A 69,619-nucleotide genomic window follows, 5' to 3' on the forward strand; every position below is an offset into this window, starting at 1 on the left:
TGTCCCGGTATGGATGTCTAAGTTGAGAATAATCAAAAGCGAGAAATCCAAAATGCGAGCTTTCTCCTTAGACCTTTGTACAGGCGGCATGGAGGTACCCCTTTGTGACACTTGGTTGAAACATGTGTATTGCGATGATCCGGTAGTCCAAGCTGATTAGGACAAGGTTCGGGCACTATTAGTATACTATGCATGAGGCTTGCAACTTGTAAGATATAATTTACATAACTCATATGCTTTATTACTACCGTTGACAAAATTGTTTCATGTTTTCAAAATAAAAGCTCTAGCACAAATATAGCAATCGATGCTTTCCTCTTTGAAGGACCTTTCTTTTACTTTTATTGTTGAGTCGGTTTACCTATCTCTCTCCACCTCAAGAAGCAAACACTTGTGTGAACTGTGCATTGATTCCTACATACTTGCATATTGCACTTGTTATATTACTTTACATTGACACTATCCATGAGATATACATGTTATAAGTTGAAAGCAACCGCTGAAACTTAATCTTCCTTTGTGTTGCTTCAATACCTTTACTTTGATTTATTGCTTTATGAGTTAACTCTTATGCAAGACTTATTGATGCTTGTCTTGAAGTACTATTCATGAAAAGTCTTTGCTTTATGATTCATTTGTTTACTCATGTCATTACCTTTGTTTTGATCGCTGCATTCATTACATATGTTTACAATAGTATGATCAAGATTATGATGGCATGTCACTCCGTAAATTATCCTTGTTATCGTTTACTCGCTCGGGACGAGCAGTAACTAAGCTTGGGGATGCTGATACGTCCCCGACGTATCGATAATTTCTTATGTTACATGCTACATTATTGATGATATCTACATGTTTTATACACATTATATGTCGTATTTATGCATTTTCACGGAACTAACCTATTAACAAGATGCCGAAGAGCCGATTGTCTGTTTTCTGTCGTTTTTGGTTTCAGAAATCCTAGTAAGGAAATATTCTCGGAATTGGACGAAATCAACGCCCAGGGTCCTATTTTTGCACGAAGCTTCCAGAAGACCGAGGGGGAAAGGAAGTGGGGCCACGAGGCGCCGCCACACTAGGGCGGCGCGGCCCAGCCCTTGGCCGCGCGGCCCTGGTGTGTGGGGCCCTCGTGTGGCCTCCCGCGTTGCCCTTCCGCCTACTTAAAGTCTTCGTCGCGAAACCCTCCGTACCGAGAGCCACGATACGGAAAACCTTCCGGAGACGCCGCCGCCACGAATCCCATCTCGGGGGATTCAGGAGATCGCCTCCGGCACCCTCGCCGGAGAGGGGAATCATCTCCCGGAGGACTCTTCATCGCCATGATCGCCTCCGGAGTGATGAGTGAGTAGTTCACCCCTCGGACTATGGGTCCATAGCAGTAGCTAGATGGTCGTCTTCTCCTTATGTGCTTCATTGTCGGATCTTGTGAGCTGCCTAACATGATCAAGATCATCTATCCGTAATACTATATGTTGTGTTTGTCGGGATCCGATGGATAGAGAATACTATGTTATGGTGATTATCAATCTATTACCTATGTGTTGTTTATGATCTTGCATGCTCTCCGTTATTAGTAGAGGCTCGGCCAAGTTTTTGCTCTTAACTCCAAGAGGGAGTATTTATGCTCGATAGTGGGTTCATGCCTCCATTAAATCCGGGACAAGTGACGGAAAGTTCTAAGGTTGTGGATGTGCTCGTTGCCACTAGGGATAAAACATTGATGCTATGTCTAAGGATGTAGTTGTTGATTACATTACGCACCATACTTAATGCAATTGTCTCGTTGCTTGCAACTTAATACTGGAAGGGGTTCGGATGATAACCTCGAAGGTGGACTTTTTAGGCATAGATGCATGCTGGATGGCGGTCTATGTACTTTGTCGTAATGCCCCGATTAAATCTCACTATATTTATCATATCATGTATATGCATTGTTATGCCCTTTTCTATTTGTCAATTGCCCGACTGTAATTTGTTCACCCAACATGCTTTTATCTTATGGGAGAGACACCTCTAGTGAACTGTGGACCCCGGTCCTATTCTTTACATCGCATACAATCTACTGCAATACTTGTTTTACTGTTTACTTCGCAAACAATCATCTTCCACACAATACGGTTAATCCTTTGTTACAGCCAATGTTAAGGAAATCGGTAATCGTTAACTGCTCGGCCGGCTTGGGAGTAGCGATTAATCAGAATTCGGACGATTAACTGATTTAATCGGTCGGCTATTAATCGGTGCAACCTACATAAATTAGCACTTAAAACAATTTATATAATAAAAATAATAGTGTATGAGCCTCTATATGTCTCTCCCTACTTCTCTAAAGCCTAAAATCCTAGAAAAATATTGTAAATCTACTTTATTAGGGAGGGGTAGCGCCTGTATTAGTGATATGCATTGAAAATATTGTAACTTTTTTGACCAAGTGTGGTAGTTAATCGGGAAAATACCTAGTAATCGGACTTTCGGACTAATTAATCGGGCTAAAGGATTAACACGAGAGATTAATGGTAATCGACACGGTCAAGCCCCTAGTAGCGATTAATCGGCCTAGTAATCGTTGAATCGGCCTAGTTTTTGAACAGTGGTTACAGCAAGCCGGTGAGATTGACAACCTCATTGTTTCGTTGGGGCAAAGTACTTTGGTTGTGTTGTGCAGGTTCCACGTTGGCGCCGGAATCCCTGGTGTTGCGCCGCATCACATTTCGCCACCATCAACCTTCAACGTGCTTCTTGGCTCCTCCTGGTTCGATTAAACCTTGGTTTCTTTCTGAGGGAAAACTTGCTGCTGTGCGCATCATACCTTCCTCTTGGGGTTCCCAACGAACGTGTGAGTTACACGCCATCAGCGGTGCAGCGGCCTTGCCTTTAGGCTCCGCCGGTGGCGGTTGAGGCATAGACTCTCCCAGCAGTTTCTTGTGGCGGCTTGTTGTGGCGGTGACGACGGGAGGAGCTGCCCTCCGAGCGAGCGGCCGGACGATTGGTCTGCCGGATGATCGAGGAGGCGCCGGTGGAGCGACCCCCAAGACGGATCCGGGTCTTTGGCCATACCATGGTATAGCCATGGCGCTTCTCAAGCGTCGAGTGCTCGTCGGCTCCCTCGGGCTGTATTGAGGGGTCCATGTCTTCGCACCCCGGCAACACCCGACCCAAAGTGACCTTCAGGACGTTGGAGTCCATAGCCACGGTGTGCAACGTGGTGCTCTTCGGTTGTATGATCATTCCCGTGGCAACATCCTTCAACTCGCCGCCGGCGCGCGCAGTGAAGGAGCACGCAAGGAGTGTCCCGAGTAATGTTGGGCATCATTAATTAGATAGCCGGGTATCAAAACGCATGAAGGAGATGGCATGGAATAACTAATTAGTTAAGTACCTTGGTGATGGCGTTGAGCTGTGCTAATGTGGAGACAGTGGCGGCCGGCCTATCAATCTTCTGCGGCTCGGGTGCATTATGAAGAACCACCGCCGCCGGCTGCGCCTTGGTAGCCTCGGCAGGAGCGGGGGGCACCGGTTCATCCAACTCCATCGGCTGCCCCACGGCGATGGTGGGCGGCGGGGTAACCAGATCCGGAGATGGCGACGCGTTGAAGATCGAGTTGCTGGCCCCGGCGCTAGGCACTTTTATCGGCCCCACCTGACCGGCCGCATTCCACGCAGCTATCCCCTCGAGGACTCGAGGGGGCAGGAAATCGCGGAGCTTCTTCTCGAAAAGCTTGTCCACCTCTTCTTTGTCCATCGAGTTTGCTGTTTTTCCTCGAGCATGGAGACCTTCTTCCTCAGCTCTTCCAGCTCGGCTTTATCCTCTGATGACATCGCGCTCCTCCTTCTCTTCTTGCTGCTTTCCTCTTTGTAGTACTCGCGAAACTTCATGCTTGTACCAAAGCCGCAAACACGTCCAGCCGACGTCGGCGGCTTGGATATTGGCCTCTCCTTGTGGATATTCAACGACCTATTGAAAGGCGTGTCCCACGGCTCCGTCGAGCCCTGGGACGACGATTCGGCCTCGGGGCGATCGGCCGCCGCCAACTGCTCGTTCTGCAGACAAGGATAGGGTGAACACATTTAGGGAATTGCATTCACGTCATATATGTAATATGTGCAGCAATGGACCGCGCGAGTAAATTCCCTTACCAGCTTTTCCTCGAACTTCTTCACGTCGTCATGCTCGGTAACGAATTCCATTGTAGTCCTGTCCAGAGTGTAGCGGGCCCGGACAAAGTACCTCACCTGCAGGTTGGTCATTTTCAACCATGGGTTCGGTTTCCCAAGCATGTGCAAGTTCTTCGTCCTCCTTTTCCCAAATGGGAATCTTTCCTCTATAACCGCCGCTTCCAAGGTGATGTGCTCCTAAGTTGAGCTCATGCATTTGTCTACCCCACTCCGTCCATGCTTTCGCATCCTCGCTTTCCGCTTGCTCCTTGAATATCCGGAACTCGCTTCATCGAGCATCGGCTCACCCTTCTTAATACTCTCAAAGCTTTCACCTTTGTCGATCTTGGCCTTCACCCGGCTTTTCCAGCTGCTTAGGGCGTTGCTCATCTTCGTGATGGCCAATCTATTCACCGGGTTGGATCTTTCCAAGTTATTGTATGACGCCGGGAACGTGTACTGTCGGTGAAGCTTCCGAAGGCAGAGCTCGACCAAATGCTCATTGCCTTCACCTCGGAGATTCACCGTGTTGATCGACATGCTTTCCCGGACAATGCACCCGAGTTGCATGCCGTACCAAGCGGCAACATCCAAAGGCTCCTTTGGCTGCCCACTTTCGGAGAACAATGTGATCTCGCTCGTGGAGTTGGCGAGCACCGTCGGCTTCCGATCCTTTCGCGGCTTCTTCTTCTTCTTAGCAGCCGGGTTGCCGCTGCCGTCAGCCTCCCCGACGCCGTCACCCCCCGTGTGGTCGCTGCCATCGGTGGTGGGTTCATACTCCTCCTCCTCCCCGGCTTCAGTCATCTGACGGTCAGCTCCGACTTCCTCCGCCGCCAAGTCCACCTCCTCCTCCTCTTGTCGCTGGGAGGGGCCGAATTCCCAGAACTCGACGTTCGCCGCTCTGGCTTCCTCTTCGAGGGTCATGGCGGCCTTAGAAGTCCCGGCCACGTTGTCGTTGGCCGACATATTTGCAATTTCTATAAAGAAGAGGATGAAATCTATTAGTACAATTGTCGGCCGGAAAATTCGGCATGACCTTTGCTAATTTTTGGACATAGGAGCCCCATTTCTCAACCGAAACGGAAGTGAATCAACGTTTCGGGAGAAATGGGCAGCTCATTTGAAGTCCCTGCAACATTTCACATAAAAATATACCACAGGTCCATACACACAACACCAATTCACAGCAACCAAGCAACAGCTAGCACCATGCACTGCAACAGCAGCAGCCACCAACAGCACCAGCATGCAACAGCACCAGCATGCAACAGCCAAGCATGCACCAGCACCAGCATGCAACACAGCACCTGTCCTGGAAATGACTTGCTTCTCTGACTTCATTTTATGAGAGCATATAATTTCAGTAAGCAATGTTACTAAATGACTTAATGCAAAATATATAACCAGTATACCAATTGACAGAATTATCAAGGATGCAGCATTACCAGGCAAGATTAGCAAGATTAGCATTACTAGGCAAGATTAGCAAATATATTTCAGAGTTACAGAGTTACAGTATGAAGTAAAAATGCCAAAAAAATATAATGTGTGTGCGTACTGTAGCATAGCAGATATACTGTAGCATATCAAATATCAGATATATACCAAAAAGGAAAATCTTGGCCCTCATATTCATCAAGATATATACCACTACTGCCACTACTCCCCTGGATCAATTGTCTGGTGACAGTAATTGACTTATGCATTCAAATGCACAAGAAAGTGTTCACTACGAGATGATCTCAAGAACATGCTTTGTGGTCATGTTCTATAAATGTAGTGCCTTCTATGACAATGCTCTCTGGTTCATTTAAATCTATAAATGTAGTGCCTTCTATGACAATGCTCTCTGGTTCATTTAAATCTATAAATGTACATGGTTCTCTGGTTCATTTAGTTTAGCAGTAGCTATAGTAGTAGGGGCTTTTTATGCTATGGTTTATGATGAAAATAAAAAACTAGACACTAGGCAGTATGTTAGTTCTTCATTAAATGAAAATGAAAATGGTTTTGCTAGCTGCCCTGTGACTTCTTCTGGTTCAATTCATTCTTTTAAATTAGAGTAACAATTAAGCTCTCTGGTTTGAAACTAAACCAATTTTAAAATGAAATGCAGTAGGTTTAGTAGTCATTTTTATGCTCTGGTTCATAAAATGCTACCAGATATTCTAACAATTTTTGCAAGGAGTAGAACATGACCAATCTCTGGATATCTTTCTTTCTGCTACAAAGAATGTTGCTAGCTATCAAGAACATGCTTTGTGGTCATGCACCAAACTAAAATCATGTAGACCAAATCAACCTTACTTTAAGATTCAACCTTACTTTAGGATATGAGAAAGGCTAGGGTTATCACATAGTAAATGGATGAAACATCTATAGAAAGGAAAATGGCTGAATGTTCATTAAATCAATGTCCATTAAATCAATGTCCCGATAAACTTGGTCAGTTACAAAAATGCTAGGGTTATCACATAGTAAATGGATGAAACATCCAAGTGTCAAAACAAAAACAAGATGATGGCGGAGGCGGTTGCGCGAGGGCAAAATCTACAAGGAGAAGCCCTCCATGGCGGCGGCGGCTGCTGCTTGGGATCACGGCGGATGTATGCGTGCGTGCGCTCCCGGCGGCGCTGGCCTAGGGCTTGAAGCCGCCGGGGTGTAGGAGTTTGGGGAGGGAGCGAGGCGGAGGCGGAAGCTTACCACAGGGAAGGCGCGGTGGTCGTCGGCGAGGCGAGGGCGCGGGCGTGGGCGGCGCTCCTCCTACTGCTCCTCCGGGCGGGCGCGGGCGGCGCTCCTCCTCCTCCGGGCGCGGGCGGCGCTCCTCCTGCTCCTCCGGGTGCGGGCGGTGACGGTATGGCGAGGGCAGCGGCGGTGGCGAGGCGAGAGAAGCGGTGCGAGGGCAGCGGTCGGGCGGCGGTTGAGGGCAGCGGTCGTCGACGAGGAGATTGTGTGGTTGGGGAAGAAAGTGAGAAGAGGGGAACGGTATATGGCTAAGTGCCACAATTCTGTGGCGCACCAAATCCTACATGCGCCACAGAATCTTGAAATTCTGTGGCGCATGTAGGATTTGGTGCGCCACAGAATTTTGGCCATATAGTGTGGCAAGAGAATACTTCGGGGTAGAGTGTGGGTTCTGAAATATGGCCAAGTGTGGAAATTCTGTGGCGCATTAAAGCCATAATGCGCCACAGAATTTAAAGATTCTGTGGCGCATGTTGGCTTTGGTGCGCCACAGAAATTCCACACTTAGCCATATTTCTAAATCCCTGCATCATATATACTACCTCCGATTCAAGGAATAAGGCGTCCTCGTTTTACGTGCTTTTTGTTTGACTAAGAATTACTTCAAATATATAAAGATTGTTTGTATGAAATTAACATCATTAGAAAGTGTTTTTCAATACTAATCCAATGATACTAATTACATATAATATAACCGAGATTTTGTTGCTTAATTTTTATGGTCAAAGTTCGCCTTGGAATACGCGTGCGCCTTATTCCTTGGGACGGAGGTAGTATTAGCTAGTGTTTTATTAATTTTTAATAGTATTTCCTTTAATACATTCCTAGTGTATTATTCCAAGAAATAAATGAAGGTTCAATTATGCAAGTTAATTAATATAGATAATTCAAAAAAAATCACCACACATCCACACACACACATGCATGTATGGATGCTTGTGTGTCGTGCACACACATATACACACATGTGTTTTTTCCAAAGTACATAGTACACAAAAAAAGCCACAATTGAACTTCTCGGTTTCGATCGGTGGCTAGCTAGCGTTTCTTGACAATGTTCTTGCCCTTCTTCATCGCGGTTGTTGAATACTTTAGCCCGGCCACCTTGAGATTTCTTCTCGTGTAGGGGCAACCTTTAGCCGGTAGGGTGGTCTTCCTTCTTACTTTCGAATAAGTAGTAGGCTTGTCGAAGTACTTGTCAAATTCCTCTTCGATCTTCGTATCACCGTTCTTGTCGATGTCTTGCTTGTCGGCTTCTCCTTCCATTCCGATGATGCTCCTCTTGCCCCTCCTCACGACCACACGGCTGGGCTTTGACGGGTCGGTAATTAAGAAGCATTGGTCAACTTGGCTAGCGAGCACCCACGGCTCATTTTTCGCGGAGGGGTCTTCGATTTGGCATCGAGTATAACCATGGTGGTGAAATATAGTCCATCTTTTTCGACGCTCTTGGCCCATCTCACACGGAACATCGGCATCGTCACTCCAACGTAGTCGAGTTCCCAAATATCCTCGATCCTTTCGTAGAATCTTTCCTTGACATCAGTCTTGTCATCGGTGTAGGATAGCATAGTTACTCCTGAGTTTTGATATTCGCTATTCTTGTCCTTTCCTCGGTGTAGAATCTATAGCCGTTGATGTCGTACGACTGATAGGTCCTTACGTTGTGCCCGGGTCCCTGTGACAGGGAGAATATGAGTTTCTGCTCTTCAGTAGAAGACATCGGCGTGGGACTTTCCAGTAGCCTTTTCTTGAACCACCCCGTGAAGCTGGAGTTGTGCTCTTTCGTAACGTCCCCTGTTTTCCTCGGTCGTCCTAGGTCGATGAACTTCTGCTCGATTAAGCTTTTGTGCTTATCCACCTAAGGGCTGACCAATTCTATGTGTTGTAGCGCGACTCGGTGTGCCCTGTCAAAGTCGGCGTGTCGACCAGCGATGCCGACATGCATTGCGCGGTAGCCCTCGCGGTTACCAAACCCTGCTAGCCTGCCGACGTGCTTCCTAGTGGGCAGACCGACATCCTCGTTCTCGGTGCTTAGGTAGTTCTGCGCGAAGGAGATGCACTCGTAGGTGAGAAAGCCCTTGGCTATGCTTCCATCCGGATGGGCCCCGTTGCGAACGAATCCTTTGATGACACCGTTCAACCTTTCGAATGGCATCATGTTGTGCAGGAATGTCGGCCCGAGGTGGATGATGTCATCCACTACATGGACAAGCGAGATGCACCATGATGTCGAAGAACGCTGGCGGGAAGTAAATCTCGAGCTCGCATAGTATCTCGACGATCTCTTCTTGTAGCTCGTTGAGCCGCTTAACGCCGATGGACTTCCTAGAGATGACGTCGAAGAAGTTGCGGAGGCCAAACAGCGTCTCGCGGACGTGGTCGTCCATTATCCCTCGCATCGCAACGGGAAGTATCTCGCGTCATCGGCACGTGACGGTCGTGATACTTCATCCCGCTAAACCTCTTCTTCGCTACGTCCGGATATCTCGCTTATCTTCCCCGAGTAACCGTGAGGAACTTTTACTCCTAGGAGGCACTCGAAAAACCTCTCGAGCTCCTCCTCGCTCAGAGTGAAGCAGGCAGGTTTAAGAACCACCACCTCATTCTTCTTAGCCCTTTTGTGGCCACTGATGCGCGTAGATGTACACGTCCGTTGGGAACCCCAAGAGGAAGGTATGATGCGCACAACGGCAAGTTTTCCCTCAGAAAGAAACCAAGGTTATCGAACCAGTAGGAGCCAAGAAGCACGTGAAGGTTGTTGGTGGAGGAATGTAGTGCGGCGCAACACCAGTGAAACCGGCGCAAACGTGGAACCTGCACAACACAATCAAAGTACTTTGCCCCAACGTAACGATTGAGGTTGTCAATCTCACCGGCTTGCTGAAAACAAAGGATTAAGCGTATCGAGTGGAAGATGGTGTTTGTTTGCAAAGAACAGTAAAGAACAGAGATTGCAGTAGAATGTATTCAGATGTAAAAGAATGGACCGGGGTCCACAGTTCACTAGAGGTGTCTCTCCAATAAGATAACTAACATGCTGGGTGAACAAATTACAGGCGGGCAATTGACAAATAAAGATTCAATACATATCAATGATGATTACTATGTGATTTAATCAGGGCATTACGACAAAGTACATAGACCGCTATCCAGCATGCATCTATGCCTAAATAATCCACCTTCGAGGTTATCATCCGAACCCCTTCCGGTATTAAGTTGTAAACAACGAGATAATTGCATTAAGTATGGTGCGTAATGTAATCAACACAAATATCCTTAGACAAAGCATCGATGTTTTATCCCTAGTAGCAACGAGCACATCCACAACCTTAGAACTTTACGTCACTTCGTCCCGGATTCAATGGAGGCATGAACCCACTATCGAGCATAAATACTCCCTCTTGGAGTTACAAGTATCAACTTGGCCGAGCCTCTACTAGCAACGGAGAGCATGCAAGAACATAAACAACACATATATGATAGATTGATAATCAACTTAACATAATATTCTATATTCATCGGATCCCGCCAAACACAACATGTAGCATTACAAATAGATGATCTTGATCATGTTAGGCAGCTCACAAGATCTAAACAATGATAGCACAAGCGGAGAAGACAACCATCTAGCTATCGCTATGGACCCATAGTCCAAGGATGAACTACTCATGCATCAATCTGGAGGCGGGCATGATGATGTAGAGCCCCTCCGGTGATGATTCCCCTCTCCGGCAGGGTGCCGGAGGCGATCTCCTGAATCCCCCGAGATGGGATTCGCGACGGCGGCGTCTGTGGAAGGTTTTCCATATCGTGGCTCTCGGTACAGGGGGTTTCGCGACGAAGGCTATTTGTAGGCGGAAGGGTAGGTCAAAGGACGTCACGAGGGGCCCACACAACAGGGCCGCGCGGCCAAGGCCCAGGCCGCGCCGCCCTAGTGTGGCGTCGCCTCGTGGCCCCACTTCCTTTCCCCCTCGGTCTTCTGGAAGCTTCGTGCAAAAATAGGACCCTGGGCGTTGATTTCGTCCAATTCCGAGAATATTTCCTTACTAGGATTTCTGAAACCAAAAACAGTAGAAAACAGCAACTGGCACTTCGGCATCTTGTTAATAGGTTAGTGCCGGAAAATGTATAATAATAATGTAAAGTATGTATAAAACATTCAAGTATTGTAATAAAAGTATCATGGAACATAAGAAATTATAGATACGTTTGAGACGTATCAAGCATCCCCAAGCTTAGTTCCTACTCGCCCTCGAGTAGGTAAACGATAACACAAATAATTTCTGAAGTGACATGCTACCAACATAATCTTGATCAACATTATTGTAAAGCATATGAGATGAATGGAGTGATCTGAACAAAAGATTGCTAACAAAGATAATGACTAAACAAATGAATCATATAGCAAAAATTTTCATGAATAGTACTTTCAAATAAGTATCAACAAGACTTGCATAAGAGGTAACTCATAAGCAATAAATTCAAAGTAGAATGCATTGAAGCAACACAAAGGATGATTAAGTTTCAGCAATTGCTTTCAACTTGTAACATGTATATCTCATGGATATTTGTCAACATAGAGTAATATAACAGGTGCAATAAGTAAACATGTAAGAATCAATGCACACAGTTAACACAAGTGTTTGCTTCTAAGATAGAAAGGAATGGGTAAACTGACTCAACAATAAAGTAAAAGAATGGCCCTTCGCAGAGGGAAGCATGGATTACTATTTTTGTGCTAGCTAGAGCTTTTGTTTTGAAAACATAGAAACAATTTTGTCAACGGTAGTAATAATTCATATGTGCTATGCATAATATTTCCTACAAGTTGCATGTCTCATGCATAGAGTACTAATAGTGCTCGCACCTTGTCCTACTTAGCTCGGAAGACACGGATTATCATCGCATAACATATGTTTCAACCAAGTGTCACAAAGGTGTACCTCTATGCCGCCTGTACAAGTGTCTAAGGAGAAAGCACGCATTGGATTTCTCGCTTTTGATTATTCTCAACTTAGACATCCATACCAGGACAACATAGACAACAGATAATGGACTCCTCTTTTAATGCTTAAGCATTCAACAACAAATAATATTCTCATAAGAGATTGAGGTTGTATGTCCAAAACTGAAACTTCCACCATGATACATGGCTTTAGTTAGCGGCCCAATGTTCTTCTCTAACATATGCATACTCAAACCATTTGATCATGAAATCGCACTTACTTCAGACAAGACGAACATGCATAGCATCTCACATGATATCCAACAAAGGTAAAAGGTTGATGGCGTCCCCAGAAACATGGTTACCGCTCAACAAGCAACTTATAAAAATTAAGACACATAACTACATATTCATCACCACAATAGTTTTTTAGCTATTTGTCCCATGAGCTATATATTGTAAAGGTAAAGGAATGAAATTTTAAAGGTAGCACTCAAGTAATTTACTTTGGAATGGCAGAAAAATACCACATAGTAGGTAGATATGGTGGACACAAATGGCATGGGTTTTGGCTCAAGGTGTTTGGATGCACGAGAAGCATTTCCTCTTAGTACAAGGTTTGGGCTAGCAAGGTTGTTTGAAGCAAACACAAGTATGAACAGGTACAGCGAAACTCACACAAGAACATATTGCAAGCATTATAAGGCTCTATACTGTCTTCCTTGTTGTTCAAACACTTACCCGAAAATATCTAGACTTAGAGAGACCAATCATGCAAACCAAATTAAACAAGCTCTACGGTAGTTCTTCATTAATAGATTAAACTACATGATGCAAGAGCTTAAACATGATCTATGAGAGCTCAAACAATTGCCAAGTTACCAAACCATATGCAGCATTTTCCGATTCCAACCAAATAGCAATTTTACGAAGCAATTCAGCCTTCGCCATGAACATTAAAGCACAATTAAGAACACAAGTGTTCCATATGAAAAAGCGGAGCGTAATATCTCAAATATAAGAATGGTGGGATCCAACTTTATTCAAAACAAAAACAAAAATAAAAGCAAACCGACGCTCCAAGTAAAGAACATAGGATGTGATGGAATAAAAATATAGTTTCACTAGAAGTGACTCGATAATGTTGTCGATGAAGAAGGGGATGCCTTGGGCATCCCCAAGCTTAGATGCTTGAGTCTTCTTAAAATATGCAGGGATGAACCACCGGGGCATCCCCAAGCTTAGACCTTTCACTCTTCTTGATCATAGTATATCATCCTCTTCTCTTAACCCTTGAAAACTTCCTTCACACAAACTTCAAGCAAACTCATTAGAGGGTTAGTGCATAACCAAAAATTCACATATTCAGAGGTGACACAATCATTCTTAACACTTCTGGACATTGCACAAAGTTTCTGAAAGTTAATGGAACAAAGAAACTCATTCAACATAGCAAAAGCGGCAATGCGAAATAAAAGACAGAATCTGTCAAAAACAGAACAGTCCGTAAAGATGAATCTGGCAGGGGCACTTAACTTGCTCAAATGGAAAAACTCAAAACTAATGAAAGTTGCGTACATATATGAGGATCACGCTTGTAAATTTGCAGATTTTTTTGATTTTTTTACAGAGACTTCTGCGAGAATTCGTGACAGACAGCAATGCTGTTTCTGCGCAGCGATCCAAATCTATCATCAACTTTAACATAAAAACTTTACTTGGCACAAAAAACATGATAAGGAGAGGTTGCTACAGTAGTAAACAACTTCCAAGACTCAACAATACAGTAAATAAAATAAAACTTGGGTTATCTCCCAAGAAGTGCTTTTCTTTAATGCCTTTCAGCTAGGCGCAGAAAGTGCAAATCAAGTAACATCAAGAGATGGAGCATTAACATTACCTCGGGCTTTACGCTTACCTTTCTTGTTCTTTTTTTTACTCTTTGGTTTAGGGAATACATGTCGGCCTCCTAGTGTGATTTTTAGGGTGCCTTCTCCCATATTTATGATTGCTCCCAATAGTTTCAGCAGGGATCTTCCAAGTGTGATTTGTCCTGTTCCTACACATTCAATAACAACATAATCAATGGATACTGTTCTTCCAAGAATGGTTGTATGCACATCCTCGGCTATTCCCTTAGGAATTATAACGGAGTTATCAATAAGAGTTATTCCTTCTCCCCCTCAACAAGTCTCCAAAGTGTCAAAGATTCATAAATACTCTTAGGCATAAGACAAAATTCAGACATAATATCACAACGGGCATGAAAAGTTTCACCACCAATAATAACTTTAATAGTAGGTTTCCACATTGAGGGTTCAGATTTCACTAAAACTTCATCAAGACGGTTACGAACATAACTATAATTTTGTTTCAAGCGAGATGCACTTATCTCAAGGGTGTTTAATCTATTATAAATGCTAATAAGAGCTGAATCAAAGTTGTTAGCCGAACTATATGATGCAACCAATTTTTTATGGCATTAAAAGCTTGATCACCGTTGCAATGAAGGAAATCTCCTCCCACTATAGCATCTAAGGCATATCTATAGCGAATCATAAGCCCAAAATAAAAATTAATAAGGAGCAAACTTAGAGTCATTTGAGGTTCAGCTTTACGATAAGCATCAAAAATTCTAGACCAAGCATCTTTAAAACTTTCCTCATCCCCTTGTTTAAAAGTAAAGACTAATTCCTCAGGTGAAGAAGTAACAGGTACAGAGCTAGACATGATAACAAAATTAAACTAAATACAAGTAACTAATTTTTTTGTGTTTTTGATATAGAGCAAGTAAACAAGACAATAAGTAAAGTAACTAATTTTTTTGTGTTTTTAATATGAAGCAAACAAGACAATAAATAAAGTAAAGTAAAGCAAGACAAAAACAAAGTAAAGAGATTGGAAGTGGAGACTCCCCTTGCAGCGTGTCTTGATCTCCCCGGCAACGGCGCCAGAAAAAAGTCGCTTGATGCGCGTAGATGTACACGTCCGTTGGGAACCCCAAGAGGAAGGTATGATGCGCACAACGGCAAGTTTTCCCTCAGAAAGAAACCAAGGTTATCGAACCAGTAGGAGCCAAGAAGCACGTGAAGGTTGTTGGTGGAGGAATGTAGTGCGGCGCAACACCGATGAAACCGGCGCCAACGTGGAACCTCGCACAACACAATCAAAGTACTTTGCCCCAACGTAACAGTGAGGTTGTCAATCTCACCGGCTTGCTGAAAACAAAGGATTAAGCGTATCGAGTGGAAGATGGTGTTTGTTTGCAAAGAACAGTAAAGAATAGAGATTGCAGTAGAATGTATTCAGATGTAAAAGAATGGACCGGGGTCCACAGTTCACTAGAGGTGTCTCTCCAATAAGATAACTAACATGATGGGTGAACAAATTACAGGAGGGCAATTGACAAATAAAGATTCAATACATATCAATGATGATTACTATGTGATTTAATCAGGGCATTACGACAAAGTACATAGACCGCTATCCAGCATGCATCTATGCCTAAATAATCCACCTTCGAGTTATCATCCGAACCCCTTCCGGTATTAAGTTGTAAACAACAGATAATTGCATTAAGTATGGTGCGTAATGTAATCAACACAAATATCCTTAGACAAAGCATCGATATTTTATCCCTAGTAGCAACAGCACATTGATGTCTACGGGTGCTTCTATTCTTGTAGACAGTGTTGGGCCTCCAAGAGCAGAGGTTTGTAGAACAGCAGCAAGTTTCCCTTAAGTGGATTACCCAAGGTTTATCGAACTCAGGGAGGAAGAGGTCAAAGATATCCCTCTCATGCAACCCCGCAACCACAAAGCAAGAAGTCTCTTGTGTCCCCAACACACCTAATAGGTGCACTAGTTCGGCGAAGAGATAGTGAAATACAGGTGGTATGAATGAATATGAGCAGTAGTACGGCGCCGAAAAATAGCTTGCTGGCGTGCAGTTGATGGTAGTAATATTGCGGGAAGTAAACATGCAGTAGAACAGTAAACAAGCAGCGAAAATAGTATTTAGGAATAAGGCATAGGGATCATACTTTCACTAGTGGACACTCTCAACATTGATCACATAATAAATAAGTTCTCTTTCCTTTGTGCTACATATACTCTTGTTTGATAATGAACACCACTAATTGTGTAGGATTACACGAACCCTCAATGCTCGGAGTTAACAAGCGCCACAACATTCGATATTCATGTTTAAGTAACCTTAGAGTATAATAGATCTTTGCAAAATAAACCACGTACTAACATAGCATGCACACTCGTCACCATCACACTACGAAGGAGGCATAAATCGCATCAATACTATCATAATGACAATTAACTCCACAATCTACAAGAGATCATGATCATAATCTACGACAAGAACTACACGATGCACACACTCGTCACCATTACACCATGCAGGAGGAATAGACTACTTTAATAACATCACATGAGTAGCACATAGATAAATAGTGATACAAAACACATTGCAATCATAAAGGGATATAAATAAGCACTTCACTACGCCATTCATAACGGTGAATAAGTATTCCGTGAAATATAGCCTAAGAGACCCACACGGTGCACACACTCGTCACCTTTACACACGCGGGACAAGGAGTCTCCGGAGATCACATAAGTAAAACCCACTTGACTAGCATAATGACATCTAGATTACAAGCATCATCATATGAATCTCAATCATGTAAGGCAGCTCATGAGATTATTGTATTGAAGTACATAGGAGAGAGATGAACCACATAGCTACCGGTACAGCCCCGAGCCTCAATGGAGAACTACTCCCTCTTCATGGGAGCAGCAGCGGTGATGAAGATGGCGGTGGAGATGGCAGCGATGTCGATGGAGAAGCCTTCCGGGGGCACTTCCCCGTCCGGCAGGGTGCCGGAACAGAGACTCCTGTCCCCCAGATCTTGGCTTCGCGATGGCGGCGGCTCTGGAAGGTTTTGCGTACCGTGGCTTCCTCTCTAAGGGTTTTCGATGCAGGGGCTTTTAATAGGCGAAGAGGCGGCGCCGGAGGGTCGAAGGGGTGCCCACACCATAGGGTGGCGCGGTCCCCCCCCTGGCCGCGCCGGCCTGTGGTTTGGTGGGCCTGTGCCCCCTCTCTGGCGGTTCTCGTGTGTTCTGGATGCTTCCGGGCAAAATAGGAACCTGGGCGTTGATTTCGTCCAATTCCGAGAATATTTCGTTACTAGGATTTCCGAAACCAAAAACAAGCAAAACGAGAACCGGCACTTCGGCATCTTGTTAATAGGTTAGTTCCGGAAAATGCACGAATATGACATAAAGTGTGCATAAAACATGTAGATATCATCAATAATGTGGCATGGAACATAAGAAATTATTGATACGTCGGAGACGTATCAGCATCCCCAAGCTTAGTTCTGCTCGTCCCGAGCAGGTAAAACGATAACAAAGATAATTTCTTAAGTGACATGCCATCATAATCTTGATCATACTATTGTAAGCATATGTAATGAATGCAGCGATCAAAACAATGGTAATGACATGAGTAAACAACTGAATCATAAAGCAAAGACTTTTCATGAATAGCACTTTCAAGACAAGCATCAATAAGTCTTGCATAAGAGTTAACTCATAAAGCAATAAATCAAAGTAAAGGTATTGAAGCAACACAAAGGAAATTAAGTTTCAGCGGTTGCTTTCAACTTATAACATGTATATCTCATGGATAGTTGTCAATATAGAGTAATATAACAAATGCAATAAGCAAGTATGTAAGAATCAATGCACAGTTCACACAAGTGTTTGCTTCTTGAGGTGGAGAGAAATAGGTGAACTGACTCAACAATAAAAGTAAAAGAATGGCCCTTCGCAGAGGGAAGCATTGATTGCTATATTTGTGCTAGAGCTTTGATTTTAAAAACATCAAGAGAGTATAAAAGTAAAGTTTTGAGAGGTGTTTGTTGTTGTCAACGAATGCTAGTGGGCACTCTAACCCCCTTGCCAGACAAACCTTCAAAGAGCGGCTCCCATTTTATTTTATTTTTGGGTGGCACTCCTTCCAACCTTTCTTTCACAAACCATGGCTAACCGAATCCTCGGGTGCCTGCCAACAATCTCATACCATGAAGGAGTGCCTTTTTATTTTAGTTTTATTATGATGACACTCCTCCCCACCTTTGCTTTCTCAAGCCATGGCTAACCGAATCCTTCGGGTGCCGTCCAACAATCACATACCATGGAGGAGTGTCTATTTTTGTTAATTAATTTGGGACTCGGGAATCCCATTGCCAGCTCTTTTTGCAAAATTATTGGATAAGCGGATGAAGCCACTAGTCCATTGGTGAAAGTTGCCCAACAAGATTGAAAGATAAACACCACATACTTCATCATGAGCTATAAAACATTGACACAAATAAGAGGTAATAACTTTTGAATTTGTTTAAAGGTAGCACTCAAGCAATTTACTTTGGAATGGTGGAGAAATACCATGTAGTAGGTAGGTATGGTGGACACAAATGGCATGAATATTGGCTCAAGTATTTGGATGCATGAGAAGTATTCCCTCTCTATACAAGGTCTAGGCTAGCAAGGTTATTTGAAACAAACACAAGGATGAACCGGTGCAGCAAAACTCACATAAAAGACATATTGTAAACATTATAAGACTCTACACCGTCTTCCTTGTTGTTCAAAACTCAATACTAGATATTATCTAGACCTTAGAGAGACCAAATATGCAAACCAAATTTTAGCAAGCTCTATGTATTTCTTCATTAATGAGTGCAAAGTATATGATGCAAGAGCTTAAACATGAGCACAACAATTGCCAAGTATCACATTATCCAAGACATTTTAGAATTACTACATGTAGCATTTTCCAATTCCAACCATATAACAATTTAACGAAGAAGAAACTTTGCCATGAACATTATGAGCTAAGAACACATGTGTTCATACGAACCAACGGAGCGTGTCTCTCTCCCACACAAGGATGAACTTATTCAGAGAACTAAGATAACAAAACAAAAATAAAATCACACACAGACGCTCCAAGTAAAGTACATAAGATGTGACCGAATAAAAATATAGTTTCAAGAGAAGGAACCTGATACTTTGTCGATGAAGAAGGGGATGCCTTGGGCATCCCCAAGCTTAGATGCTTGAGTCTTCTTAAAATATGCAGGGGTGAACCACGGGGGCATCCCCAAGCTTAGAGCTTTCACTCCTCTTGATCATAGTATATCATACTCCTCTTTTGACCCTTGAAAACTTCTGCCACACCAAACTTCAAGCAAACTCATTAGAGGGTTAGTGCATAATCAAAAATTCACATGTTCAGAGGTGACACAATCATTCTTAACACTTCTGGACATTGCACAAAACTTCTGAAAGTTAATGGAACAAAGAAACTCATTCAACTTAACAAAAGCGGCAATGCGAAATAAAAGGCAGAATCTGTCAAAAACAGAACAGTCCGTAAAGACGAATTTTAAAATGGCACCAGACTTGCTCAAATGGAAAAACTCAAAACTAATGAAAGTTGCGTACATATCTGAGGATCACGCTCGTAAATTGGCAGATTTTTTCGAATTTTTTACAGAGACTTGTGCCCAGATTCGTGACAGACAGCAATACTGTTTCTGCGCAGCGATCCCAAATATAACATCAACTTTAACATAGAAACTTTACTTGGCACAAAAAAATGATAAGGAGAGGTTGCTACAGTAGTAAAAAACTTCCAAGACTCAACAAAACAAAAATTGCTGTAAAAAAAACACATGGGTTATCTCCCAAGAAGTTCTTTCTTTATAGCCATTAAGATGGGCTCAACAGTTTTAATGATGTACTCGCAAGAAATAGAAGTTGAAGCGAAAGAGAACATCAAGAGGCAAATTCAAAACACATTTAAGTCTAACATGCTTCCTATGCATAGGAATCTTGTAAATAAACAAGTTCATGAAGAGCAAAGTAACAAGCATAGGAAGATAAAACAAGTGTAGCTTCAAAAATTTCAGCACATAGAGAGGTGTTTTAGTAACATGAAAATTTTTACAACCATATTTTCCTCTCTCATAATAACTTTCAGTAGCAACATGAGCAAACTCAACAATATAACTATCACATAAAGCATTCTTATCATTAGTCTCATGCATAAAATAATTACTACTCCCAACATAAGCATAATCATTCTTATTAATTGTAGTGGGAGCAAATTCAACAAAGTAGCTATCAAATATAGGAGGTATATTGTAATCATAATCAAATTTATCCTCCATAACAGGTGGTAACAAAAGACTACTATCATTATAATCATCATAAATGGGAGGCAAAGTATCATCAAAGTAAATTTTCTCCTCAATGCTTGGGGGACTAAAAATATCATGCTCATCAAAACCAGCTTCCCCAAGCTTAGAATTTTCCATAGCATTAGCAACAATAGTGTTCAAAGCATTCATATTAATATGTCCATGGGTTTTTTAATTTTCGCATCAAACCATCCATGTCTTAAATCAGGAAATAGAATAAAAAGGTCATTGTTGTCCATTATGCCTAACTAGTGTAAACAAGAAACCAAATGTCGCAATTGTAGAGTCTAAAGGAAATAGCTTCGAGCACACACACAATGGCGCCAGAAAAGTACTGTTACCTAGAACCGGAGTATGAGTGCCTTTTACCTTTCCTCCCCGGCAACGGCGCCAGAAAAAGTGCTTGATGTCTACGGGTGCTTCTATTCTTGTAGACAGTGTTGGGCCTCCAAGAGCGAGAGGTTTGTAGAACGACAGCAAGTTTCCCTTAAGTGGATTACCCAAGGTTTATCGAACTCGGGGAGGAAGAGGTCAAAGATATCCCTCTCATGCAACCCTGCAACCACAAAGCAAGAAGTCTCTTGTGTCCCCAACACACCTAATAGGTGCACTAGTTCGGCGAAGAGATAGTGAAATACAGGTGGTATGAATGAATATGAGCAGTAGTACGGCGCCAGAAAATAGCTTGCTGGCGTGCAGTTGATGGTAGTAATATTGCGGGAAGTAAACATGCAGTAGAACAGTAAACAAGCAGCGAAAATAGTATTTAGGAATAAGGCCTAGGGATCATACTTTCACTAGTGGACACTCTCAACATTGATCACATAATAAATAAGTTCTCTTTCCTTTGTGCTACATATACTCTTGTTTGATAATGAACACCACTAATTGTGTAGGATTACACGAACCCTCAATGCCGGAGTTAACAAGCGCCACAACATTCGATATTCATGTTTAAGTAACCTTAGAGTATAATAGATCTTTGCAAAATAAACCACGTACTAACATAGCATGCACACTGTCACCATCACACTACGAAGGAGGCATAAATCGCATCAATACTATCATAATGACAATTAACTCCACAATCTACAAGAGATCATGAACATAATCTACGACAAGAACTACACGATGCACACACCGTCACCATTACACCATGCGGGAGGAATAGACTACTTTAATAACATCACATGAGTAGCACATAGATAAATAGTGATACAAAACACATTGCAATCATAAAGGGATATAAATAAGCACTTCACTACGCCATTCATAACAGTTGAATAAGTATTCCGTGAAATATAGCCTAAGAGACCCACACGGTGCACACACTCGTCACCTTTACACACGTGGGACAAGGAGTCTCCTGGAGATCACATAAGTAAAACCCACTTGACTAGCATAATGACATCTAGATTACAAGCATCATCATATGAATCTCAATCATGTAAGGCAGCTCATGAGATTATTGTATTGAAGTACATAGGAGAGAGATGAACCACATAGCTACCGGTACAGCCCCGAGCCTCAATGGAGAACTACTCCCTCTTCATGGGAGCAGCAGCGGTGATGAAGATGGCGGTGGAGATGGCAGCGGTGTCGATGGAGAAGCCTTCCGGGGGCACTTCCCCGTCCGGCAGGGTGCCGGAATAGAGACTCCTGTCCCCCAGATCTTGGCTTCGCGATGGCGGCGGCTCTGGAAGGTTTTGCGTACCGTGGCTTCCTCTCTAAGGGTTTTCGATGCAGGGGCTTTTAATAGGCGAAGAGGCGGCGCAGGAGGGTCGAAGGGGTGCCCACACCATAGGGTGGCGCGGGCCCCCCTGGCCGCGCCGGCCTGTGGTTTGGTGGGCCTGTGCCCCCTCTCCGGCGGTTCTCGTGTGTTCCGGATGCTTCCGGGCAAAATAGGAACCCGGGCGTTGATTTCGTCCAATTCCGAGAATATTTCGTTACTAGGATTTCGAAACCAAAAACAGCAGAAAACGAGAACCGGCACTTCGGCATCTTGTTAATAGGTTAGTTCCAGAAAATGCACAAATATGACATAAAGTGTGCATAAAACATGTAGATATCATCAATAATGTGGCATGGAACATAAGAAATTATCGATACGTCGGAGACGTATCACACATCCACAACCTTAGAACTTTCTGTCACTGTCCCAGATTCAATGGAGGCATGAACCCACTATCGAGCATAAATACTCCCTCTTGGAGTTACAAGTATCAACTTGGCCAGAGCCTCTACTAGCAACGGAGAGCATGCAAGAACATAAACAACACATATATGATAGATTGATAATCAACTTAACATAATATTCTATATTCATCGGATCCCGCCAAACACAACATGTAGCATTACAAATAGATGATCTTGATCATGTTAGGCAGCTCACAAGATCTAAACAATGATAGCACAAGCGGAGAAGACAACCATCTAGCTACCGCTATGGACCCATAGTCCAAGGATGAACTACTCACGCATTAATCCGGAGGCGGGCATGATGATGTAGAGCCCCTCCGGTGATGATTCCCCTCTCCGACAGGGTGCCGGAGGCGATCTCCTGAATCCCCCGAGATGGGATTCGCGACGGCGGCGTCTCTGGAAGGTTTTCCGTATCGTGGCTCTCGGTACAGGGGGTTTCGCGACGAAGGCTATTTGTAGGCGGAAGGGTAGGTCAAAGGGCGTCACGAGGGGCCCACACAACAGGGCTGCGCGACCAAGGCCCAGGCCGCGCCGCCCTAGTGTGGCGTCGCCTCGTGGCCCCACTTCCTTTCCCCCTCGGTCTTCTGGAAGCTTCGTGCAAAAATAGGACCCTGGGCATTGATTTCGTCCAATTCCGAGAATATTTCCTTACTAGGATTTTTGAAACCAAAAACAGCAGAAAACAGCAACTGGCACTTCGGCATCTTGTTAATAGGTTAGTGCCGGAAAATGTATAATAATGTTGTAAAGTATGTATAAAATATTCAAGTATTGTAATAAAAGTAGCATGGAACATAAGAAATTATAGATACGTTTGAGACGTATCAGCGACCCTGAGTCGTTTCCGTCTGTTCATCATCATCATCATCATCACTATCGGTGGGGTACTGAAGTTCTTTCTTGAGGCCAAGCAATTTCAGGTCGGTTCTTGCTTTCGGGCCATCCTTGGTCCTCTCCCAAGCATGTTCATCGAGTGCCAAGTAGGCTCTCGGTAACATTTTTCGTGATGTGCATGACATCGAGGCTATGGGGCGTGTTGAGGACCTTCCAGTACGGCAGGTCCCAGAAAACAGACCTCGCTTTCCATACTCCCAGCAGCGGCGATTCCCGCGGTCGCTTCTTTCTCGGCGCGGGGCACTCTTCCCAATTTTCCAAAAGCTCGGATATTTCTTCGCCGCTCCTCGGTCGTGGGGCTCTTCCGAGCTCCTCTTCGCCGTTGAACGGATCCTTGCATTTTCTCCACGGGTGATCGAAGCGAAGCCACATTCGAGTCCCTTGGAACACGGCTTTACAAGACCCGGGAGCCTTCGGCAGCTGCAGATGCGGGGTCTTATCCATGCACTTGACACATGCCCTGAATCCGTGGTTCACCTGGCACGATACATATGCGTAACCAGGATAGTCCTGCACTGTCGTTAGCAATGCGGCTCTGAGAGGGAAATAATCTCTTTTGTACGTGTCCCAAGTACGGGCAGGCGTCTGCCACAACGTGGCTAACTCCTCTTTCAACAGACCGAGATACAGATGCATGTCCACGCCCGGTTGTTTCGGCCCCTGAATAAGAATACTCATGTGTATGTATCGCTGCTTTGTGCACAGCCAGGGGGGAGGTTGTATGGCCATACAAACACGGGCCAGGTGCTATGCGTGCTACTCTGGTTTCCAAAGGGATTGAGTCCGTCGGTGCTCATGCCCAGACGAATGTTCCTCGGTTCGCTCCCGAACTCATCTCGCGAACTCAATGTCCAACGCATTCCACCGGCTAGCGTCGCAGGGTGTGTCGGGATCTTGCCCTTCTCCGGATCATCTGCGAGCTTCTCCCTTTCCGCGTGCCATTGCATGAGCTTTGCTTCCTTAGGATCTACGAAATACCGCTGCAGACGGGGAGTGATAGAAAAGTACCAGACAACTTTCAGAGGAACTTTCTTGTTCCCTCTCTTGTACCGTCCTTGGCCGCACACCGGACATGTGGTTCTGTCCTTGTACTCATTCCGAAAAAGTGCACAATCATTGATGCATGCGTGGTACTTTACGTGCGGTAGGTCGAGTGGGCAAACTACTTTCTTGGCCTCGTCGATACTTGTCGGCAATGTGTTGTCCTTGGGAAGACGAGCATGCCAGGATTTCATGTTATCGTTGAAGCTGTTGTCGGTCCATTTGTGTTCCGCCTTCATCTCCAGACACTCGAGCGTTACACTCAAGCGTGTATCCTCGGGCCGGCACCCTGGATACAATGGAGTCATCCCGTCTACCTCCATTTGCGCCAGCTTGGCTTCAGGTTTGGCGTTGCCCGTGTCCTTCAGGAGAAGCTCTTGAACATGAGGGTCCCGCAAGGCCGACGTTAGCGGCGTCTGCTTGCTCTCGGCATCTCCACCACCATCTCCTCCGGCATCATCATCTCCTTCATCGGCCTCTGCTTCCTCATGATGAACACCATGTTCGGGAGACTCTTCGTCTTCTCGCCCGATGTCGGCCTCTTCTTCATGACCAACATTTGCCGCCGGCTCCTCGTTGAAGCCGAGCATGAAACCGCGCCCGAGCAGGTGTTCCTCCGGCTTGTCCGAGAATCGGGGTCGATCCACCGCCGTAGTCCGCATTTTCGACACGGACATCTTATCGTGGTCATGTTGTTCCTAACCATGTCGGCCTTCGCGTTCACCTTGTATCTAACCACTTGTCCTTCCCTCATATGGACGACCATGGTTGACTCGCATCATACATATATAGAGCAAAAGAGAGTTAATTAGAACCACACACACCATGCACAAACACACATGCATGCATGATCGCCGGAAAATTTCGGCATGACCTATCCTAAAAGTAGGACATATGGCTAGTGCAAGAATTTGCCGAAATGGAAATGAATCAACATTTCGGCAAACATCCATGCACCACACGCCGGCACAAACCAACAACACAAATAAGCTTCTTCGCAAGCAAACATTCAACCACAACACAAAACTCAACACATATAAACATCATCGTCTCGCCACCGCAAACCGTCCGGGAGAGCGATAATAATCTTCACCTACAAAACATCCATACACACAAAACATGCATCCAATAGTACTCAACCTCTCACAAATCTACCAAGATCATGGTGGAGCAAGAGGATGGGGTGGTGGAGAGAAAACAATGGACCATGCAAGAGGGAAAGTGGAGGAGGAGGGAAAGAGAATTGTGGTTTTTACTACCCCTCTACAAGTTGGAGTGGCTTCCCCTCACAAATATGCCCACAAAATAGGCTTAGAGATATCAACAATGGAGAAAAGTATGACCAAAATGGAGTGGGAGAGAGGAGCAACACGAGCTGGTTGGAGGAGACAAGAATGGAAAGGGTGGTGGGTGGAAGAAAAGAGTGGGAAAGCTGTCTCCAAAGTGAGATCTACTATTCACTTTCTGTGGCGCATATGCTGATATGCGCCTACGTAAACATGAACTTCGTGGCGCATATCAGCACATGCGCCACGGAATCATGGTGGCGTGAGCCGGGGTGGTCCTCGCAGGAAATTCCGTGGCGCATGGATCAACGTGCGCCACAGAAACTTAACTTTCTGTGGCGCACGCTGGACCATGCGCCACAGAATAGCCTTCGGCCATGTGCAGTGGTGGACCCAGCGTGGGTCCCACAAACTTTCTGTGGCGCACCCAGAATCTCCATATTCTGTGGCGCATGCGCCACAGAAACATTCAATTTTTTATGGCGCACTAAGGTGGTGCGCCACAGAAATATTTTTGTGGCGCATGGTGTGTTTCGTGCGCCACAGAGTTGGTTTCCACCTATAATGGTTTTCCTACTAGTGTTAGACGCGCCCTGGAACGAAAGATCCCACGACGAGTGCTTCAACATTGTCTTCCTCCTCGTCTCCCGATACACCGTCTGCTCGGAGTTAGTAGATCTGGCAAAGGATGAGACGACGGAGAAGGAAGATCTGTGGGGGTGCACTCTTAATGCTGGATGCGTTCTCTCTAGGCGAAAATATATAGGATGGGGAGAGGTATCGCTCCAGTACTCTACGACATCTCCACCGTCTCCACAGCCGCCGTGTCTCCTCCAGATGGGGGTCCAGTTTCATCAAGCAACTGGGTCGCGCAGCTATGCAGTGCATCTACAGAATTTGGTAAGCCAAAACCATTGCTGGATAATTCTACGTTGATCACATTCACTACGCTACAATGTAATTTACAATTCTGTGCTGGCGTATGGTATTAAGCTTTTTGTACCATTTCCATTACATGATGTTTTTGCCAGCTTCATGTGGTTTCTGTTTAATTATTTCATGGACAGTTGCAGGCCGATTGAACTAAAATCCTGTATGAGCTTTTGTGCACATTGTACCCTTATACCAGGTCCACGTAGAACCTGCAAGCTTGCTTCATGTATGTCTATTATTTCAGGGAGACCCGGACAATAATAAAGAGCCCACTCCTTTGGAAATATTCAAGGAGTGCCACTTCAGCCGGAAAAATGGCTTCTCCACCACAGTACAAGATGCAATTGTAAGTAAGCTTTTGCCTCCATGTAAATTGAATGTTGTATCCTTCTGCTATTGATAACCTTTGATTTTCTTAATTGCAAACCAAGGCTGAAATGGAAAAGTAGCTCTCTGAACCTACGGCAGATGGAGGACAAAAGAGGAAGGCCCAGGTTGTATCCGAGGTCCTCTCAAGGAATACAGCCAAACCTAGTTTTCTTCGAAATGCAGGGCTCGTGTGTTCCTCTGGATCAAAGATTAGCAACCTGGTTGCAGGTCTGGAGATAGAGAAGAGGGGAAGTGCAGAGCTGCTGGATATTGTGAGCAGTCAGTGTGATCAAATGGATGAGCTTAGTAGCAAGGTAGAAGAAGGAGAAAATAATTGTGCCATCATGGAGGCAAGGATTGAGCAGTTAAGCCAGATAATGCTCACGCAAAGTTAGATATTCTAACCCAGGTAACGTGGTGACCTGGTGGTGCAGTGTTCGACGGTTGAACTGTTTGGTGATGCGGTGGTGCTAACTGAACTGTCGTTCCGATGCTGCTCATTGGACACAGATTGTACTATATTATAGATACAGTGCAAATTTTACCTGTAATAATATGTAGGCGCCTGTATTTTTATCTTGTAGCGTTCTGTTCTGCAGGTTTGTGCGAGCCACTATTGGGCCCGAATGTTTATCGGCCGGTTTGTTCTACCCAGGTGGGCCGCTAGAGACACTGTTAACATGTTGTAATAATTAGTTGGGCTGAATTTTGTAAAGTGGCCTTCTTTGGATGAGTTTTTTGTATATCCTAAATGAGCCGCCGTAGCCCATAACAGTGTAAACGAAATGGCCTGCTATCCTCCTGTGGGAAATAATTAATTTTTATTGACGCCGGATGACTGGGCCTACTATATGGGTCTTACTTTCTGTACAATTAGGCTTCTATTCATGGGCTGCAGTAAGTCATAATGGGTCGTTCGTGATCACTAAGCGAAGGCCCAACGCAAGGAAAGTACAGCTTGGGCTGTAATTTCTGCAAAATGGGCCAAACTAGACAGTGCAAACGGCCCAAACCAACTGCCACGTGTCCATTTTGGATTGGCCAACGTGTCGACATCAAATCAAAACGTGGAATGAGCGGTCATTTGACACGTTTCGAGCTAAAACATGGCACACGTAGACAGTACGTGTCGGTTGCTTATTGGTCGGCATGGAAAGTACAAAGTTGTCATGTGTCCATATGTAATTGGCAAACTACTGCCGAAAAAGTTGTCCCATATGGCAAATAGAAATTAGCCACGTGTGTGATGACATCACGCAACAAGGCTGACACCTTAATCATTGGCGCGACAACATAATCATTGGTCTGACACGGCCGACACCGTGGTCTCCGCCAGGGGGTACCATCCCTATGACGGATATCCGCCGTCACGACTATGCGGGCCGGCTGGGCTTTGGGCTTGGGCTGGTCGTCATGGATCCATGACGGAAAAATCTAACCGTCAGTATGGCCATCTGTGACGCGAGATCCGCCACGGTCCTGCAAACCGTCAGAAAGACGTGTCCATGATGGATTTTGACCATTCGTTGACGAACTAAAATCGTTATAGACTAGCCAAATGTTACTAGTGATAGGATCTTGAAACAATAAGTCAATGATGAAATATCAATGAAAACTGCCATTTTCTAGCATTTTGACGTGATAAAAATCATATTTGCACTTAATTATGCACCTGGGCAAAAGGACAATGCGAGGACAACTTCCAGTAGCTTTAACGGGCATCGGTACGGTCAAGGCCCGCCCGTACCGTCCACCCGTACCACTCTCTAGAAGCACCGCCTCGTCAAATACTTTCACCTCCTGCAGACGGATCAGAGATCAGAGACACACATCTCCATAAAACAGAGAAACACCACCCCAAGATCTGATCTCAAGAAGGAACTTTGGAGAAGACAACACCCGGGATCCTACGTGGATCCTTGGAGGACAAGGCATCATCCCCTTCATCATCATCAACCGCTACACTATCACCATCATCATCCTCCAATCATAGTTGTAATCTTGATTGCTATTGTGGATTTGTATTCGAATTCGTTCCATTCCTTTAATCCCATCCATAAGATTATGATGATGTTCTTGATTGTCTCCATGTGTGAGTAGTCCTATTAGTTCTTTGGGAGATGGAAAACCCTAGCATGAATATGAGATGAATCTAAGATAATCTATGGTTTTAAGTATTAATGTCTCTCTTGATATTATGTGTTGTGCATCATGTAATATTTGCCTTATGGTCTCGAGAGGGAACTACCCTTTGAAGTGTGGTAAAGTGAACGGCGGGAATTGACATTACTGTATCGGCGCTTGGACACATTAATAAGAGGGATAAGATGGATTCACAAAGCTCATATCAATAACCACGGGGTAAACCCCCTAATAGCAATACTCAATATGTGGCTTGCAGAAGACTACTGTTGTGGTTATTTAGACATGCGATGATCAATGGCTTTCTGGGTGCATCTTATTACGGAGCTCTCCCACACAGAATATGGTTAAAAGTATACTTTATCTTGATTAACATGAATCCTAGTGCTAGAGGTGGATCCAATAATCCCTGAGAACACTTTATCTTATTAAGTTTCAACCTATTTCCCTAAATATTTTTTTTGCTTTATTAACTTTATATTCAACCATTTATAACACCCTCCTTTAAATATTTTGAGATTAGAAAATAATTATTAAGTAATATTTAGTAGAAAGTAGCAAGAGGCGTTAAGACCCTAACCAGTAGCTCATCGTGGTTCGATACTCTTATTTTGAAACTAGCTACAATTAATTTGTGTTCTTCCAATTATCCAGGGCGGCGTCAGAGGCAACTTGCTAGCTTAGTATTGTATCTACATGCATGTAGTTATATCTATCATGTATATGTACTACTGATCCTTTTAAGTAATAAAATACCATAAAAAAATGTAATATAGAGTTAATGGGATGATTTCGTACAATATAAGAGCTCGCAAGCTAAGAAGTGTGATTTGGAAGCATTTGATAGCTTGCATGGATGTCAACTACACCATGTACATGCAAATTTTGGATATTTTGGATGCCTGAGTCTCGGCTCGCACAGTACTTGAAGCAACCCTCTATCAGGCCCACTAGGGCGCTCAGTTCAGATTTTTTTTGGTGAACCGGGCCCGATCTAGCACTAGGAAACGTGACCAATTAGGCCCTTTGACTCGAGATGCATCTTCCATATGTACCCTAGCACCACTTGAGCATGGGAGAATGTCATTTACCTTTGTAATCTTTTCTCTCCTTTTCTCTTTAAGTCAATACTTTGGCTTGCGATGTTCTGTACACAAAAAACATTTCCATTGATGAGATGATTCCATTCGTGCAAACAATTCCAAATTTCGTTAATAGTAGATCTCTGGTTTTATGTTATTGTCTAAAGTTTAACGTGATCGATCTCATGAAATTTGTTGTACATTGTGGTTGTTTTCCAAATGGATTTGAGCAACAGCTTCATCTCTACTTTTCACATAGCTTTGACATTGTAAGTTTTAAGTTAGTACAATAACTATCATGCTAAAGATAACCCACACAAATTATGGTTCATGCGCATGTCTCTCTCACCTTCATATATCTCAGTAATCTTCTTTTCTCTTTAAAGCTCCGGTTTGTGATGGTTCTTATAGAAATAACGTCTACATCGACGAGGCAACTATATGTTTTGGAATAGACTCAAACACACAACTTTCATGGCATATGCTTTCTACTTTTAAGTTCATGTGGTTACGACATTATAAATGCTGGCAAGCAAACATGATGGGTCGAGGCAAAAAGCCAGCATTATGAATCGTATAAGGACTAGATCGGGCCTAAGGTCGGGGAGATAAGGTTGATGAAGAGATGGTTGGTAATAAGTAATTATATCCCACAAATGTGTAAATTTTCAACTGAAAATAATGTGTATTTTGGGTTTCACAAAAATAACAAATATGTGGATCTGAGTATAGTGATTCAACTGAATTTTTTTAGACATTTTCATTTTTCTATAGCTCAGAAAACAAAACATTTGTAATTAAGATTTTATGAATACATCATTAGCTACTTTTAGAATTTTGTTACATAATTTTTTGAAATATATAAATATAATTTTTGAATTTTTTAATACAATAAAAGCACTGGAGCCCATTATCCAAAAGGACTTTTCGCTAAGAGTTAATAGCACAGGAGGTACAAGAAGTTGTCTTGCGGGTGCACTTTCATACAACTAGTTGCAAAATGTCATGGACTGGTACACATAGTTGTTTAGTCCGTGAACACTGCCCAACTTAGTCCTAATCAGCAGCCTGGTGGCCACGAAAGCATTGACGTGTGGCTAGCTGTTTTACTGATACCCCCTTCCAAGTTTTTAGTACTATTTCTGAAGTACAAACGCACATAGGCAGACGTAAATAGATAAGAATCTCCACTTTGGACATATTAATTGCCATTACTCCCCTCGTACCGATCGTAACTGCGTCGTTCGCGGCGAGTCGGACTCGCGTGGAGGAGAATCCGCGGCTTCGAAATCATCCATGGAGGGGATTCCGCGGCTACGCCTCTGGAGAGAAGATCCGCCGGATTATGGTACGCCGTTTCCCTCCTCCGCGGCTGCGTTGATCTCGTATGTTCTCTTTGGCGGCGTAGTTGGATTGCCTGAGGTTTAGGTAGGGTTCTTCTATAGCAGATGATCGGCTCGAGTAGGGTTCGTGGGATGGCAGATTCGGCCCCAAATCTGTGTATTATGGCCCGATCGAATTGATTTGTGGTGTTTAGTATGTGCTCTGTGTGCCCTTTTCCTGCCATTGTTCATGATCATCAGGGAGTAAAGGTTGCGAATTTTGTAGGCAGATTCGGCCCCAAATATGTAGTTGCCTGGCTAAGAAGTAGTATTGTTGCATCGTATCTGTATAGAAAAGGTAGATAATTTTGTGCAGAAAAAATTCCATATAGTTTCTGAATTTTGCTATCCATTATCTGAAATTTGTTGTGTTATCTGAACTTTGTAGGTGCAAATCCTGATCTGTTTACTGTGGAGGTCGAGCACAATGGATTTTTCTGTGGACTTGGTAGCAACCTGACGTATATAGATGGAACTAGAGACTTGTATGACAACTGTAGTGCTGAAACATGGTCGCTGTTATGGATACACCATATTTTATCAGAGCTAGGACATGAAGTGAATGAGAGGGTCCATGTGTATTGGTGTTTGCCTGGAAGGGATCTCACAGATGGGTTGGTGTGTATTGAAAAAGATGCAGATATAGTGCAAATGATAAATGCATCAGCAAACAACAAGGTACTGTGTTTGATTGTTGATCATACAAATTTCCTGAGGAAACTACGAGATGATGTGATTGTCAATGGAGGGCCACAGTCAGTAAATGAAGCAAGCACATCTCATACAAGAGAAGCTGCAGACAAAGATGAAGGCGGGGCTAGTCAGTCAGATGGTGAAGCAGGGGTAGATGGAGATGGTGAAGTTGTGGTACATGGAGATGAGCAAGGTGAGACTGACTCAGAATTCTATGACAGTGACTGGGATGCGGAGGATGGAGATGACGACATATTTGAGTCTCAAGTGGACAGAGATGTCAATGATCATAATGAGCCTCTTGTTGTTCATGATCTTGAAGATGATGCTGCTTTAGGAGATGAAGATTTGAGGCTAACAATAGAAGAAGAAGAATATCTGAAATACAGGTTCAGTGAGTTCAATCCAGAAGTTGACATGGAAAGTCCAGTTTTTAAGATTGGAATGGTTTTTGCCAATGCAAATGAGCTAAGACATGCTCTGGGTGCATATAGCATTAGAAATAGAGTGAAAGTGAGGAAAACTAGAAACGAAGCGGGAAGGATAAATGCAGTTTGTGAAGAAGGTTGCACATGGAGGCTAAACGCATCAAGTGATTCAAGAAAAGAAGCTCTAACAATAAGAAAGTACACGGAAAAGCACACTTGTGAGGGAACTTTCGAGCTGAAGGCATTGACAGCCCCATTTCCGACAAGATATTTCATCAACGAATTTAGGGACAATCAGAAAATGGATCTAGCAACATTTGCTGCTAAAATTGAAAGAGAGTTCAATATGTCACCAAACAGGTGGAAGCTAACCAGGGCTAGGAACATGGCACTGACAATTATTCATGGTGATGAAGCTGTACAATTCAGTTCTCTAAGAGATTATGGTAAGGAGCTAATTACTTCTAACCCTGGATCGAAGTTCTTTTTGTCAACAACTCCAAGCAAAGCGAGCTGGAGAAGAAGGAAAGGAACATCTTTCAACATTATACTGGTCATATGATGCTTGCACCAGAGGATTTCTAAAGGGTTGCAGACCATTTATTTGTATCGATGGTTGCCATATAAAAACTAGGTACAAAGGACAACTTCTGACAGCAGTAGGAGTAGATCCTAATGACTGTATCTACCCAATAGCAATGGGTTTAGTGGAGGTTGAGTGTACAAGTTCATGGGAATGGTTTCTGACCACACTTAAAGAGGATCTGAACATTACGAACACTTCTCCCTTCACTATCATGAGTGATAAACAGAAGGTACATTTCTGTGATTTTCTTGTAATTCATTTACTACATTTTCTTATTATCTCTATCTATATGCTACTGCCATTTGGATATAATTGTAACATAGAAATTAGTACTGATTGTCATGTTTTGTTACTACTATCAGGGGCTAATTAACGATGTAAAGAAAGTGTTCCCAGATTCTGAATATAGACATTGCATCAGACACTTGTATCAGAATTTCCATAAGAAGCACAAAGGTGAAACATTGAAGAATGATTTGTGGGCAATTGCGAGATCAACAAACATACCAACTTGGCAAAGAAATATGGATAAAATGAAGGTGGACAGTGAAGATGCATTTAAGTGGGTTGAGGAGCTTGCACCAAACACCTGGATAAAAGCTTTTTTTAGTGATTTACCAAAGTGTGATATGTTACTTAATAATCACAGTGAAGTCTTCAATAGGTAAATTATACTTAATAAATGTTTGCTACCAAATAATGCTTAATAATTGCTAATAAATACTGATAATCACTAATGTTTTGTACTATGTGCAGCTACATACTCCAAGCAAGGGAGATGCCCATGTTGTCCATGCTAGACAACATATTCTACAAAATATGTAACAGAATGGTTACAAAAGATGATGAGGCTGACAAATGGCATGGAACAATCTGTCCAAAAATCAAGAAAAAGGTGGAAAAGGCTACAGAATTAGCAAAGTCGTGCAGAGTTAAGGTAGCTGCTGCAGATCTGTTCCATGTTTGGTCAGGTGAGTATGAAAGAGAGTACAATGTTGACTTGAAGGCAAGAACTTGTGACTGCAACAGGTGGCAGCTGAGTGGAATTCCCTGCCACCATGCAATTGCATGTTGCAGGACTATGAGGAGGGATCCAGATCAATATGTGCATAGGTGCTACTCAATTGAGGCTTATAAAAGAGCTTATGCATACAAGTTAGTGCCACTAAGGGCAAGAGTGTTCTGGGAGAAGCAACTCTGGAATGCGGATCCATCCCCCATTGTACACCAAGGTGATGGGAAGGCCAAAAAAGAATAGAAAGAAAGCACCGGAAGAGAAGATCACAAAAGATGGAGCAAAGACACTAACCAGAGGTGGCCTGACCATGCACTGTTCTATTTGTGGGAAGGCAAATCATAATAAGAAAGGGCATGACAAGTACATGCAGAGCGTCGAAGCAAATGAAGTTGCTCCTACTGCAGAACAAGAAGAAGAAGAACATGACATTCCATCTATTCTAGAGGTATAAGAAGTGGGTATTTTTGATACTATAAGAAGTGGGTTTTTTTTGGTGAAGCAAACTAACAAATGTAATCGTATACAGAACATAATCCACCAAAGCCCGCACCCTGCCATGGATCCAACCCACCAGATGGACAGCATGGTCTATAGAATGGGACAAGAGGTTTGTCCTGATTTGACTGTGATGTTAATTTTTTGCTATATTATCGAGTACTAAAAAGTGATGTTCATTTCCTCCTATATTATCAAGATTAAAATGTGATGTTCATTTTCCGGCATTTGTTACAGACAAAGTGCCCACTATGCACCTAACAAATCACATGGCCCTTTACCACAAGAAAGTGAGTTCAGTAATCGCAGACAAGAAATTCCATACCGGCAGCACAAATGACTACTCGCCATGGCAAGAGGAAGAGGAGTAACTCGGGAGAGGTAGAGGAAACAGAGTGGAAAATGCTACAAGTTCCAGAAGTAAAGGTAGAGGAAGAGGAAGCACACTTGCAACAAGCAATGGGGAAGTAAGTGCATCACAGAGCTCTAGTAGAGGCAAGAAAAGAGCACCTCCGGCAAGCACTTCTCATACAGCAGCTCCTGCAAGAGGAAGATCTAGAACAAGAAATTACAACACGAGCCCCGGATCTCTTTACTACATGGCATTTGGTGATGACGAGTTCTCATCCAAGCAACACAAGTTGAACTCGCAGATTTGAATGAAGAAGCAATCGAGATTGATACAACACGGATCGCCCCTCCTGAAGCTAATAGTTAGTTTGGTGTTTCTACATTATTTTGTTATGTGCTAATTATTTGGCACTGGCATATTGAACTTATCTGGCATAGTGAACTGCATATACTATATATTATCTATTTGTGCGGTACTAAATCTCCTCCAGCTTATCTGTCATAGCGAACAACAAATACTATATTGCATTTGTTCCGCAATTCTTTGTTGCATTTGTTCTGTGATGTGCATGCATTTTGGTGTACTACTGAATATGTCCTGCCATTTGCCATCTCCACTGCTTGGGCACTTATCATAATTCATAATAATCTTGCATTTCACAGAATATGATACATTTCATAGAATATGACAACCCAGATTTTATTTCATTTCACCTTACACAATTCTCTCATTGTTTCATACAAAGCACGGACTACATACACAATGCTACATCCAACTACAAAAATGACAGATAATAGTTCTTTTCTACCCCTAGCCATATTCGTGCCAACTGAGCCTTTGCGCTCATCTTTCTCCATGTCTTCATCTTCAGTATAGCTCCCTTTTGCTGAATAGTTCCATTCTTCAACATCAATTTTGTCTTCAGCAAGTTTCACAACAATCTTCCTATACATGCACTATTTCTTCAGCAAGCAATCACAGTCCATCTTGCCGGCAATCCAGCTTGCTTCCCCGGCGATCTGCTCATCTCCCTTATCTGAGCATGGCAACATCAATTCTCTGTCAGTTAACTGTGTGCAAAATAGAGAAATTCAGAGAACTTGAGGTAAAATCAAAGAGGGGGAACAAATTACTAACCTTCTCAGACGATTTCGAGTCCATCACCCCTCTGCTACCACGCGGTCGCACACCGTCGGTGACACCACGCCCGCCACGGCTCCGATTGCCTCGACGACGGGGGCGCGGAGGACATCCGTGAGGCCGCGGTGCCGGCGGCGCGGCGGATGACCACGAGGCTGTTGTCGAGCGGAGAGCTTCTGGTCGGGATGGCAACGACGCTGCTGGTCGGGGCGGCGACGACGCCTAAGGTAGGGACTCGGGATTGCGGCGTGGCTGCTGGTCGGGGCAACGCTGACATTGGATAACAGCGCTACCTCCGGCCATGGCTAGGTGTGAGGTAGGAGACGATGTAAGGGGCGACGACGCAGGGATTGCAGGCGGCGAGGGCTGGACAGGGGAGGCGGCATGGTCGTGGACGCTCGGCCGCAGCCGTCGTCGACATGGGCGAGTGCTCTGATACCGTCGCCCGCCGCTCCTACCCAGGGTTATCCACACACACAGGATCTCTGATTGAAACTAACCTGCTATTTTTGCTACAGCTCAGGGGGGTTTTGGAAATAATACAAGATGCAACGCCCGTGACCATTCGCCACCGTGGCAGCACACGCGTCGTCACCATAGACGTTCTGTACTAAGGTGCACCCGGAAAACAAAGTCCTGTACTAGTCCATGACATTTTGCAACTAGTTGTATGAAAGTGCACCCGCGAGACAACTTCTTGTACCTCCTGTGCTATTAACTCTTTCGCTAATTATGGCGCTTCCTAAACAAACATGATTAACAGTTTCAGGTGTCGCTCAGGCTGAAAACACCGAACCAAGCACGTCCTAAAGTAGACAAGGAAACAGCTGAAAGCTCATCCCGAGCCACATGCAGTAGCCAATCAGACTTGAGGCCAAAATCTCGTCTAATCCAAGCTATGAAGAAACGGGCTGCTCCTGCTTATTGAGAGCATCGTACAATGCTATCGATCGTTTCCATAATCTACAGCTAAATTAACACTCAGTCCTGTTATTCTACTCCCTCCGATTCATATTAATTAATTTTAATATAGATATATCTAAAATTAAAATGTTCCTAGATACATAGATATATTTATATTAGAGTCAATTAATATGAAGCGAAAGGAGTAGAAAAAAGCTCTCAGTCCTAGCAAAGGGTAACATAATAAAAAAGAGTTGACCCTAGTGAACACTCGGCTATGTAGCAGGCCGTTGCGCTCGCAACGCCGGGCGCAGCGAGACTGGAATCAGGAAGCACGATCCGGCTGGCCCAGAACAATCGGCCCGCTCGCATATAAGCCGCAAGATCATCTGAGTCGAAAAGGACAAAAATGACCAATCTTGTACAGGTTGCTGTTGTCAATCTCGCAGGTTCTTTTCTCGACTTGACTTCTGTAGCTAGTCAACTAGCAATCCAATAAAACCTTCCACATGAAAACAAAACTTACAAGAGAACAATCTTGAATTTGCTGCTCTATTCCCAAGGGCCCTGAGTATTAGCATGTCATCTTAGTCGAGTACTTGTGGTATTTTCTGGGTATTGATGTCTACATCTGGTCAATGCAGACGATTAATATGATGTGAACAGGTTTTCCGTCCCATGCTGAGCAACGCCGTGCTCACACCGCAATCATACACAATCATCCGACTATGTCTAAATGGGTGCTAAATGGCTCCTGGGAGCATCAAATTTGTAGAACCATGTCTCTTAAATAATTTTGAAATGTGATCTGATAATTACACACAAAAATGATCATGTTTCCATGTGGCCGTAAATTTTCCTCGAAAGTATTTTTCTCCCTTTAGAAAGAAAAAAAATTCGATGCTCGAACAAGAAAATAATTATAGAACACTAATTTCTTATATTTACACATGGATTTTTTTTTAGAACCAAAGGCTTCCGCCCCATTCCATTTCTATCCAAAATGAAATGTTTGTGAGTTCATCACACTTACAAAACAGCATTTTGTCCCGCCTACCCATTGTCTCAGGCTACAGCCATCAGGCAACTACCAAATCATCTCAAAAACCATTACAGCCATCAGTCACCTAACAAATCATCTCAAAACATTACAGGAGCAGGGGAAGAACATCATTATATCATCTTTTTTGCTCCCAAGAGTCCTGTGATCCCATTCCTACTCCATCCTTTTTTTCCTTAGGCCACCAGGCGTCGGCATTGAACTTCAGGTGTCCGTGGTCCCGCCATCTTCCTTCTTTTCTTCAGCTTCGCAGCGCTGGGGCTGCCTTCGCCTTCTGCTCCAGGAGCTGGACACATTGGTTCAATTTCTCTGAATGTCTTGCTGGGCACAACACACTCCACCTTCTGAGCATCTTCGCCAAGCGAAACCATACCACCTGTAAACCAGACCAGGTACAACGGCCAAAACAAATGTCATTTCTAAGCTTCCACATATTCCACATAAAAGCGGCATTCACCATGTTGATAACACAATTTTTCTTATTACTGATCCAAAGTCTAGCCATACTCTCAAAACCAACAACTACTGCATTTTGTATGGTTTCAGAAATCTCTCTCCATAACAACTTCACAATATCACAGGAAAAGAATAAATGATGTACACTTTCATCTTCCGAACATAACAAGCACGTTTTGTCATTGATTTCTTGTCTTTTACATAGGTTATCTCTTGTGAGCAGCTTGTTGTGATACATCAGCCACAAGAAGACGTGTACCCTAGGGGGAACATTCAGGTTCCAAACCACCGGAATATAGACTGGGGTAACCCCCCTAAAGTTAATTATTGCATACAGGGATTGAGAAGTGTACAACCCTGAACTATGCAACTCCCAAACCAAAGCATCATCTACCTCTGAAAAATGAATCGATCTAATGATCTGCTCAATCTGGTACCATTGTTCCATCATTTTATTATCAAACACTCTCCTAAAGGTGAGTTTTATATTCACCCCATCCCATACATCTCTAATTGTTACTCCTTGTTGATGACACACAAAGTAAATATCCCAGAATAGGATGGCTAGGCTAGTGCCACCAAGCCATTGGTATTCCCAGAACCTAACTTTCGCCCCATTACCAACAACCCATTTATAACCCATTCTTGCTGCACTTGCAGCCCACATGACTCCTTTCCAAAAGGGAGACATATTATTTCCATGGCAACAAAGCACATTTGGATTTTTTGTATCGTATTTAAAATCCACAATTTGCTTCCATAACTTGTTTTCATCCAAGCTATATCTTCTAATCCAAGAGGCCAGAAGACAAAGGTTCATATCCCTGATATTTGGGATACCCAAGCCTCCATATTCCTTTTTCAAGGTCACCAAATCCCAATTCGCTAAGTGGTACTTGTTGTGGCCCTCATAATTGTCCCAAAGGCAGTGTGCCATTTGGGAGTTAATTGCCCTGATTGCCCACTTTGGAAACTTGATAGCAGAAAGCAATTAAATGGGAATACTTGCTAAGCAAGATCCGATCGATGTAATTCGAGCCGCATAGGACAATGAATCTGCCCCTCCATCCTCCTATTCGTTTGATGATTTTATCAATCAAAGGCTGCAGATCTTCTTTTCTCAACTTACCATAGTGCAAAGGCACTCCTAGATATGTAATAGGGAGGGAGCTCACCTTACAGCCAAATATTTGCGATAATATGTTCACTTGATCCTCTGGTACATTAATAGGTACCAGGTCACATTTTTCAAAATTGATTCTCATTCTTGACATTTGTTCAAAAATAGAAAGGATCCACTTAAGGTTCATAGCTGCTTCAGTATCATTCTTAAGGAATAGAAGTGTGTCGTCTGCATATTGCAAACTAATAACACCTCCAGGTCGAAATCTAGACAATAAGCCCGAAACCAGCCCTTGATTTGCAGCTCTAGTGAGCATCTTCGAAAAGACATCCGCCACTAGATTGTAAAGGATGGGGGACATAGGGTCCCCTTGACGCAATCCTTTCCCGACCAAGAAAAAGTCACTATTTTGATCATTAATTCTAATACCAACTGAACCTCCACATGTTAACATATGAATCTTATCTATCCACTTTTGGCTAAAGCCTCTTTGACGGAGCATCTCTTCTAAGAAAGAGAGGTCTACCTTGTCGTACGCTTTCTCATAGTCCAACTTAAGAATTACCCCTTCTTCTTTATTATGATGTACATCGTGAACCACCTCGTGAGCTGTAACCACGCTTTCTAGTATGTATCTGCCTCTAATAAAGGCGGTTTGGTTCGACGAAATGAGTCTATCTGCGCAATTTCCTAGTCTATTAGCACATGCCTTGGAAAAAATTTTAAAGCAGCAATTTGTTAGCGCGATCGGTCTAAATTTTTTCAGTGTTCTTGCATCAGCCTCTTTAGGCACAAGAGTTACCAAACTAAAGTTCATTCTGTAAAGAGAAGCAGAATTATCATCAAACTCTCTGAAGAGATTAACTAAATCTCCCTTAATAACCTCCCAGAATTTCTGGTAGAACAAAAAAGTAAAACCATCTGGTCCAGGAGCCCCTTCTGCATAAGATCCAAAGACCGCCTCTTTGATTTCTACTTCAGAAAAATTTGCATCGAGCATCTCATTTTCTTGGTTAGTAACTATATCGTCTGGTTCCCAAAAAGAATCCATCAAAGATATGTCTATTTTTTCCTCTTTACCAAACAAGTTTTTGTAGTAGTCTACAGCTATCTTTAACATATCAGTTGTCTCAGTTACCTCATCGCCTAGAGGCCCTTCCAACACTGATATTTTCTTTTTTCTTCTTCTTTGATTCGCCACCGCATGGAAGTAAGATGTGTTCTTATCTCCTTCTAAGATTTCTCTCTCTCTCGACCTTTGCCTAGCTTTAATTTCCTCGTTAGCATAAATGCTGTTTAGTTCATTAGAGATTTCTTTCATTCTTTCATATTCCCCGGGGAGTAATGCCTGCGTTTCAGACATAATGTCCAAGCAGTCAAACTCCGCAGTAAGCTGCTTTTTTCTTTTTTTTCTGCTCAGCTTCAATATTAGCATTCCACCCCCTTAAACACTTTCTGAGCCTTTTTTGTTTTCCTTGCCAAATATCTGAAGATGTTCTACCTTTGCATGGTTTATTCCAAGATTCTGAAATAATTCTGGCACACTCTTCTTTTTCCAACCACCACTTTTCAAATCGGAAAGGTTTTTGAGCGTGCTCATTCTCTCCACCCAAGGTCACCAACAGGGGTGTATGGTCACTCCCCGTTCTAGCTAAAGCTTGAACATGGGCCATAGGGAAATGAGCATCCCAGCAGGTTGAAACAAAAATTTTATCGATAGCAGCCATAATAGGCTTTTGTTGGTTATTCGACCAAGTAAACAGTCTATTAGACGGCTTGAGCTCCATAAGCCCAAACTGGTTTACCCAATTATTAAACTTATCAGCCCACATCTGCTTAATATTTTGGTTACTTTTCTCCGACAACTCTCTAACGAGATTAAAATCTCCTCCGATAAGGATTGGCAAATTATTGTTAGCACACATACTCTCCAATTCATCTAAGAAAGCTTGTTTGTTCTCATCATACGCCGACCCATACACAGTTACCAAATTCCAACTAAAAGCATCTTTCTTATTTTTTATAGTTACAGAAATAGAAAACTTCCTCACTGTCCAGTTAACAACTTCTAATTTTTCTTCATTGATACCTAACAGAATCCCACCAGCTGTTCCCACCGCTGGTACATTGTTCCAGGAAAAGTACCCAAACTTTGTTAAAGATTCTAAGAACTGAGGACTAAAGTCCTCTTTTTTCGTTTCCGAAAAGGCAATGAAGTCCGGTTTGTGTTTTTGTATGAACTCTACTGCCTGTAACACTCTTATAGGGTTATTTAAACCCCTAATGTTCCAAATGCTACCAATCATTATGCTTTTTTTTGTTTTTTCCTTTGCCACTTTTTCTAGAGCAGCAAGGCGATTCTAATGAATCAAAGGGATCGTCAACTTCATTCTCCATATCTTCTAAATGATCAGCTGGACTAATGTCCTTATCCCCATTTTGCATAATATCTTCCAAAGTTATATCAATCTCAACTGGTAAAAAAACTTCTGGTTGCTTGTCAAATAAATTTTCCATCCTACTTTTTTCAACATGTTTAATTTTTCCAATGTTATCATTAATAGAACTAACAGATCCACCAAGAGAGATTTTTAATCTAGTTGCCTTATCCGCTAAAGCATCATTGCAAATAGAAGCAAAAGAATGTTTAAAAGGTTTACCTTTTGTAGGGGCTTCCAAGTTCTTCTGCCTTGCTAATTCCACCGCTTTATCTACTATTGTCTTCCCATCATGTACTATTCGAGCACTCTGCCTTGTAGCTTGTACTGGTCCCCATGCATTGTTCCTCTTCTTCATCATCTTATTTGCTTCAACTGGGGTAGGGTCCTGAGATGTATTCTCTTCTGGTATATCCCTGGGATTCTCTGTTGTAAAGGCAGCATGCTGATTGTCTTGAGCTTCCTCTCCATCCACCTTTTCCTTCTCAGCCATCCTCTTAGTTTGCCCATACTTGCCACCAGACAGTACTACTTCCTGTAGGTTCTCAATGATATCATCTACTTCAATCGTCGGAATAATTTGATCCTCATCCTCTGACTCATACATGCTCATATCTTTTAGAATCTCAAACTTGTTATATGACCCCATCTTGCTAGCACTCTGTCCTTCCATCGCACACGTCCTTGTCCCATCTGCTCTCTTGTTGTTTTGTGAGCTGTCGGCATTCTGTACCTTCCTCTGCATTGTAGGCGTATTCAGCTTCTCCCCACCAAAATCACCATGGCTTCCCTCCTCTAGCAGATCGTCATTATCCTCATCAAAATCTTCATCATCCCCATCGTCACCATCATGAGGTGGAGGTGGCGGGGGTGGATTGGCTTCAGCCGAAGATGCAGTACCTTCCACCTCGAAGAACAGCTGATAGAACTTTTTCCTCATTACCACAATTCTCTGCTCCGGAATCTTCGAAGCATCCTTAACTGCTACTTGCACCCTGACCACCTCATAGAAGGACTTAAAAATTCCTCCCCAATCCACATCTAGGATAAGACCAAAGCATTTTGCAATCTGCGCAATCACCTTCCACGAACACCACTTGGGCGGTATACCTCTGATCTTAACCCACACTTCTTCTAGAGCACCACAATCAAGCAACTCTCCTTCCCATCCAATAATCTTCACAGTAACCCTCTCCAGATCATTGCCCTCCTTCAGGTTAATGGAAGGGATATCGATTAAATCGATAACTCTTCTGTGAGGCGGAAATCTCACCAAGAACTTCTTCTCCTCTAGTTGTCTCACTTGCCATGGCCAATTAGCATCCCAAGTCTCGCACATTTTTGTCTCCAGTTCCTTCAAGGTGATCTGCCCATGAGTGACAGAAATAATCCCCACATTCTTCAAGTTTAACCACTGACATTCAGCCTGCCCATCAACCACCACATGGAAAAATCCTAACCCAGCGTTGGCACTCCCCACATACTGTGCCATTGGTATTGGCTGCGCCCATTCTGGGCAGTTGTTCATATGATGCCCCGGGATGTTACACATGAAGCAGACTCGCTCCTTCACGCAATTCCCCACATAGTGCCCAGGCTCTCCGCAGTTGTAACAGATTACAGATTTGTACCTTGGATCAATGGGTTGAAACCCCTCATCTGCAGGCGCTAGGCGATTCCCAATAGGTTGGGGAGGTGGACGATTCACGACGTGGGCTCGAGTTCCACCTCCAGGACGAGGAGGCGCCCCTCCAGGTCTACCTTGACCAGGAGGTGCCCCTGATGGCCTTCCTCCACCCTGACCCTGAGTGGCGCTCGCTGGCCTCCCTCCTCCTTGAGCCAGAGGAGCAGCCCCGACACCTCCTCCCTGGAACTGCTGCCCAGATCCTCCAACCTGGCTTGGTCTGATGTATTGAAACGGGTTGTTCCCCTGTCGTTGCTGCTGAAATCCCGGCCGACGAGGCGCACCTCCGCCGCCTCCCGCAGCACCTCCACGACTTTGACCTCCTTGCATCTTCAGGACCTCCACAAACGTCGCTTTGCCGTGAGATCGACTCCAGAAATCCCTCGAAAAACTGAAGAGCTTCGGTTCCCCCCGAATTGGTTCTCCAGCACGAATTGGATGGCAATCTGAGGCTTGAAACCTCCGGGAAACAAACAGTTCCCGTCGGATCCAGACGAGATGTGGGTGATGGCCTCGGGCTAGAACCCTAGCCGGATGCGAAGATGGAGAAGGAATGATCCAAAGCTGACCGAAATATTCCTCCACAGATCCGTCCTCATCCCATCTCGGGACCCGCACGTCAGCTCCCTCAACCGCCATAGCCTGACTGGTTGCGATTCTGCCATGTGTCGCGAATCCGGAGCCATGCGGAGTGAAATTACCTTCGAGCCCCTCTAATGGAGGCGGGATCCCCTGCGAGGTTCGCTCGCTCGCCACATCGTGACTCGATGTATGAAACAAGCGACGAGCCGGGCGCCGCCTCGAGAGTTCGCCGGCGAGATGGCCGAACGGCCAGCACGGAGACTCAGGCCTCATCGGCCAAATCAGCAATGGAGATGTCTGCGGTCTTTACACATGGATTTGCATTCGTGTTTTTCCAAAGAACTTTTATAAGAACTACAAGGACTAAGACTTTTACATGTCTTACTTTATTGAACTTAAAATCTTTTGCACCAGCAGATGCTCCGAGTTCGAGGAGCACCTTTGAATTACCTTCAAACACTCCTTAGATGATGGAGTACACATGGCACACACACTCCTCACATGTTCGCACATGTACATCGTGCATTTTCCTTGGAAGAAAATTTTCTAATAAATCATGACATGTTCTAACTAAATTGCATAATGCAATAGAATAAAAAAAATATTAGACGTGCCACAGGGATGGGAATCTACTTTTCTTTTAAAGGCATGGAGATTTTTTAAGCTTATTATTGATAGCATACAAAACCAGCCGAAAAAACTGTAAAACATGTAAAAATGGTTCAACTAGATAGGGCCGCCATGATTCAATAAAATGCCAAATGTTGATCAAACACATACTTGTGTTGCTCTTCTTTTTTTTGAACAAGGAGTGCCCCGAAGGGCCAGGAAGCTTCTCATTAAATCCAAACGGAGGAGGTACACAATATTACAAAGGACCCCATAAGATCTAAATACACATATAGGTCCCTAGCATCTGCAGAAAAGACCTCACTGAAAGATGAAAAAAAGCAATCAGGTCCTTCTCTTTCCCCGCCGTCGAGCCAGACGTCTGCTACGCCGCCGTCATGCAAAGAGGCGGGGACGAAACCACTTGCCTCACTGCAGCCGTAGTATGCGACTGCAAACCTCAGGAAAAACCTCGCAAAGGAGGTTGATTTGCCGGAATCCATCGCCGGCAATTGGATAGGCCATGGAGTGGCCTTGGAGCTGCTCAAGAAAGTAACTTCCCACCTCCGGAAAGCAAAGAAAACACCGTCGTCACCATCTTCATCTTCCACCTCGCCTCCACGGCCGGCCAGGTCGATGTCGAGGATGACAAGGGCGCATCTTTGCAACCCGCAGTGCTTATTGCAGGGGGGCTTGGCAGGAGGAGCATACGATTCCATCCTCCACCTTGGGGACTTGACATCGCAGCTGCTCGGCCTTCCACGGGTGCCGCACCAAAACACCAGGGATAGAGAGCCTCCGCTCATCTCCATCGATCCACCGTCCTCCATCCTTCTTCCCCACCCCTCACCACCACGGCCGGCCAGTGGGAGAAGAACGAACAGAGCAAACATGGAAATCGAAGAGGGAGAGCAAACCTTGGGCTTATTGACAGAGATCCTTGGGGGAAGGTCGAGCGGCTCCATCTCCGACCGCCGGAGCTCCTTGCCGCGCCGCCTCCACCACCAAACACACCGGATCTTGCCCAGAAGATCAGGTGCTAGGCTCCCAAACAACGGCATCCAGCCGAAGACACAAGATCTGAGCCTATATACAGAACCGGCGCCTCCCCCTCCCCATCTCCGGCCGGCAGCGCCGCCGGAGAAGGGACGGGTTTGGCCCGGCCGCCCTGGGTCAACGGGCAGAGGAAAGGATAGGGGCGGAGCTGGAGGAAGAAGGAGAGAGGAGCGAAACGGGTCTCCAACGGAACGTTTCTTGTGTTGCTCTTCTTCTGTATTAGATATGGGGTATAGATAATCCTGTGATATAATATTTTCTAGGAGGGAGTGGCTAATTTTAGTCTACATGGGAGTAAGTGTCCAACTCAGCAAATTGCTTATGTGGCAGTGAGTTAATGAGGAGAGATACAATGAGTCTATAAGCTAATTAATGAAGACATATACTACCTCCGTCCCAAGGAATAAGGCGCACGCGTATTCCAAGACGAACTTTGACCATAAAAATTGAGCAACACAATCTTGATTATATTATATGTAATTTGTATCGTTGGATTCGTATTGAAAAGCACTTTCTAATAATGTTAATTTCATACAAAAAATCTTTATATATTTGAAGTAATTCTTGGTCAAATAAAAAGCACGTAAAACGAGGGCGCCTTATGCCTTGAATCGGAGGTAGTATGATACTACTTTGATGTTACTAAGACTAGTCATAGTGGGGAGTAACATAGAGTAGTAACATGGTGCATGTTACTACCCTATGTTACTACCTCCATAATGCATAGTTACTTATATGTGGTATCATGCATGCTATATTTATTAGATTGTAGACTCATCTTATCTTGAGAAGTGTGATGTTATGGTAACATAGCTAGTTACCACCTCACTCTCTTTCTTCATTTATTATCATGCCATGTCACCAAAATGCTTTGGGGTGTGTGATGTTACTAGCTATGTTACTCCCACTATGAGCAGTCTAAGACTGCTCATAGTGGGAGTAACATAGCTAGTAACATCACACATCTCAAGGCATTTTGATGACATGGCATGCTAATAAATGAAGAAAGAGAGTGAGGTGGTAACTAGCTATGTTACCATAACATCACACACCCCAAGGCAAAATGAGTCTACAACATAATAAATGACACAATGCATGACACCATATATAAGTTACTACCCACTATGAAGGTAGTAACCTAGACTAGTAACATCACATATGTTACTAGTCTAAGTTACTTCCCACTATGACCAGCCTAACCACTATGAAGTTACTCTCACTATGAGTAGTCTTATGTGCACTTTTCTCTCGTGTACACACTGGACCTCTGTCGTTTGCAATTATTTCGTTCCAACCAACTTAACCGCAGACGCCTCTGCCCTGTGCCATGTGCTCAGTCCTCACTCAATGTCCGCATCTCTTGAGTCTTCCTTGGCCGGTTCCACCCCCTCTCGTCATCGTCTCCATGGATGCTCAAAGGTACACGCAATTGGTCAGCGAATCTCTCGCCTCACCTGAAACATAGCAATTTCAGTCCGGGCTGAATATTTCTTTTCTTCTTTTTTTGGAACGAGGGGTTGAATATTTCTGATGCTGTTCTTGGTGTTGCGCCGCGAACAGTGATTGATTAAGTAGGAAGGTAGAAGAGATACAGAGATCGATGGAGATTGAGGAAGACGAGTCCTGCGAGACGGTGCCGGAGATGGAGGCTCCCGGCGTGAGCACGGTGGCGATCGCGGTGAGCGGGAGCAAGAACAGCAGGCACGCGCTCAAGTGGGCCCTCGACAAGTTCGTGCCCGGAGGCCAGGTCCTCTTCCGGATCCTGCATGTCCGCCCGCCCATCACCATGGTGCCCACTCCAAGTCTGTATTTTTCCTTTTTCCTCTTGTTCCTCCATTGCTGCATATTTTCTCCATGATTGTATACTGTCTGAATTTGCAGTTCTTGATGTCTGAACAAGAATATGCAGTTTCTGTAGATAATGAACATTTTCCTTCGTCAGTAGTATTATTTTCTCTCTGTCTCTCCGTTGCTGCAGATTTTCTGAATGACTTAAACTGTCTGAATTCGCAGTTCTTGACGTTTGCACGAATAAAATGCAGTTTTTGTAGACAACCTTTTATGAGAAAAAAAATAGATTTTAAGAAATATATGCTTTAGGGGTCTGCTTATCCATAACTTGAACAAAACCGTGATGACTTCTATCTGTCAGTTTCAACAATTTATCTTGCCAGTAGCACCATCCATGAACAACCTATTTTAGCTGTCAGTGTCACAAGATTACACCTACCTGAGTACCAACTGCAGACTGCAGAGTTTGTCCTTCAGCGTACTGCATTATTAGGTCGATGAATACGAATTCTGGATCCTTTTTTTGTTTGAGCTAGGTTTGGACAATACTGAATTAATACTGTAGCTGCAGTCTGTTACTAAATATTCAGAACGCTGACCTGCTATTCTTCATCTTCTTTCAGTGGGCAATTATGTCCCGATTTCAAGAGTGCGAGATGATGTAGCATCGGCATACAGGGAAGAGGTGGAATGGCAAGCAAGGAATATGTTGCTTCCATTCAAGAAGATGTGTGCTCAAAGACAGGTTAATTTGCTTGCGCAATTGTATAGTTTAGCACCCAGATTGCATTCAACAACTCACTCATGAAATATGATACTAATGTGTTTTACTCCGTTTGATGAACAGGTGGAAGCTGAAGCTGTTTTACTTGAATCCGAAGATGTGCCTTCTGCTATAAGGGAAGAAATCGACAAATTTAATATCGGCAAGTTGGTCTTAGGTTCTTCATCGAAAAGCATATTCCGAAGGTATATTCTATTCACTGATGTCTCAGTATTAATCTGAAACATTATTTAACCTACTACTTGAATAACTTTTTGGATTATAGCTTGTGTACTATGAAAAAAATTCAGAAAAGTTTAAGCATTTGGTAGGATGACTATTGTTCGCAATCAATTCCCCAGCTACCGGCCTAACACTGAAGGTTGCACTTGCACTGCAACTACCTGATTGGAAGTTTATATTGAATTCTGCAGAAACTCTAGGATGAGCAATTGTCCACCAACAAAGGCATTAAGTACTGCATGTCGCTACCTGTCCCTTTATCATTGCCGAGATTTCTATTACTAATTATCTACCCAAATAATTACACCAGTATTTTAGTGCTGGTGTGGCTTCACTAGTTGTGCACAAAGAGACACTTTTATACAAAAAAAAGAGGAAGATAGTCTGCAATTATATGAGAAGAAAGCATATTCTGCAGTACTGATCATTGGTTTAACATTATCAACTACTTCCAGGAAGGTCAAAGTAAGCAAGACTGCATCTAAAATCTCTGAATGCATTCCAAGATTCTGTACAGCATACATCATCTCAAAAGGCAAACTATCATTCGTGCACGCAGCTACATCTGATACCTGTGAAACACCTAGGTCTATATCTTCTTCAACTGTTTCTTCTCCTAGCACCAGAAGCCTATACTCTAGTGCACGCTCAGGTAATACTCAAGTCTGTGAAAAAAATTGTCTTCTACAAATTGTGATTTTTTTACAGTTATCAACTGAATACAATCAATCTGTCCGTGCAAAAAACAATGTAGCTAGTCTGAATTGCCCTCTATTTAGAGGAGCTGCTTCACATAATTAGAACTACCAAACTCTGAGGAACCTGCCTCAGGAAATCAGGAACATAAATTTTCTGGTGTGGTAACTGTTCTTTTTACTGCAGATTGGATCCACAGAAATGGAATAGAAAATGTGCCATTCCACCAGACTTCTCTGTCATCTCAGCATGATCACACTCTCGCACACGTCAACCAGTTGTCTAACAGGGGAGCTAGCCCTTCAGACAGTACTGGAAGCGAGATCTCTTACAATGATGGCACAACCCTGATTACGAATTCACACTCGGTCACATCGGAAACGCAGTTCAGCAGCAGCAGCAGTGGGAATTCAATTCAAAAGAGCTTTCTAAGAGATAGTTCGCTGGATGGCACTGATCTGCGGGCATCAGTTTCAGATATTGCAACGAGTCTGAACCATTCTGTTGACCAGGTAGCAATTTCAACTTCTAAGTGAAAACGGTATTTCATTCTCTTCCATTGGAAAATGGGTTTCATTAGATAATGTCTGATGAATGGTAAAATGTGCAGCCAAAGCCTACTACATGAAAGCTAACATGTTTGTCCTTGTCCTTTAACCTTTGTTGGCAAACAGCACGACCTGAAGCTTGAAATTGAGAATATCAAAGTCAAGCTGCAACATCTTCAGAAGCTTCATGAAGTTGGTCAGAATGAATCGGTTGACTCCCCTCAGAAAGTAAGGTTTAAACACTAATTAAAAGTGTCTAGTGACCTACAATGCCTTATTTGTTTCTTGCTGTACCTTTGCTGTTAGGTACGCGATACCTTGGGAATTCGGCACGTCGAGGACCAAATTAAGCATAGAGAGATCGACCTGACAGAACATATGGTGAGGAGATTGGTAAGGCAAATGGAAAGAGAAGAACATAATGTAACCAAAACAGAATCTCAAACCAGCCAAGACTCTTCTGAAAGGGAAGCAATACAGACTAATGGTGATCATCAAAGTGCTGTCGAAAACAAAACAGGACAGGAAATTGCCAGACGTTTTTTTACCGAGTATAATAGGTACTCATGGGAGCAGATACAAGGGGCGACTTCATCATTTTCAAGTGATCTTGTGATCGGCAAGGGAACTTATGGTACAGTCTACAAGGCGAAGTTTCAGCATGCTGTTGCAGCAGTGAAAGTTCTGAACTCCCTTGAAGGTTGTGGATCTCAGCAGTTACAGCAGGAGGTACTATATTTTTCTTTCCAGCACACAAATTTGTAACTAGCCAGATGTTCTGTTTTCTGAACTTCTGTATTACAACTGCGCATATTTTTCTTTTGCTACAGCTTGAGGTGCTTGGCAAGATCCGGCACCCTCACCTGCTGCTTCTGCTGGGCGCCTGCCCGGAACATGGCTGCGTGGTGTACGAGTACATGGAGAACGGCAGCCTGGACGACATGCTCCACCACCGCCGGAACGGCACGCCGCCGCTCGCCTGGTACGACCGCATCCGCATCGCCTGGGAGGTGGCCACCGCCGTCGCGTTCCTCCATAGTGCCAGGCCGGACCCCATCATCCACCGCGACCTAAAGCCGGCTAACATCCTGCTCGACCGGAACCTCGCCAGCAAGGTTGGAGACGTCGGCCTCTCCACGGCGCTGCAACTCCCGGCAGCCGCCGGAGCCACGGGAGAAGGCCAGCACACGATGGTTAAGAACACAGAGCCCGTGGGCACATTCTGTTACATTGACCCGGAGTACCAGCGCACAGGCGCCGTGTCGGCCAAGTCCGACGTGTACGCACTCGGCGTCGTGGTGCTGCAGCTTCTGACGGGGAGAACTTCGCCGCTGGGGCTCACACACGCCGTGGAGACTGCGCTGGAAGATGGTGGCAGCGCCTTCACGGACATGCTGGACGCAACCGGCGGCAAGTGGCCGCTGGAAGAGGCGCAGGAGCTAGCCATGTTGGCACTACGGTGCGCTGAGATGCGGCGCAGGGACCGGCCCGGGCTGCACGAGCACGTTCTGCCAGCGCTGGAACGGATCAAGGACGTCGCCGCCAGGGCCGCTCGTCTTGTCCGGTCAGCATCAGTGGCCGCGGCTCCTCCAGGCCATTTCCTCTGCCCCATTCTTCAGGAGGTGATGGTGGATCCTGTCGTCGCCTCCGACGGGTACACGTACGACCGGAAGGCGATCGAGATGTGGCTTGGCATGAAGGACAAGTCACCGATGACGAACCTGAGGTTGCAGAGCAGGAGTCTGATACCGAATCACTCACTCCGGTCTGCGATCATGGATTCGAGGTCCAGCAGCAGATGATAATGGTGGTCATTTTTGGCGTCCGAGAGACGCAGTGTTGCAGATTGATCAGTTTCTTCTCAGTTAGCAAGATTTGAAGTTTTTGCTACAACTTGTGCAGAAGTAGTCTTGGAAATTTTAAATTTGTGTTGTGCAGCTATATAGAAATGTGAATAAAAAATACTAAAAGTAGCTCTTAGCTACAACTTGTGTCTTCAGAGATATACATTTTATGTTGTGCAGCTATATCAAAATGTGAATAATAAGATATAAAAAGGCTCTTATTCCCTTCAATGATTTTTCGCAAGGTGCCTAAGAAAACCAAAAACAGTGTTTCAAGGGTAATTCACAGAGTTCAGTAGAAACAACAAACAAACCAAAACAACACATCAAAAGATTACCCATCATTATTAGTTTACAATCTCTGGGATATCAAAATTAATTTACAAACTCTGGGATATCAAGCTCAGTTTACCGATTCTGCTACGTCATTATAATTGAACCAGAAGCTTAGCTTACAAACTTCAGATTTTTTTAATGTCTCAATAAATGCCAGCATCAGTGAAGCTTAGAGAAATTCTGAACTATAAGAAACACCTTGATCTTTCTTTTCCCAAAACTAGGTCTTTTGTCTACCTATATTATTCCCAACATCTTTATTGCCCTAAAATTGACTAGCATCCTTGTAGTGCCAATTTACCTTTCAAACGGTGCCCATCAGACTCAAGCACCGAGTTAAATAAAGTTATGAAACTTAATTTAGTGGGACTAGATCAGTGGCGGAGCTTTAGAAGAATAATATTGGGCCTCGAGAGGATGAGGAAACATGAACCCAATAATAAAAGGCGGACAGAGCAAACGATCCACACAAGTAACGCCCCATATAGATTGGGCAGGAGGTGCTTCTTTCCCCTGGATTCAAAGATGGATCACCTTACCAATCACGTTCACTGTGACAAACGATCTGTAATCTGGGATTTGATCTAATGCTTATGTTGTTGAAATAGCTACATGGTCAGCTAAGACTAGCCGAGAAGTGCCATTAAGATCCTATCTCGTTGCTGGCTAAGACGGAGTGCAATGTCTCACCGTAGCGAGCACTCCCTTGGGTAGGTATTAGTCTTGAGATCATCAATGGAACTAGAAACTCATGTTTCCATCAATTTTGGGACTTCTTCAACCTTCTTGGATATGCAAGTACTTTCTGTATCCTATATGTAAAATCAATTCGTTTATTTAATAATCTTTTTTAGTATGTGTGTAAACTCCTGCTAGGCATGGAAGTTGTGGAAAGAGGAAAGATGGCTTGAGTTTGTCGATGAATCAATAGTTTCAGAGCTTCATGGAATGGATGCAATGAGATGTATCAACATCGCATTGTTGTGTGTACAAGAGAATGCAGCTGATAGACCTACCACAATAAGTATGGTTGCGATGTTGAGCAGAAAATTTATGACCCTGTATTTCCACGTAAGGTAACGGACGAAGATCCACGTAGTATTGATGATGTGCCAGTGTATGCTCTACAGGGCAGATAGTTTCTTATCATTGTCGATGATTGGTTTTGTACTCTTGCTTTTCTTAGGGGCCTCCTTTTGTTTCAACGCTTAAGGTTCTGACAGTACCTGTATTTCGGACGAGGACAACGCCCCCATCTCGCCGCCGCATCGGCCTCCCAGCGTCGGCGCTGCTTGCATCTGTAGCCGACCAGATAATGGAGGGACAGGGGGAGAAACTCTGAAGATGGATGGTGGACGGGCCGCGAGACGTCCTGCCAAGAGAAAACGAGAGCGTGGAGCCATGGAACCTACTCAAACAGAGGAAAATACATCCTTTTTAAAACACAAGTATACATTTATTCTTGTGTGTTTCTGTATGTACCCAGTGCAATGTTATTGTTCCCTATCTAGCGTAAGGCGTATGAACATCCACATTGTTGTGTATACAAGAGAATGCATCTGACAGACCCACCGCAACAAGGGTGGCTGCTATGCTAAGCAGTGAAATTATGACCTTGCCTGAACCTAAGCATCCAGCGCATTTCCATGTAAGGGTAACAAAGGAAGAGCCACCGAGTGCTAAACGTCGGCTCTACAGGGCAGATAGTGTTGAAATATTGGGCCCACTTTTAGTGACCCAAATTAGATTTCAGTTTTCCCTATAAATCTCAAAGCCCACATAGTGGCAGCTTTGTGAGTTTGAGCCCAAGTTGGTGGCAGCTCACTAGTGAGTGGCAAGTGGTGGGAAGTTTAGTCCCACATGGAAAGTTGGGAGGAAGTTAGACCACCTTATAAGGTGGGTTGTTTCACCACTAATAAGTGAGTGAGAATAGGAGTGCTACACGCGCGCTCCTCCTCCTCCTCGCTCGTCTCGACGCGACGCGACGCTCGTGGTGAGTGGATTGAGCCTCGAGCCTTACTACTTTTTGCAGCTCAGGAAAACGAACAGAGTCCTAGACAGACGCGTCACAGTTAGTCGGTTCGGGTCGCCGCCATCGTAGCCTACTCCATCCCGCGCGCCGACGTGCATCGGCGAACGGGAGAGCAGGTCTCCGGAACCGCTCGTCCTTGCGATCCTGTACGGGAGAGGGCGAATTAAGTTTTTGGGAAGCGCTATGCGCGACTGCTCAAGTTCTTCATCACGGGTCGCCTTCCATCCAAGTCGGGCGGTGCTGCCTTCCGTCGTCTTCAACGCCGTCTACTTCGACCCGTCGCCCCTGTCGTCAACAACGTTGTCATCAACAACGTTACTGCTGCGACATCATCTGCTACACCTCCACCGCCACCTCCACCGGATCGGTACGTGCGACATATCTCGATCCGTTTAGCGATGGATGCTTTACTCGTTTGCGCTGCTCGCTGCTCATGTTGATTAATGCATCTAGTATGTTCGAGTTTCACATGTTAGTAGTTGCTGCCATCATGTTTTATATTCTGGAATTAATCATGGAAATTATGCCTAATTATCCAACAGATAGTTTCTTATCATTCTGCATGATGTGGTTTCATGATGTTGCTTTGCCTAGGGAGCTCCTTGTGTTTAACACTAAGGTTCTGACAGAAAATACAATCTGTAAGTAGAATTTGCTCATGTTCAAACAGTAAAATGATTACTAAATATTGTGCATACTGTAACTGAATCATAAGTGCAAGGCTCAGCCGTTGGTCAGCAGTGATAGTTTTGTATTGGTGAGTGGTGAATTGTGAATTGTGAAGTACAGTGGTACTGGTACATTTCAGGTTTGAGTTTCTCTTTTTGTGGAAATGGCAACCCTTACCTAGAAATAAAGGGGTGATGCATGCTAGATTATTGATTTACGCTAGAAGCTTTTGTACTGATAAGCATAGGCGCCCGCAACTAGGTGTGTAGGATGTGCACTTTGGACGGATCAAAGGGCTAGCATAAGCATTGAATCGATTCAACACAGCAGTTCCATTCCCCAAACAATAATCACCGAAGCATAGCTAACCTCACAAGATGGTTGGATTCGGTTGGAGTAAACGGAATCAGGGGCTACCTGTGTGAACCGCCTTTGGGCGAGGAAACAGTAAATACGCGATGCCTCAACGCCGCCTAGATCTCGCCGGAGCCGGGAGGTTGGTTCTGCGCCGCCCTCGTTTCTGCTGGACCTGGACGGCGGAGGGGCCGTGGGCCGTGCTGTCGATACAAAACGAAAGCCTGGAATATACAAGGAACAGAGAAAGTTTGCACCATGCAAAGGATTGTGTTTGTTGCCCCTTCACAATGTTAAACGGGAGCGCCTATACACCGACCTGGTCGGCGTGTAAGGGCAACCACACATCCCAGCGAGCAGGTCGGTTGGTTGGCCCGCGGCGTACTAACATCAGGTACGACTTTTTTTTTGCTGTTTCTTTTTGTTAATTTTTTCTTTTCCAATATCTAACTTTAAAAAAAATCGAAGAACAGAATTTGGAAATAAAAAGTTCAGATTCGAAATTTTTTAAATTCAAAAAATCATATTTTGATTTTTTGCTTTTTCGAAATTTAAACATTTTTGAATATGAACATAATTTAAATTTGAACATTTTTAAATTTTGTTTTATTTTTTATTTTTGTTTTAAATATGAAAAAATCAAATTTGAATGATTTTCAAATTTGACTGATTTTCAAATTTGAACGTTTCTCAACATCGAACGATTTTCAAATTTGAATTTTTTGATTTTGAATGTTCTAAAATTTGAACATTTTTTGAATTTGAACATTTTTTGAATTTGAACATTTTTAAAATTTAAATTTTCTTGAATCTGAAAAATAAATATAAAAGAAAATAGAAAACAGAAAAGAAAACGGAAAAAGGAAACAGAAAAGAGAAAAGAGAAAAGAAAAACAGAAACGAAAACGAAAACGAAAAAAAAGCCTACCGCGCGGGGGGTGTGCGGTGGCCGGTAGCCACCGACCTGGTCGGTGTATAGGTTTGGCCATGTTAAACGGGTCTACCACGAACAGCACAAATCACCGGTGCTTCGATTTTTTGCAAGTACCTGAATCATTAGGTCGGCCCACAAGCTTTCATTCAAGCTTACATTTGTTTGAACATCAACAAAAGAATATCTTGTCTAGAGGGGTAAAATAGATGTTAAGTATTTTTATTTTCCTTTTTTTGCACACCATCTAGCTGATCTTGCAGGGGCCAAGAAGCGAGGTTGGTCATGTTTCTAGAATAAATACTAATGGGTAAATATTGGTCATTTTTTTAACATGACTTTTACATATCTTTTTGTAGGTTCTTTTTACTTTTACGAAATACAGTACAAACATCTAATCTAGTGCAACGTGAAAATTACCTTGTGTGACTCGGAAAAGGTGGGACTCTACACACCAATTGAAAGTTACTCATAGTGATATCGAGCTTGAGGTTGTAGTCTTGTAGAGCAAAAGCCAAGTCTTGTATCACACAACTTGCTAGAGATAATGGATTTATTCTTGAAACATTTTGGACAGTCTGCATCGCCATGGCATACCCAATTTCAAATCCCCAGGTTAGTACAAAGTTGCAAATGTGTTTGTTGCCTATTCTCAATTAGGGTTGCAAACTAGTCGAGGTTGAGTGAGTTTGATGGTTAGGCGCGCTTAGCTTAGCTCATGCACAAATTCGAGCGAGCTAAGATTGAGCTACAAAAGTTGGTTCATGCTCATCATGTGACGATATCGAGTCGATCTCTAGCTGGATTTGAGCTAAAAAAATACTTTCCATGTTCTTGTATACCAGGCTACAATCTCATTTTCCAGATACCAAAAATAAAATCAACTAATAAATAGCATGATTAATTATATGGAAATCTTATCGTATTTGGGATAATTAATAATATTGCATCTCGTGTCTCTATCTCTATGGTTGCATGCGACCTTCACATTAATGAGCATCATTTTAGGAGAGAGAAATCCAATCAATTCTTCCTAGAAAAGATAGTGACCATGTATAGATTAACATTGTATATTTGGTAGTGGCTTAATTTGTATTCAAGAATGGAGGAGATTAATAAAATTTCAATATTATTTGCATATAGAAGTAAGAAAAACCCCATCCACAAGATATAGAAGGAAAAAATAGCATTAATACTTTCTTAACTGAATCACATTGAAGACATATAGAAGGTAATAAATTTTTTTTTAATATAACATTACTATCAAACATAATATTTCTTTCGGGCTAAGTCCAGCGAGCTATTTTTGGCTCAAGACCATCTCATTTTCTAACAAGACAATCATACTCAGCTTTTCTTTTCAACTCAATGATGAGTCAAGCTAAAAAGTAATGAGTCGATCTTGATCCACTCATGAGTCCCGAGCTTTTCTTGCAACTCTATTCCCAATGTTAAACATGTCACCCTCGAACACCAAAAATCATCGGAGCTAGGATTTTTGCAAGTACCTGAACCATTAGGTACGACTCTGTTGGATCTGCAAGCTTTCTCATCTGGATAGAGCAAAGCTAATAGTAGCTTTCAAACCAAAACAAACAAACAAGTATCTTATGTTATGATGAAGCATGCGGGCCATGTCGCTAAAAAAACGATGTTAAGACTTTGATTTCCATCAAACTGATCTTGCCGTGCAGCGCAGTTAGAGCAATTCCAATAGTGTAGCCAGCTGCTAGCTATAAGCCAAGTGACATGTCATCTATAGCTAACATAGAGCCAACATATACAATAGTGAGCTATAAAAGTGTAGTACTTTTACAATACATGACCCACATTTTAGTCTCACATAGTGCTTAGAGAGACGTCTTTAGAACTGTGCTACAAGATAATAGCCCACTTACCTTCTCTCTCCTCTTCTCTCCCCTCCAACTAAGCACAAATACTATATTTAATTTCTTATAGCCCGCTGACTCAGCCTTATTGTACATGCTCTTAGGTCAGCTCCCCCTCTTCCGCTGATCGACTTCACAAGTTGTTGCGAGCTTGCGACTTGCGAAAGCGCAGAACTGAAAAGCAGGAAGCAAGTAATGGCAGCTTTCACCAATCAATCAAAACTTTGATCGCCGCGGATCGCGTAGAGATACAATTGTCGGCCGAAAACAACTCGCCCGGCCCAGGTCCAAGCCAAGGTGCGCTAATCAAAGCTGGATCATAGTCTAATGATGACGGGATCCCCTAATGATCTTCGCCGTGACTTTAGTCCGCCACTTTGTCTGCGGACTAATTAGCTTTTGATTAAAGTTTTCGTCAGGCGCATGTGTGCAGGCTCGTAAACCTGCACGGTTGTCTGAAAACTATAATACTGTATGATGATTATGATGATGAAATGTCGCATGTGGGTCCTTTTTAGGTTTAACAACTTGCGCCATGTTTCCCTCCAAAAAAAAAATTTGCGCCATGTTTGGTCAGTTGCAAAGCAAACACACAATGGAAGCGAAAAAAATCCATTCTTTTCGAACGATTTTAAGTTATTAATTAAAAAGATAGAAAGATGAGATCGGGTTCGAGTACGCGTTAACCTGAACCCTACATTTTGTCGGAAAATTTAATGAAAGAGGAGGACATGGCTCCAAATACTCTTGTTGGAGAAGACACAAGACAGGAGGAGCCTGTGAAGAAAGATTTCATTATTTTCTTCCATGAATCAATCATCAATTAGTAGTAGTAGCAGTGGTACAAATCAATCAAGCTGGTTAATCCACCAACCGGCAGGGGTTGGGTGGATGGGTACACGCCGTCCATGAAAAAGCAGACAGACATTTCTCGCTTTTGCTTACTTAACCTGTTGTGTTCTTTGTTCATCGGTCGATTCAGAAAGAAAAAAATAATCCAAACCGAATTACTACTAACCAAAACGAAATCATCGAGGTCACTAATAATTACCCAAACCAAAACAAATCTTCTCCTTGGGGCGATCGGCCAGTTAATGGGTTTGATTAATTGGCCGGATCGCGCGGCACCTGATGAAATCTCCTAATTAATCACTGCTTGGATCCATGCTGTCGATCGCGCGCGCGCGCGTGCGACGGCGGCGAGATCTCGTCTCAGAAGAGTTCCCTGGTGACGAGCGGCTGCGCGGCGCCGTTCCACGTGCCCTGCCTGGTTGACCGGTCGGCGGCGGTGCCAGCGGTAGACGGGAAGAACTGGCAGTGGCTGGGCAGGACGTTGCCGGCGGCGGCGGCCTGGGGGTTAGATTGCTTGGGGTGGCATTGCTGGTGGTGGTGGTTGTTGTTAGGGTGTTGGTTTGGCGTGGCGGCGGCGGTGGACGCGACGCGACGGCAGGACGGGCACATGGTGAGTGTGGCGGCGGGTGATGCCTGATGCTGCGCCGGCGACGGCGCGGCCTTGAGCGCCCTGAGCTCGGCCACCTCCTTCTCGAGGCGCTTGTTCTGCTCGGCGAGCTGCTCGCACCAGCGCTTCATGTACTCGCAGTCCACCTCCGTCTGCTTGAGCTTGGTGCGCGCGCGGCGGTTCTGGAACCACACCTCCACCTGCCGCGGCCGCAGGCCCAGCCTGTTGGCCAGCGCCGTCTTTTGCTTCTGCGGAAAAAAGACGAGAAATTTCGATCAGCCCACTGAATGCGAGGTCGATCGATCGATCGATGTGGGCGGATGGATGGATGGATCGGTTGGAGGGACTTACGGGGTTGAGCGTGCTGTGCGTCTTGAAGCACTCCTCTAGGACGGCGGCCTGGTCCTTTGATAGGCGCAGCTTCTTGCGGCCGCCGGCGCCGTCCCCGCCGTCGTCGTCCTCGTCGCTGGCGGCGGCGCCGCGGGAGACGCCGGAGCCGGTGCGCTCGAGCGCCCTCTTGGTGCCGCTCACGCCGCTCTCGGGCGACGTGGACGTCCTGCCGGGCTCCTGCTGCTGCAGCAGCTGATTCTGGTGGTTGTTACCGTTGTAGTCCTGCTGCGCGCGGTGGTAGGCGTCCCTGCCCGCGGCGCCGACGACGGAGCTGAGCGCGGCGCTCCAGTGCGAGGCCGGGGAGGAGGAGGCGGTGGTGGTGGAGGAGGTGAGGCTGCCCTGGGAGGCGAGCCCGAGGCCGAGGCCGAGCTCCAAGCCGAGACCGGTGCTGCGAGGCATCATGTCTCCGATCCGATCTGATCTGGGAGCTCTGGTGGTGAGTGGATGATGGTGCTCGGTGGTGGTGGTGATGGTGATGATCTGGTAGTGAGCATGCGGCGGCGGGGGTGGTGGGTCTATAAATAGGAAGGAAGAGGAGGAGAGGAGGGAGCAAATGATGAGCTGTCCGATGCGATGCGGAGGTGGATCTCCTCTCGTCAGTAGCGAGCGCGGCATCCAATTATTCATTGCCAAAGATTGAAAATAGCATTCATCACTTTCCTTCCACCATACAAGCCAGCCATGTGTGCATGCTCCCATCTTGACCAGGTCTGGCTCACCCTCCAGGCTCAGTTACTTGCTTGAGATCGAGCCGAGCCACTAGGTCCCGGCACTGTTTCCTTTTCAGGCTTAGATCATCTTTCTTCTTTTTTTTCTTTTTGTGAAGAATACTCGAGATTTTATTACTCTACCACAGAATGGCTTAGAGCATCTCTAGCCGATACAAAACCCGTCCCGCGTAACTAGGGTTTTAGATAGTCTTCGTCGTTCGGACAGAAACCACATTTTAGGCCGATCAACAAATAAAATCCATGGCACCCGACTTTTGGTTGAATCGGCCGTTATATATCCAAGCCAGAGGGGTGGTCGGGGTTTTATATCGGCATGTCCCTACCATCGCAATCTGTCGTGATCCACCGCATCTCGTCACTCCGCAACCAGCCCCAGGAGGATGTAGCAATCACCTGGCCGGTTCTATATTGAGGCCAGTAAATAGCTCCGCCACCAGCCGTGGGGGCTCCTCCGGATCTACTTGAGTCGAGCCAGTAGGTCGTGGTACTGTTTCCTTTTCGGGCTTAAAGCATCTCCACCAAATCCAAAACCCATGCCACATAACTCCACCTGATATAAGGTTTCAGATAGTTTTTTTTCGCCTAGTTAGGAACTGCATATCAGCCCATCTAGAGTGAAAATCCAGGGCATCCGACATTGGCTAATCGCCCACTATGTATCCAGGCTATAGGGGGATTTGCCGATTTATATCTCCATTTCCACGCCACCGAACTCCAACACGATCCAGTACATCCCAGCACTCTACAACAAGCCCCCAGTGGATAGGCCAAGCTGTCTACAATGTCGCCAGCCAATAGCTCCGTCGCCAACTGGGGGCGGGGGGGGGGCTCCTACGGATATCTGAGCGGCGGCGCCACTCCCTCCCACAGGCGAATCCCTTTTGATTAGGGTTAAGTAACTAAAGGTTCCTTTTAAATCTTCGGATGTAATGTAATATTTTCTCCGTCAAAAAATATGTGTCTTAACTTTATCTAGATATGGATGTATCTGTAACTAGAATGCATCTAGATACATCCGTGTATAGAAAAAAGTGAGACACCTAATTTTAGACGAACGGGAGTACATTCATGGAAAGTTTGAAAAAGCTTGCGTGAATGCATTTACATTATTTACGGTACCAATTTGTAGTATCTGCTCTGTGGCATATCGCTCTTGTGACACTTGGCTGAATTACTGGCTACTTGGCATGTGTGTCCTGCCTGGCACAAGTTACCGGCTACAGTGCTTGCATGTTGGCAACTCGTCCTACGGAGTAGTCGCAGCTAGTGCGAGCCTTGGAACTCGGGGCGAGCAATGCGGGCAAGACATGGTTCGTGCGTTCCCCTGTCTTCGCGCTTGCTTGGTCAAAGCACATCACCCTAGCTACTGTTAGCGGCTGCTTAATTACGGAGCAAATAAATTCTTCCTACAAACTAGCTAGCTGACCTAGTGTGTGCATTGCACGTTAACTCTCGTCGACCACGACCTACATGAATACATGATGCCTCTTTGGTCTTTGCTATCCTAGCTAAGTCACCAATATTCTAGACAAGGCCAGGTGGAACAATTTGGTACATTTTTTTTTTCGAGAAATCCACCGATCTATTAATAATCATCAACAGTAGTACAAATAACCCAAAAAGTAAAGAAAATTACAAATTGGTACTCGGACCACCTAGCGACGACTACAAACACTAGCACGAGCCGAAGGCGCGCCGCTGTCCTCGCCCCTCCATCGCCGGAGTCACACAAAGCTTGTCGTAGTAGAGCTTGTTGTAGTAGACAGACGGAAAGTCGTCGTGCTAAGGTCCCAAAGGACCAGCGCACCGGAAAGCGACAACCATCGCCAATGATGAGAACCGTAGATCGGAAGAGACTATCATGAAACCACACCAATAAACACGAAAACCGACCGGATCCAAGGTGATCCGACGGGCACACAACTCCACGCGCCCTCCGTTAGCGCTAGATGCACCCCCGGAGCGAGGATAGGGCGGGAAGGACCTTATTCTGACTTCAGGATGTAGCCGCCGCCTCACCATCCCAAAAAAGAGACTGAAAAGCAAACTAAATTAAGAACGGAAACTCCCCGCCGGCGAGGCACCGTGGTCCGCCACACCTCCAAGGCCCTAAGGCCACTGGAGACGGAGCGGACCGGCGGTATCGCCGGCGAGGAGGACGGAACCCTAGATGGGTTTTGTGGCTTCTTCCGCCGCCTCCTAGGCTCCTTACGCACGTACCGGTTCGGTCGATTGTTTTTTTGGTACATTTTCTAATGGCATGCGAAATATATACTATTAGAATCACCATTTAACGAACGACTATGGTATATATTAGATAATTCTTGCTTCGAGGGTCACTGTTTTGTGAAAATGGCACGTTGCTTGCAACAAGATCGGCGATTCTAGCGTGCACGAGACCTCCCTTGCGCTAAATCAACATATTTCCTTACAAATCAACCAGACAGAGCTGAAACGCAATAAAACTGAGCGATTCAGTGCATCACGAATCTCAATGCATAAAATAATGTGAATCTGATGCACAAAACGTGCATGGGAGGTCTCATGCACGCTAGAATCACATTTCTCATGTTGCAACACTCAATTGATGTTGCTAAATCTATGATGGTACATGAATCTTAGTGCTAGGGTTGACATCATAGAGAAAATTCTTCTATAGTTTCTATGGTGAGACATCGTGTGAATGTTTTATTGCGGGGGATAGCATGGTAGGTTTTCTGATTGTTAATTTGTATTATCTTATACGGTACCATTATTCAATAAGTCACAACAATCTGGTGGAAACATGGTTTAAAAACCTAGCCGTATCTTGTTGAGATATAGAGTTTAATTATAGGGAGAAAACTAAGAAGGAAAGTACTCATGGCAAATAAAATGTCGCCAAAACAGTGCATGTGTTTCATGGCGCTTTTAAATGCCGAGTCACGTGTCTAAAGGCTGTAGTTGCGGTTACGCAAGCGTAATCCTCACGCGAAATTTCTCCTCATGCAGGTGTGATGACACCATCAATGGCAAGGTCTAGTCTGGTCCTGGAGAATCTGGCCTGGTACCCAAGCAGTGCGCAGTGCTTTTGAATCACCCGCCGACGACAACACGAGGCTGTGATATCACCCCATGACGCACGAGGGGGGGTGGCTAGGGACGTCATGTCTACTATATGGCTATGGAGTCACCCCATCACGCACGGGGGGGGGGGTCTAGGGACATCCCGTCTACTGTAAGGCTATGGTGTCACCCCATCACGCACGGGGGTCCGTAGTGCCTCCCTATAAACACCCATGCCATTATCAAAGCGGGGGGCAATAAAACACATCATACCGCAAGACGAACCGGTCTCTTGCGTCCATTTACACCACACTCAGACAAACACCGGTCCTCTTCTCCTTGAGGCAGTATAGAGCAAGCCGGTTGACCGTGAGCCGACACCTTTCTTTGTAATACTGAGCACCTCACACGCTCGATCTAAACCTGTATAAAATCTTGTGTGTCTGATGTAATTAGCCCATCAAATCGTATTCACATACTCTACCTACATACAAATTCATTGCCAGGAATCCAAACCCCTATCACTTGGTTAGCTTTTTTTTTTTTTTTTTGAAAAGGGACGGCCTGGCTTCTACATGCATCAGTAACACTTGGTTAGTGAATCAGTGACCCACAAGATTTGGATTCCAAATGAACCTTACGTCGAAACATTGGGTTGGATTCAAACCAAACTGAAAACTACTAGTCAAAGTTTGTCTTACTTTGACAACATCCAGTAGATGAGATTATTTGAAATAAAATTTGGATTGCTGTCAGATACCAGCAGGGGGAACCCAGCGGATGCGCTTGTGGTCTAGTGGTAAGAGTGTGGCACGCTTTGCGTTCTAGAACAAATTAAGGACTAGGAGTACACAGATTATATGCATGAACTTTGTTTTTGGCAGGTCTTTGAAGTCAGATTCAGACTGATTCCGCAGCTGCCCAGAAACGGGACAAGGTTGTCCTAATTAATCCGCACGCTCGCTTTGGTATCCCCTACACAAATGTTGGATCTTAGCGCTATGTGATGACCAGTTCACGAATACATGCATCCATCAATCGCCATCACGTAAACCCTATGAGATGGATTGATCTGGCCAAGAACCAACAACGAATGGTTCTCTCGCTCCGATTCCTAGGATCATGCAACAAACGGGACGATGCTTGGCCAGGATCGACCGGTCGAGCGCGATTAGAGTAGACATTTGCATGGTTACGTGTGCACGCGTACGTGCGTGCGTGGTGCTTATGCCAAGCAGGAATTTCTATATTTTGGAGGATCGGGAAGAGGTCAATCCGCCAATGAACTCGGGTCGGGATTCCTGGGGCGGTCGGTTGTCGATGTCCCCTGGCAAAACAACAGTTGTAGCTTTGCTCCCAAGTTCCAATCGGTGTTGTTCTTAGGCCAGGCGATAAGTTTTTAATTATGCCTAATCACACTAAGCTCGACGCTAATTATATAGTAGATTACTAACCAGGTGTCCAGTTTAATCCACGTACACACGCACGAATCCTGCGATTTGGATACCTAGACGTACGGGTATTGTTTTTCTAACAAACTATAAATATATCCGTTGCTTTGCAATGAGTATATATTTAACGCTAGACGGCACGTAGGCAAACGACCGTAAATCTAGACGGACCCTACATGATATGCATCTATCAATATATCTTATACATAATAGATTTCTGTGTCGCACCCCATCGTCGGTGTCGGACGCGGATCTCGTTGAGGGATCGTCGGAGCTGTCACGGCGTCAGCACAAGCGGATCATGCGCCGGGATCGGCAGCGGATGGCGGCTACAACGTCGTTGTTCTTCTCCACACCCGAAGGTATGACCTTGTCCTCATCATTGCCGTTGGGCAAGCACTCCAGATCGTCAGGCTGCAAGGCAATGCCAGTGCTTCAGCCTTTGGTCTTTTTCGATGATACCACAGAAGGGTGGACCGTCGTTCGTCGGCGACGTTGGTCGCCGGCGTCTGACATCAGATTTCAATATCCGAAAATGAAGGACAATTCAAAATATCGTGTTGTGGGCCACGTCGGGTTGCGGGCTTGTGTCAACAGCAGAACACGGGGCGTTGGTCCAATTTGGATGAGGAAGAGGGGCTCGCACATCGCTGGATCGGACGGTGATCGGGGTCCCAGAATCGCGCGAGTAGGTAGCGATGTCGCTGGACATGCCTTCCGAAAGCTGTTAGGTCTAACCTGGAAGAAGTACGATACTGGGGCTCCTGTTGTCCGGCGGCACCGTGTCGAGATCACGATGAATGGCGATGGCGGCCGGGGGTTTCAACCCAGGGCGGGGTGGCTACAATCCTGGACGAGGCGGCTATGGCGGCGGCCGTGGTGGCTACGGTCAGGCTCGAGGCGCCTTTGTTCCGCAGGGAAGACATGCTCCGGGACCTGGTCGTGGCGGGGCTGGGTATGGACCTAGCCGGGGATTTCAAGGTAATGGGTTCTCTGGTTTTGGTGGCGGCCGCCACTTTGTTCATGGCGAGTCCAGTGCTTCGGCGGGTAACAATGCTGGCCAGCACGATGGCACTTGGGGCAATTCCAATGCCGGGTTTCAGAGAGGAAGCACATACAATAATAGCAATGATCGTTTTGGCTATGGAGGGAACCAACAGAGGTGGAATACAGGGTGTGGTGGCGCTTATGTTGGCCGGCCTCGTGCGCAGGGGACAGAGGGTGGTACACGTACCAGCTTTGACGCTGACCTCCTACAGCAGACGGTTCAGGCAGTAGTTGCATCGGTTACGACATCTACAAAGGTAACGGAATCACCGGCAATGCATGCCCCTGCTACTAGTGTTGCTGGTACTGGTGATGCAGCCATCGGTGTTCTTGGTACTGGTGTTGCGGCTACTGGTGTGGTTGACTGTCAGCAGTTGGGGGCGCCGGTTGCGGTGCCAAACCCTACTTCACAACAAAACGGGACTGCTCAGGGGATTCCATAGGGAAACGAGATTACTGCAAAAGGAAAAGATAATGAAGGTCAGGGTCCTCCGAAGAAGAAGAAGGAGGATAAAGCGGGTTGCTTCCGTTGTAAGAAGCCTGGACACTATATTGATGACTGTCCAACGCCTTTCTGCGACATTTGTGAGTCCATTCATCATGCAACAACATCTTGTCACCTGTTGAATGCTCCAAAACCATATGCTACTCTTCACGGATATGCAAATGAAGCGCTCATGTTCTTTGAACTTCCATGTGGTGCTTTCAAAGCTAAGGCAGAAAATCCCAAGTTGGCCAAAGTGTCAGTTGATGGTGTTGTTTTGACTATTATAGAGATTATTGAGCAACTCAAGATGATTGTACCCTCTGAGAAGTTCAACTGGGAGGTCTTTCATCTCAAAGACAACATATTCAGAGTTAAGCTCCCTAGCAAGCAGGAGGTTCAACGTTTGAAGAATTTTGGCACATATATCTGTACTGATAGAGAGTCTTCTTTGTCTTTTGATCTATGGTCATCATTGGAGGAGCCTTTGTATATGTTACCAGAAGTATGGGTTCGGGTTTCAGGTTTGCCATCGGATGTTAGAGCGAATTACCTATCCTTATGGGGAGTAGGAACTCTATTTGGTAAGACTCTAGATGTCGATATGGCTTATACTCGTAAAAATAAGGTGCTTAGGACCAAGATTGGATGTCTTGATTATAAACTCAACCCAGCAGATAGTGACATGTTCATCAGGAGGGGGTTTTTTAAACTCGGTGTTGAAGTGGAAATCGCAAATAATGGCTTTAATGGAAATGATGGTGCAAGTCAGGGAGAAAGGAAGAATGAAGGTGGCCATGATATGGACACGGACAACAAAGGAAATGATTTGGATGAGACATCCAAATATAATGAACAAGATGGTGTGAGTATGCATAATGGAGTTGAAGGGATGCAAGAGCAATTGTCTAACTTAGATGCTATTCAGATTGGGAAAATGCATGTAAAACTTGCCCCTCCAGGTATTCTGTCGGATGCAAAAAAAATTGAAAAAAAACGAGCCTTTTTACACTTCTTTATCTCATGTTGATTGTGTTGCACTAAGAGACGAAATTGGTTCGGAATTATTTGCAGATTCGTTGGCCAGAGAAGCAGCCTCGGGATCTGGAGTTGCTGGCGATCGGGAGGCGGGAAAGCAGCTTGCCATTGGGCAGGAGCTGCCCGCACGTCGCCTGGCGCAACATGCAGCCAATGAGGCGCCAATGCATGCTGGCCTACAGCAGCGGCAGGGCCTGCTGGTCCCCTCTGCCGCTCCGTCACCTCGGGCTGGCTCCCAGGCGCGTGACAGGCAGGCAGTAGCGGGTGGCCACCGGGGAGCGGACACGTGCGGCCGAGCGCCTAGTGCGGGATTCTCTGCGGTGGTACCATGCTCGCACAACGCAGCTATGGCGCCCAAGCCGCAGACGATCCAGCTGGCTGGCGCAGGCCAAGGCACGGTGGCCGGGGCTAATCAGTTGCCAATGATTGGCACTGACGCTCCTGCTGTGGATGCAGCTACTGTCTCCCAGGGATCCGCTGTGCTTAACAATGGTGTGGGCAACTGTGGTGACCCTGCATACCACTGCATGTTGTAGTATGCCAGTCGTTGATATAACATTCACGAAGTACCAATCCGCAAATATTACATCCCTCAGAGTAGTACAACAGAACATAGCAGGTCCATAACTCATTCATTTATTATTACAAGCCATCAGTACATATCATCTCGGAGCTCCTCTTGGGTCCTAAGAGGGATACTCCTGGGTTCGAGGCGAACCCAACTTAACTTACAATATAAGAGTCTTACTAGATTATACTTTTATTCCAACGAGCAGTTAAGTACTAAGAGTTCGTACTGCTCGGATACTACTACTACTACTTATCGGTCTAAGCTTGTTCTCCTCCGGAACCCTCCCCGGTTCCGTAGACTATAAGGTAGTCTACACCTTTGACACCTCCAGAGAGGTCTGGTTCTTCATAGCCGATGATGTCGGCTCCTTCAGGGTTGTCGTTGTCCTCCTCCAGATGGTTCAGACAATCTAAGCAGGAGATTTAAGAGTGGTATGATTACGAGCGTACTCAACAAGTTCATATTAGGAAAGAGGTGTTTAATGCACTATCTACGATACCAGACCAGAAAGTCTGATACCATGCAGGTTTTAATAACCATTTCTTCAAAAGGTTGCTTTTATTCGGAAGAACTATGTCCGTCGGCCTTCACCGGTTGACTAGAACTTCATGGAGTTCCTTTCCGGCGAGCGTTCGCGGTTCCATATCCCGGAACAAGGAGTGACCGGTCACGATTCGTTACACTCTGCAGAGGTGTGTTGCTTTACCCATAAGAGATCTTAACCTTGGTGCCAACCGGGCAGCTTTCCCGTCCACACTTCCTTTGGTGTGAGGCCCGGTATAAGGTCCCGATCAATCATGTTCCTCACGCTACCTCGCACACCCACCCTTTGTTGCATACCCCGACCACGGGTCCTCGTCGGTCCCATTATTCCCACTTACGGGTGGACCCCGACCACGACAACGATTCCGGGCTCTTACCATAAACTCCTTCGCCGGTAGCTGCAACCCATCATAGACCGCAATACCGTGGGGAACTTAAGGCTTCCCCGGCCTACCGCTTGCTCCTCGGGGGACAAGTGTCTACGGACAATGCCGTGGGGACTTAAGGCTTCCCCGGCCCTACCGCTTGCCCCAGACGGATACAAGTGTCTACGGTAAAGCGCGTCCGTTGATGTACGAGAGGTGGAAACACTTTTGACTACTCCGTCCCACTCCGGATCTTATGGTGAACACGGATTTTACGGCACAAGAATCATCTGGACGACATTTGTTGTT

At 44.7% G+C, this 69,619-nt stretch overlaps 2 protein-coding genes across 4 annotated transcripts; one reads left to right on the top strand and one right to left on the bottom strand.

Annotated features, from left to right (window-relative positions):
- Nucleotides 1–47,327: 47,327 nt before the first annotated feature.
- LOC124685231 (U-box domain-containing protein 35-like) lies at nucleotides 47,328–52,206 on the top strand. Of its 3 annotated transcripts, XM_047219562.1 has the most exons (9): nucleotides 47,328–47,509; nucleotides 47,651–47,892; nucleotides 48,505–48,626; nucleotides 48,729–48,850; nucleotides 49,343–49,539; nucleotides 49,770–50,095; nucleotides 50,258–50,359; nucleotides 50,438–50,860; nucleotides 50,962–52,206. In XM_047219562.1, the coding sequence occupies exons 2-9, from the start codon at nucleotides 47,691–47,693 to the stop codon at nucleotides 51,931–51,933; spliced, it is 2,466 nt and encodes an 821-aa protein (XP_047075518.1). In that variant the 5' UTR covers nucleotides 47,328–47,509; nucleotides 47,651–47,690; the 3' UTR covers nucleotides 51,934–52,206. The 3 variants fall into 3 exon arrangements, with proteins under 3 accessions (XP_047075518.1, XP_047075521.1, XP_047075520.1); XM_047219565.1 differs by lacking the exon at nucleotides 47,328–47,509 and having other exon boundaries at nucleotides 47,789–47,879; XM_047219564.1 differs by lacking the exons at nucleotides 47,328–47,509; nucleotides 47,651–47,892 and adding an exon at nucleotides 48,239–48,374.
- Nucleotides 52,207–58,994: 6,788 nt separating this feature from the next.
- LOC124671495 (homeobox-leucine zipper protein HOX2-like) lies at nucleotides 58,995–60,498 on the bottom strand. The gene is made up of 2 exons (XM_047207866.1): nucleotides 59,997–60,498; nucleotides 58,995–59,893 (listed from the first exon to the last, which is right to left on the bottom strand). The coding sequence occupies exons 1-2, from the start codon at nucleotides 60,435–60,437 to the stop codon at nucleotides 59,399–59,401; spliced, it is 936 nt and encodes a 311-aa protein (XP_047063822.1). The 5' UTR covers nucleotides 60,438–60,498; the 3' UTR covers nucleotides 58,995–59,398.
- Between the last annotated feature and the right edge of the window lie 9,121 nt (nucleotides 60,499–69,619).

Source organism: Lolium rigidum, chromosome 1, assembly GCF_022539505.1.
Source record: "Lolium rigidum isolate FL_2022 chromosome 1, APGP_CSIRO_Lrig_0.1, whole genome shotgun sequence".
Lineage (NCBI taxonomy): Eukaryota > Viridiplantae > Streptophyta > Magnoliopsida > Poales > Poaceae > Lolium > Lolium rigidum.

Excerpts from the sequence above, each read along its gene's own strand:
- LOC124685231 (XM_047219562.1), top strand. The coding sequence starts at position 47,691 with ATGGAGATTGAGGAAGACGAGTCCTGCGAGACGGTGCCGGAGATGGAG. Across the intron at positions 48,851-49,342 it reads TCGAAAAGCATATTCCGAAG|GAAGGTCAAAGTAAGCAAGA; the intron begins GTATATTCTATT and ends AACTACTTCCAG. Across the intron at positions 50,360-50,437 it reads CGGTTGACTCCCCTCAGAAA|GTACGCGATACCTTGGGAAT; the intron begins GTAAGGTTTAAA and ends CTTTGCTGTTAG.
- LOC124671495 (XM_047207866.1), bottom strand. The coding sequence starts at position 60,437 with ATGATGCCTCGCAGCACCGGTCTCGGCTTGGAGCTCGGCCTCGGCCTC. Across the intron at positions 59,894-59,996 it reads CGCACAGCACGCTCAACCCC|AAGCAAAAGACGGCGCTGGC; the intron begins GTAAGTCCCTCC and ends TTTTTTCCGCAG.